The 55,977-nt window shown below is 51.3% G+C and overlaps 1 protein-coding gene and 1 pseudogene across 1 annotated transcript; one reads left to right on the top strand and one right to left on the bottom strand.

Moving 5' to 3' along the window:
- The window catches only part of LOC112113128, an 11,706-nt pseudogene extending 7,719 nt beyond the window's left edge, over nucleotides 1-3,987 (top strand).
- Nucleotides 3,988-13,514: 9,527 nt separating this feature from the next.
- On the bottom strand, nucleotides 13,515-43,902 carry LOC112113127 (alpha-2-macroglobulin-like protein 1). The gene is made up of 35 exons (XM_029911671.1): nucleotides 43,844-43,902; nucleotides 40,284-40,467; nucleotides 39,031-39,196; nucleotides 38,072-38,124; nucleotides 36,708-36,728; nucleotides 35,877-36,036; nucleotides 35,309-35,393; nucleotides 34,260-34,380; nucleotides 33,924-34,038; nucleotides 33,309-33,418; nucleotides 32,369-32,536; nucleotides 31,811-32,041; nucleotides 30,991-31,054; nucleotides 30,410-30,555; nucleotides 29,336-29,485; nucleotides 28,920-29,072; nucleotides 27,817-27,928; nucleotides 26,135-26,216; nucleotides 24,528-24,753; nucleotides 24,270-24,396; nucleotides 23,471-23,592; nucleotides 22,864-22,918; nucleotides 21,947-22,030; nucleotides 20,551-20,727; nucleotides 19,868-19,949; nucleotides 18,902-19,058; nucleotides 18,475-18,549; nucleotides 17,683-17,845; nucleotides 16,653-16,867; nucleotides 15,958-16,173; nucleotides 15,707-15,831; nucleotides 15,096-15,186; nucleotides 14,159-14,227; nucleotides 13,697-13,799; nucleotides 13,515-13,555 (listed from the first exon to the last, which is right to left on the bottom strand). The coding sequence occupies exons 1-35, from the start codon at nucleotides 43,900-43,902 to the stop codon at nucleotides 13,515-13,517; spliced, it is 4,308 nt and encodes a 1,435-aa protein (XP_029767531.1).
- Nucleotides 43,903-55,977: the final 12,075 nt, after the last annotated feature.

Raw genomic sequence — 55,977 nt, 5'->3', positions numbered from 1 at the left:
TGGCCGCCCTTCCTGCAGCCCCCATTGGCCTGGAGCGGTGAACCGCGGCCAGTGGGAGCCGCGATTGGCCGAACCTGCGGACGTGGCAGGTAAACAAACCGGCCCGGACCGACAGGGGCTTTCACTGACCAAGTGAAGGACCGGCTTTGAGAAGCACTGATCTAGACTGTTCTCAGTGGTACCAGATGACAGAACAAGGAGCAATGGTCTCAAGTTGCAGTGGGGGAAGTTTAGATTGGATATTAGGAAAAACTTTTTCACTGGGAGGGTGGTGAAGCACTGGAATGGGTTACCTAGGGAGGTGGTGGAATCTTCTTCCTTAGAGGTTTTTAAGGTCAGGCCTGACAAAGCCCTGGCTGGGATGATTTAGTTGGGGATTGGTCCTGCTTTGAGCAGGGAGTTGGACTAGATGACCTCCTGAGATCCGTTCCAACCCTGATATTCTATGATTCTTTGGAGCCAGGATCTCCTCTGATCCAGGGCTGTGCTTGGTCGGGGCCGTATTTAACGGGGGCTGTAAATGTAGAGCTAGGCCAAAAATTTTGGCTGAAACTTTTTTGGTGACAAATGCAAATTGAGCAGCACCGAAACAGTTTGCGAATTTGGGTGGGTCTTGCTGAATTGTTTTGGGGGGGAAAAAAAAAGTGATAAAACATTTTGATTTTTTTGGGGGGCTTCAAAACAACTTTTTGTTTCAAAGTTTCTTTTCATTTAATTTTAAAAACAATGCAAGCGTTACAGAGAGGCTCGAAATCGGAACAAAACGTTTTGTTCAAACCAAAAGGAAATATTTTTCCATGTTTCGATTTGCAAAAAAGTTTCATTTTCAATTTGATGCAAAGTGATTTCCCCCCCACCCCCAATCCAATATTTTGGAATTGGCAGGCAACCAAAAACTTGGTTATTTTCCCTGCTCTCTAACTGTGGCTGTGGGAGATCCCTGCTCCTCTGGGAAAGGGACAGCCCAGAAGTGTCCTGAACCAACCCCATCTCCAACTAACCCTGCCTACTACCCTCGCAGCAACCGCCCCTGCTGCCAGACCGTCCCGTGAACCCTCAGCAAGCAGCCTGGTCTGCCTTCCCCAGTACTGAATCCTACTCAGAGGGCAGAGAGTGACAGAAAGGAAATGTGTGTGTGTGGGGCGGGGGGGTGCATCACCAACACGAGGTGCACCTTGATATAAATCCATGGTACGCCCGCACTTTGAATACTGTGTGCAGATGTGGTCGCCCCATCTCAAAAAAGATATATTGGAATTGGAAAAGGTTCAGAAAAGGGCAACAAAAGTGATTAGGGGTCTGGAACGGCTGCTGTATGAGGAGAGATTAATCAGACTGGGACTTTTCTTCTTGGAACAGAGACGACTAAGGAGGGATATGATAGAGGTCTATAAAATCGTGACTGGTGTGGAGAAAGTAAATAAGGACGTGTTATTTATCCCTTCTCATAACACAAGAACTAGGGGTCACCAAATGAAATTAATAGGCAGCAGGTTTAAAACAAACAAAAGGAAGTATTTCTTCACACAACACACAGTCAACCTGTGGAACTCTTTGCCAGAGGATGTTGTGAAGGCCAAGACTATAACAGGGTTCAAAAAAGAACTAGATAAGTTCATGGAGGATAGGTCCATCAGTGGCTATTAGCCAGGATGGGGAGGGATGGTGTCCCTAACCTCTGTTTCCCAGAAGCTGGGAATGGGAGACTGGGCACACTGGGAGACAAGGTGGTCAGGGAAGGGAAATCAGCCCAGTGCTCTCTAGAAGAAGAGAGCAGTTTGTGCTAGGAAGGTGTGTGCTGTGAGGTGAAAGCTGCTTCATCAGAGGGGGAAGCTCAAACACCCTTCCCAGACCACCTCCTCCCAGGTGAATGGTACCATGGCTGTGGAAGGTGCAGCTGTGTTTCATTTAGGGAGGTGGCTTAGGGAGAGCTGGGCTGGGGAAGCAGAGACTGGAAACCTCCCGGTGCTCTGTGCTCATTGTGTTTCCTTTCCTCTGCTCTGGCTGTTGGGGAATTATAGGGTGCAGTTGAGTAAGGACTTGGGCTGAGCACTGCCATTACCACAGCCCTCATTCGCTCGGGGGTGCAGCAGTCGGTATCAGCAGCAGGAACATGCTCTCTGAAAACAGTGAGCTCTGCACTCACGCATGCTCGCTGGCAGCATGATCTGCATGTGCTCCAGGCGTTCGCCGACTGCCTAGTCAGAGCACACGCGGCCTGTACACTCTGCATAACTTTGCACTCATTCTATCTGCACTGCCCTCTGTTAGATACCTCAATAATATATGTTACTCCCTTGTTTGCACTCTAGGACCCAGTCTTGCAGAAAGCTCTGAAGTGCCTAAAGGACCTAGTCAATGCTGATCCTGGCAGTTCCAGCCTCTACAGCCAGGCACTAGCAGCAATTGCCTTTGCTCTGGCTGGGGATGAGGTAATGAGGAAAGAAATAGTAAACAGATTGGATCAATCAGCCATCCTAGCAGGTATGACAATCTGGAGGTCAGGACGGAGACACTGACACAGCTGTGAGGTGAACCCAGGACAGAAATAGCAGGGGGGCTGCAGGGCAGGACTGAGAGGCATTGGCAGAGCTGTGTGGGGAGCCCAGGATGGGAATAGCAGGGGGGCTGCAGGGCATGACTGAGGGACATTGGGAGAGCCAGTAGCTGTTGGCCAAGCCCTCACTGTAGACAATATACACCAGGTGTCTTTCCTATCCACTTCTCCTCAGATGGGCAAATGTATTGGACCCAGCAGCCCAAACCGAAGGAGGGTTCCATGTACTGGTATCGGGCTCCGTCCGTTGATGTGGAGCTGACATCTAGCAACCTCATGGTTCATCTCTTGAAGCCAAACTTATCTTCTGCTGACATCAGAAGAGCGTCCCAGATCGTGAGCTGGCTCACCAAGCAGCAGAAACCCTATGGAGGCTTTGCCTCAACCCAGGTAACCTGCTGCTTCCCTCACAGGCAGAGAACCCACCTTGATCTGGGGGCCTGTAAGAGCAATGGGCTGTAGGCCGTAATGCTGTCCTGAGGGGAACAAACCACCTAGCTTGGGAGGCTATGTGGAGCTACCTGCACATGGGGGCTGGGAGCGGGAAATCTTTCTCCAGCTCATGCTGTCTGTTCTCGGGGAAGCCTCTATCTCTCCCCACGTTGCCCCTCGCTGTTGTGTGAGGGGTGGGGCAGGAGGAGGGATGGGAGTTCACAGAAAGCATGTGACTCTGTTTCCCCCATCATATGTCTGTTCCCCAGGGCACTGTGGTTGCCCTTGAAGCCTTAGCCTTGTATGGCCTCAAGACCTACAGCAAAGATGGCCCTGACCTCCACGCTTCCATCTCCTCTGAGGGCTTCAACCATGAGATCCAGGTGAACGACATCAACCAGCTTATGCTGCAGACGGTGCAGCTGCCAGCCATCCCCAGTAGCTACACAGTGCAGGCTCAGGGCCACGGGTGCCTGTTCCTCCAGGTCAGTCTGGGCAAGGGAGAGGGGTCCTCTCTGGGGGAAGACCCCATTGAGACAGCCATTGGTGTAGGAAGGAGACGAGCGAACTCCCTGGTATTCAGCCTGGACTGGAGAGCAGGCAATTGGGAACTACCCTACCCCAGGTCCCCAGGGCTGGGTGGATGGGGTAGCTAGGGGTCTAAGAGGGGGTTTTATGTCTCTCAATCAGTGATGGTGGAGTCCCTCCCCGCCAGGCTGGAGGAGCTGCTGTCTTCCAGGAGGCCTGGCGACCAATTGCCAGACACAGTGGGACAGCGCAGCCACCCAACCTGCCCAGTCCTCAGGATGGTCCTTTCCCCCGACTGTGTGAGACAGCAGAAGGCCTGGAGAGCACGGTTTGCTCTGTGACATCTGCCCCTGCACTGGAGCTCTCTGTCCATGTCTGCCTCTCTCTGTGTCTCCTGACAGACCACCCTGCGATACAACATCCCTCCCCCAAGGAGCAACCTCACCTTTGCATGGAGTGCATCGGCCTGAAGGCTACCCGCTTTCCTGTCACTGTTCACAGCCAGTAGGAGACCCGCAGCTGCCACTCGCCATCCCTGTGCACAGGGGCTTCTGGCTCTGTTAGCCTCCAGCTCTGTAGCAATCTCCAGCCAGCCAGGGTCCCCCTTTCCCACTCCTCTTGGGAGGCCTAAGTGCTGCTGCAGACCCAGTCTTCCTAGGACAGGGTCCTCCCCCATCCTCCCAAGCACCATGGATGTTACTAGCCCTGGGGTGAGCCTCACCTTATGGGATGTAGAGCGGTGCAGGCTGCGGCCCTGACCTGGGCGGTGCTGATCCCCCCCCAGCTCCCCATGAAGCCAGCAGTGTTCAGCAGGATTAGGCCCTGAAACACTAATGTGGAGGGACACGCACAACACACAGGCTGAACCAGCCCTGGCACTCACCTCAGACCTCCCCCACCCCACCCCCAGCTGTTTGTTACTCCAGCCTCCTCTGCCCTTCCCAGGCCTGGTTAGGGTCAGAATTGCCGTCATGCCAGCAAGAGGGTGAGATCTCCCTGCTGTGAATCTCCAGCCCCAACTGGAAGCAACAAATACCAGGAACTCCTGGGGAAATTGTTCTCTTGTGACTTGACACACAGTTGGTAGGGGAGGTGCTATGGAGAGTAAATAGAGGGGACACATATACAGGGGTGTGCGTATTTATTACACTGCAGTTATGGAGAGGGAGAGGGATGCTGGCAGGAGAATACCTACAAAGAGAAGCAGATCTCTCTGACTGGCTCCCAAAGGCCAAGCTGGAATCCGTCTGCTCCGTGGATCACAGGCTCACAGGGTGATGTTACTTTCTTCTATCCCTGGGCTCTTGCTGCAGCTACATTGGGCACCGTGTGTCCACCAACATGGTGCTGATCGAGGTGAAGATGCTGTCTGGCTACAGCCCTGTGACAGAGTCCTTGGAAGAGGTGCGCGTGCACACAGCCACCTACATCCCTCCATAGAATCTGTGTGCAGGGAAAACTGGTTTGTATCCACGAAGAGGCTTATCTGCAAAGCGGTAAGAAGAAATATCTGTGTGCATTCCAATGGGCAGAGAAATCCAGTTCTAGCTCTTCTTCTCCCAGGGGCCACAGCACCCACAGTCCATCCCAGGACTCTAGGAGTGGGATTCTGGTCACCAAGGACAATCACCACCCTCCCTTTCCCCTGAATGTATCATACTTGCTTGCATGTAGGCGAGACTCCCTGGAGACAGATGTTCCATGCGGGAGTCTTTGTTTGGGTTTGTTTTCTATTCCCAGTTAAAGAAAATGCCTGTGGTGAAGAAAATCAAAAGAGAAGTTGAGCAAGTCACCCTCTACCTGGATGAAGTGAGTTCAACTCAAACTTCCTTTTAGCTCTAAAATAAACTAGGCTCTAATTTCAAGTGCCCAGCCTGAGACACCTATAGCCTGGTTCGCAAGGATGTTGAGCACCAACAGCGCCCGCTGATTTCAGCTGGAGCAGTGAGTGCTCGGCACCTCTGAGAACCAGGCCCAACTAACCCAGTGCAGCTCATTGTTCCTCTCTAGTGATTGGACCATGTAGAGAGTTTGAGTCTTTTGCTACCTTCGTGTTACCTGACCTGATCCTTCAGCTGAAGCAGTAGAGGCTCACGCTTTTAGATCCAGAGATGTCCCCACAGACAATCCAACCAGGGTGTCATTGCCAACAAGAGGGGATACAATTTTAGACTTGGTTTAGTAGGTGGTGAGGACATTGTAGAGGAAATAACCTTGGATTGAGTAGTGATCATGAGTTGATTCAGTTTAAATGAAATTGAAGGATAATCAATACCAGGTCGTCCCGAGCTGTGGTTTTTGATTTCAAAAGGGCAGCCTTTGGGAAATTAAGGGAGTTAGTTAAAGAAGTCAGCTGGACTGGTGAGCTCAAGGACTTAAATGTGGAAGAGGCTTGGAGTTTCTTCATATCAACTATATAAAACCTAGCTGACATTTTTGCATCCCAAATAAGGGGAAGAAACTTGTAGGAAAAGGCTCCAGACCCAGTTGGATGAATTGCCCCCTGCTGATACTCACACCTTCTTGTCAACTGTTTGAAATGGGCCACCTTGATTACATTGGCCTCATTAGCAGGGCCGGCGCTTGCACTAGGCGACCCTAGGCAGTCGCCTAGGGCGGCAGGATTTGGGGTGGAGGTGACATTTTGCCGTCCTTGGCGGCAATTCAGCGGTGGGGGTCCTTCCGCTCCATGTCTTTGGGGCGCTTCAGCAGCGGGTCCTTCACTCGCTCCGGGACCCGCCGCCAAAGCACCCTGAAGACGCGGAGCGGAAGGACCCCCGCCGCTGAATGCTCAGAGGAGGAGCGCTGCCGCTTAGGGTGGCAAAAACCCTGGCACCGCTCCTGCTCATTAGCACTACAAAAGTGATTTTTTTCTCCCTTAGTATTCACCCCTTCTTGTCAACGTTGAGAATAGCTCACTTCCACCTTAATTGAATTGGCTCATTAGCACTGACCCCCCACTTGGTAAGGCAACTCCCATCTTTTCATGTGCTGTGTATTTATACCTCTCTACTGTATTTTCCACTCCATGCATCTGATGAAGTGGGTTTTAGTCCACGAAAGCTTATGCCCAAATAAATGTGTTAGTCTCTAAGGTGCCACAAGGACGCCTCGTTGTTTTTGCTGATACAGACTAACACGGCTACTAACACCACTCTGAAACCTGTCACCTCCCCAGGGTTATTAGGAGTAAGCAGAGAGCTTATAGGTAATGGAAAAAAGGGGTTGACTAGCAAAGAAAGCTACAGCTTGGAGGCTAGAAAATGTTGGCATAAAGTAAGAATTGCTAAAAGTCAAGCTCTTACCACGGAAATTTTAAAAAACGGTCTTATTATTAATTTTTTTATATAAATAAAAAGAGAATAAGGAAGGATGAGGTTGGGCCATTATGCAGTGTGGATGGGAAGAATATTAAAGCTAATCTAGATGTGGCCCAAAGACTAAATGAATACTTTGCCTCAGTTTTCAGTAAGGATGATAATGTGGAACCTGGGCATGAAGGCAGGACAGTTGTTGGAAATGAGTGTGTAGAATTGAAAATTACCACATCTGACGTGGAAGGAAAATTTAAAGAATTTAATGTGCTCAAATCAAGGGGACTGGATAATATCCATCCCAAAATACTGAAAATTGCACATGAGATTGCTAGTCTCATTGCAATGATTTTTAATAAATCCACCTATTTGGGGGTAGTCCCATATGACTGGAGAATAGCTAACATCATAACCTCTATTTAAGAAAGGGAAGAAAAGTGATCTGGGCAATTACAGCCTGATCTCAGTAGTATGCAAGGTTTTAGAGCAAGGTGTGAAGGCAAGAATAATTATACTCATAGAGGTAAAGGGGATGCAATGCAACATGGGTATACCAAAGGTAGGTCATCCCAGACTAGCCTGATTTCCTTCTTTGGGAAAAGGACTGCTTTTTTAGATAAGGGAAGTGCAGTAGATCTAATATACTTGGACTGCAGTAAAGCATTTGACACAGTACCACATGGGAAGGTATTAGTTAAATTAGGGAAGACAGGGTCAATACAAGCATTGTATGGTGGAAAAGGAACTGGCTAAAGGGGAGAAGGCAATGGTTATGCTGAAAGGTGGATTATCGGACTGGAGCAAGGTTACTAGCAGAGCTCTTCAAGGATCGGTCTTGGGTCCAATCTTATTCAATATTTTTATTAATGACCTTGGCACAAAAAAGGAAATTTTCTGATGGTACAAAGTTGGGAGGCATCATCAGTAGAGAGGAGGATCGGAATATTACACAGGAACATGTGGATGACTTTGAAGACTGGAGTGACAGAAATGGAATAAAATTCAATAATACAACGTGCAAGGTCATGCACTTAGGTTCTAATAATAAGAATTTCTGCTATAAGCTGGGGGCTCATCAGTTAGACGGGCAGAGAAAGAGAGAGCCCTGGGTGTGTGGGCTGCCCATAGGATGACTATGAGACACCAATGTGATGTGGTTGAGAAAAGAGCAAATGTGATCCTAGTATGTATCAGATGTTACACTCAGGGAAGTGATGTATCAGGCGAGTCATTTCCAGTAGAGACAGAGAAATATTAATGCCATTATTCAAGGCACTGGTAAGACCTCATCTGGAATACTGTGTACAGTTTCTGGTCATCCACATTCAGGAAAGATGAATTTAAACTGAAACAGATGCAGGCAAGAGCTGTTAGTATGATCAGGGGAATGAAGGGCCTATTTTATGAGAGGAGCCTGGAAGAGCTTGGCTTATTCAATCTAGCAAGAAGGCGGCTAATTGTTCACTATAAATACATTAGGGTAAACAACAGGGAGGGTGAAGAGCTATTTCATCTAAAGGACAATGCTGGCACAAGAACAAATGGGTGTAAATTAGTCATGAACAAGTTCAGGCTGGAAATTAGAAGTTTTCTAACCATCAGAGGAGTGAGGTTCTGGAACAACTCCCCAGTAGGAGTTGTAGGGGTGTGTGGGGGGAACCACTGAATTTGTTTCAAGAGAGAGCTGGATGAAATTATGAGTGTGACTGTATGACGGGGGTGCATGTGATGGTGGGGGCAGGGCTCAGCAGCCCCACGGCTCACTTCTGGCTTATGTCCTGTGTTCCTAAAGCTCATGCTTCAGGGCTTCAGCCAAGCACCTGCAAGGGCCAGGAAAGGATTTTTTTCCCCAATGGATTTTGGGAGGGTTTTTTTAAATCGCCTTCCTCTGAAGCAGCAGGGATGGCTGGGGCTGAAGGGTGGGCCAGGGCTGAGGTGGCACTGAGCATTTTCTCTCTCTCAGGGGCTGGGCTGGCTGGTCTTGCTCACAAGCTCAGGGTCTAACATCGCCATGTGTGGGGTTGGGAAGAAATTTTCCCCATGTCAGATTGGCAGGGACCCTGGGTTTTTTCTTCCTTTCTCTGTGGTGTGAGAGAGAGAGTCATATGCCAGGATTATCTGGGTATATCTCACTTAATCATTTCCCTGCCATTGCAGGGGCCTCAGTCACTGGTGCACCTTGGTCCCTCCTAGACTCTGCCTGTGGCACATCATAGTCTAGTCTCCTGAGGCCTGTAATACTTGGTGTCATTTTGGTTGGGTTTAGTGTGTAGGTGCTGAGTGGTGGTGGTGGCCTGTGATATACAGCAGGTCAGACTAGGTGATCGGGGGAGAAGAGGGGCATCCCTTCTGGCTTTAAACTCTGTGTCTCTCTGACAGTTGCACACTGACTCTGTTTTACACCAGTCCACAGTATGTGACATGCTGCCAGATCCGAATTCTCCACCCATTCACGCTGGTGCTAACATTCTGACTGTACGTTGCACCGGTGGAAACAACTGCACAAGGCGCATGGCAGGGGACAATCAGGCCCCAGGTGTCTAAAGATTGGCACAAATGAAGGCACCCACAGTTCAAGGCCACTTTTGCACATTTGAGCATCGAAGTATAAAGAAAGGGGAGATCTCCCATGGGACTACAGCTGGGATCAGGGGTGACCATGGTGTATAGTGAAAAGAGGACTCTCTAAATGGGACTAGGATGACAGCGCAGTTCCTCCCCTGAGACTACTACATTGCCATGGTGGGTGACCCCTCCCTATAGAGGCTGGTGCTAGGGGAACATGAGGGATTATCACACAAGATCTTGGTTCTGACTGTAACGTCTGCCTTTGCATCTCTGCTCTTTAGCTGACTTGGGACTCTCAGTATTATACCCTTGTGGTGCAGCAAGACATCCAAGTGAAGGACCTACAGCCTGCCAATGTGAAGGTCTATGATTACTACATGCCAGGTGAGCTCAGAACTGCTGACCAGTGGCTATACTACTGCAGAAGTCTGGGGCCTGCTCCTGCTAGGCGCTGGGCACTCACAGCGCCCCTTGAAGTCGATGCCTGTCATGGTAGCGCCACACCTCTCAGGATTAGGCCCTTAATGAGCAATTTGTAGCGGCAGCTCAGGACCTCAGACTCCTACAAATCGAAGCTCCTGGTGAGACCTGTCTGATAGCTAATATCTGGCTAATCCCTCCCTCAGCATTGCGTCCCGGGGCAGGCCTGCCCCCTGCTGTACACTGGCTAGTTGAGCGTGCTCTCCGGTGTCCCAGTGAGCAGTCTGGGCACTGCAGTGGAGTGAGCGCTAGGGTGAAGCAGATAGGGGCCGTGGGCAGAGATTTCCCTCCAGAGACCCAAGGCTGTAGAACTTGCTCTTCATGTGGATCCAGCTGAGCCCAGAGCTTGCTAACTTCAGGGCAGGCTGCCAGTGTTTTCATAATGGATGGACTGATGCTGTCTCCTCTGGGGGCCTGACCCTTCCAACAAAAGAAGAGGCCAGAACCCAAAGGAGCTTCCTTTTGTGTGAAGGAATGTAGACCGAGAGGCCAGATGCACACTGGTGGGTGGTTTAGGTAATAGGGGAAATAACATCTCATATCTGCCCTGGGATCTTCAAGAGGAGAGGAGCTAGAGACGTGTCAGGGAGTGGTGTTCTGGTCCAACTCTATGGCCACCAAGGACATCACTGTTCTTGGAATGCACTGCTCCAAAAGCCAAGGCCCTGACCACTTGAGCTAAAGGAGAATCCCCAATAGCTGTTACCAGTGCAGAGCCTATGACACACAGATCAGCAATTCTGAGTCTAGCAAGTCTAGGTTATTGGTAGGCTCTCTCTTTATTATGAGCAAGTGTACTGGCATTGCATTTGGCTCTACTTTCATGGTTTCTGACAAATTGGTTGCATAGTCAATTTTCCTGTCTCTTACAGAAGAAAATGCTGTGCCAGACTATGGTGCTCCCTGCCTGTGAGATGAGTAGGTGGTGCATCCTCTCATGCTTTGTATGTGACTGTCTGGCGCACGCTGGGAGGCCTGAAAGTTTCATTCAAGAAAAACACCAACCTGGATAAAAGCATGTTGAGGGTGGGAGGGGACTGGCATACAGCAGAACCCTGTTTATCTGATCTAATTGGGACCGTGGCCAGATCAGATCAACATAAATCCAAACAACTGGAGAATGGGAAAGTGCAATGTTGCAGTGCCCTCTAGTGGCCACAGGAGAGATCGCCCCCTTCTGAACCTGTGTGCGCTGATTGTCCAGTTAGCAGGGGCGGGTCCAGGCACCAGCGCAGCAAGCGCGTGCCTGAAGCGGCAAGCCGCGGGGGGCAGCCTGCCGGTCGCTGTGAGGACGGCAGTCAGGCGGCCTTCGGCGGTGTGCCTGCAGGAGGTCCGCCGGTCCCATGGTTTCGGCGGCGGGTACACCAAAGCCACGGACCGGCAGATCACCCACAGAAACTGAGCCCCAGAATGGATCCTGATCACTCTGTATTTAGACAGAGATCAACGTCTGTTTCAGGATCCTCCTCGTGAGGCAGGGCTGTGTATGAGCAGAGCCCTGGACTTGGATTTTGGACATCTAGGCCCTGTTCTTGGCTCTGCTGGATGACCCTGGACAAATAATTTGATCTGTGCCCTTTCCTTTCCCCTTATCTGTACAAGGGGCATGGGAGTGGGAAGATACCTGTCTCCAAAGGGTGAGGCGATGCTCAGCTTTTTCATGCGTGCAAAGTGCTTTAACATTCTCAGATGAAAGATGGGGGGGTGCGGGGGAGAATGTGATTGTAATGAACAGGCTGGTGTGCATAGGCAATACCACCACCTGCTGGATGGAATCAGCACTACCCTACGCTGTCAGTGGAGTGAGATTCTCCTTTAGCTTTAGCTCAAGTGGTTGCGGCCTGGGACTCTGAAGCAGCAGGAGGGGATTGCTATCCTTGCTGTTGCTGTCAAGTTCCATGTGGCCAAAATGTCCTAAATCTCCATCGGCTGCTTATGTTATTTGTTCTCAGGGTTATGTGTGTGTTTCTTTTTTCTTTTCCCCTCCCCACCTCAGTCAGGGACACTTTGTAAGTCCTTTGTTTTTCTCTTCACAGGATTGGGACAGTCAGCTGCTGACAGCTTTCCAACAGTCCTTTGTCAATCATGTCCCGCTGATGTCGGATACCATAGTGAGAGATTATGGGTGACGGGACTAATCAATTGCCAGAACCAGGGAACTCGCATCTGCTGGTCATGCACCAACATCATCCCTGTGGGATCCCATCATTCTGCAGTGACCATCAAACAACCTTGCATGCAATTGTTTTAATTCTTTTCCTTGGGCAATTCCCCAGCTTAAATTGACTTGAAGCCAAAGACACCCTCCCCCTGGAAAGAAAAGTCAGACAGGAACTGTGAGCAGGGCAGGAAGCCATAATCCAAGCTCCCCAGCCAGAAGCTCCTCCATGAATCCCGCACAGGTTCCCCACAATGCAGCACAGCCATTGCCTTCTGAAGGCTGCAGGAATGTTATCGAGCTGTGGTGGGAGTCACTGCTGGGTGCCTCGCTTCCATCCAGCCTCCTCCCCCTGCGCTGAAAGACAGGGCAGAGCCATTACCCAGCAGACAGGGGGCAGCAGCTCACCCAAAACACTTGGGAGATTCTGTCCCCCTTGGTATCATCTGGAAAAGCAGCTCGGCTGCTGTGTTAGAGAAGGCAGGCAGGATGGGTGTGATCCAGCCCAACCACTCCCCTTGGCCTTAGTGGACTTTGGCGCAGGCCCTGCCTTGGCCAGCAGTGGGTGGGCTCCTGAGCTCCTTGGTCAGAGTTCTGTCTTAGATCCAGCCCCAGTGAAGTGCTTCCTGGAGTCAGCGGCGGCTCCAGGCACCAGCGCTCCAAGCGCGTGCCTGGGGCGGCAAGCCGCAGGGGGCGCCCTGCTGGTCCCTGCGAGGGCAGCAATCAGGCAGCCTTTGGCGGCATGCCTGTGGGAGGTCCGCCGGTCCCGCGGATTTGGCGGCAATTCGGCGGTGGGTACACCGAAGCCGCAGGACCGGTGGACCTCCTGCAGGCATGCCGCCGAATCCGCGGGACTGGGGACCTCCTGCAGGAATGCTGCGGAAAGCCGCCTGACTGCCGTGCTTGGGGCAGCAAAAAAGCTAGAGCCGCCCCTGCCTGGAGTGCGCCTCCATTTTATCCCTTCAGAGTCAGCTTGCACAGAGCCAGCTACAGCTGCCCGGTTTGCACAGTGGTTGCAGGAGCCACCAGGTGGCAGGGACAAATAGCTCAGCCCCACTTCAAAGGCCAGATCCCTCCTCCTCCCCCTATTCAAGGTGGCACCATCCCAGCTGCTGCTCCCTATTTACCCCATAACAAGCAGGGCTCCTGCCTCCCCACAACTCCTCCCTCCCACCACAAGGGTTTCAGCCACCCAGCACAACAGAGCGGTCCTTCCACCCCTACAGGAGAACCCTCACTCAGCCCCTCTTCTCCAGTCCCCTGCAGTGGCTTCCTCACTGTGTCCTGACAAGTGCTCCCCACAACCTAGCAGCCACCCCACGACCTAGCAGCCACCCCACTCTCTCCTGGGGCACCTCCTGCCCTCTGGATTCCCATCATACCCCACCCCAGACATCCACTCTCACCCACCCCGTCCCCAGCTGTCAGCTCCCGAGCCACTGGTTAGCCTCACTGTGGGCCAGAGCTCACACCTACCTCAGCTGCAGACAGCATTATAGTCAGCCAGGGCTCGCTCCTCTGCAATGGGAAACAAGAAAGCTAGAATTACACCTGTGGGAGAGTGTGCAGAGTCTGACACCAGCTCCCTTCAGCCACAGCTTGGAGGCCAGGAAGAGCCTCAGCTCCCTGCCTGTATACACTGCAGCCACCACAACCCACCTGGCTGGTAGTAGTCATAGACTTTGATGTTGGCTGGTTTCAGGCCCTTCACCTCAATCTCTTGTTCCAGTTGCAGGATGAAAGTCTGTGACTCATCGCTCAGCTTGTGGGGGTAGGAGGGAGACCAGCAGGGAAAGGGAGGGATAGAGAGAAAGAAGTTACACACCTGCCTTGATCAGGGCTTGATGTGACTTTCTCCACTTAAAGCTCTCCAGGGTGTTAGAGGGTCAGGACTTTAGAAAAGGAGCAACTACTAGGATTGGCAAACACCAGACAGAGGAACAGGGCTATACAAGCTTCCCCACTGCACAGCTCTGCCAGTGCCCCTCAGTCCTGCCCTGCAGCCCCCTGCTAGTCCAGTGCTGGGCTCCCCACACAGCTCTGCTAATGCCCCTCAGTCCTGCCCTGTAGCCCAGCCAACCCCACTTCTTGTCCAGACCAAAAGTTATTGCTCAAATTTACCTTCTCCAGATAAATGAAGATTGCATCAATTTTCACCTCCGTTTTCCTGATGAGGGGTCTCTGCTGCAGCTGAGATAGGAGATAAGAGAATTTCTGAGCTCCTCCTCCTCCCCCCAGGGAAGGGAGTGTGAGAGGGTCTATAGGTTCGGAGGGATGGTGTGAGAAGTGCCCCGCCCCTGCCCTTATGTCAGGTTTCATTTCCTCAGGCATCCCCTCATGGAGAGTTTATTCATAGATTCCGAGTCCGGAATTTACCACTGTGACCTCAACACAGACCATAGAACATCCCCCAAATAATTCCTAGAGTTGGTTTAAACATTGTCAGTGATGGAGAACCCACCATGACTGCTGGTAACATGTTCCAGTGGTTCATTACTGTCACTGTTAAAAATGTGTGCTTTACTCGTGATAATTCTTGCAGGCCCAGGGAAGAGCAGGGTCCTGCCCGGATGCTCTCCAAATGAGCTGGGACAGTCTCCCCATCCCAGGAGTGAGGGGCATGGATATGGTGTACATGGTTACAGCCTGTAAATCCTCTTTGCAGCAGCTGGAGCAGTTCTGGGTCTGCCTGCTGGACATAAGCTCTGATTCACAATCAGGCCAGCTGCTGTTTGGTCTGACTCCTTGCCCAGCTCATGAATGCTAGTACTGCTCCAAACACAGGGGAGGGGAGGCTCCAGAAGCTAGGCAGCCTGGGAGTAGTGTGTAGAGAGAGATCAGTGGTGGCCCAAGGTGGTACAAAGGCTCCAAGTGTTATGGAGGGTTGCAGGAGCAGCTGAGTGAGGGCTGAGCAGCGAGTGAACAGAGGGGTCCCCACAGCTGTCTAAGAGCCTCTGTCTGTGGAAGCCCCTTCCCCTCTCAGCAAGGACAGATCCCACCAGTGATTTACCACCTCACCCTTCGCCATGGCCCCCATTCTGATGCCAAGGTTCCTTACCGATGTGCGGGAGCCCGAAGACAGACTGAATCCAGACAGCAGGGAGACCTCCACAATCACCATGTTAGAAGTGACTCTGCTCCCAATGTAGCTGGAAGTGGGGAGATGGTCAGACTGTGAGCAAGGGCTAAATGAGGCTGTAACATTTCCTCCCCATCAATACTCACCAGCACTATCCCTCCTATGCACAGGGACTGGTGCTTAGCCTCCTGGCAGGGAGATGAGGCCTTGGCATTCGAAGATCTGGGGGCTAATGGGATCACCCTGCTCTGAGCTGCCCCACCCTCTTGGGTATCCCTCAGTGATTCCCTTCTCTGTACCTATCAGACTCCTCCCCCAGCTGGTTAAAGCTGCAGGACCCTCCCACTGTCCCACCCCCTTGACAGGCACCTGGTCCTGACCTTCCTCCCCATCCCTCCCTGCTCTCCTTTCCCCACACGGATAAGCACCCCAGCCCTTTGGCTTGCCTTGTTCCCAGCTGCCAAAGCTCTCTGCATCCCCCAGCCAGGTGGCCTGATCCCCTGCCCAGCTCTGACACTCCCTGCTCTGCTCCAAGCAGGGGCTGCGTCCCAGGCGAGTGGTGTATACATGGGGGGAAATCGCAGGGTCACCTGACGTGGATGCGGACAGTGAGGAAGCGCGCATTGCCCTTGGCGCAGTCGATCAGCTGTGTGGTGACACGCAGAGAGAAGGTCACGGAGACCCGTGGAGGAGGCTCATTGTATCTCAGCACCGTCTGCAGAGGAGCGAGAGGAGGGGAAGCGACAGATCGGAAATGCTGCGCAGAGGGAAGGGGCAGAATTCCCACCCCCCAACCAGCAGCACTTCCCCCTTGTCTCAGACACACTCCCCGGTGACTCACCTGGGCGTAGATGCAGCCACTGCCCTGGGCCTGCACTGAGAACTCCTCGGGGATTTCCGTTAGCACCGCTTGCTGCAGCAGCAGCCGGTTCTTGTGGGTGACCTGGAACTTCCTCTCAAAGCTCCCCTGAGACTGCACCGTCACTGTCACCTGTGCCAATGTGCTAAATGTCCGGGCTGCGTACTTAGCCAGGGCCTGCAGTGCGACCACCGTGTCCTGGCGAGGGAGAGACAGCTACCTCACTGTTTGTGTCAAACCCTGTGGGCACAGGGAGGGATCTGTAACCTGGGGGATACCCCCTCCATTCCCCAAGCGCAGCGGGATCTGCACCCCTGGGTATGAGCGCTAGGCTCCTCCTCTCTCTGCCTGAGTACAGGGGCGCTCCCCAAAGGAACTAGCCCCAGGATTCACATTCTCTGTTCCTGAGTGCAGCAGGGGCCACAGCCCACAACATTAGCACTGGGTACATGGCACCAGCTCCCAAGAACAACCACCCCCCAAGGCACTAGCACCTGCGTTCACCCTCCCAGGCAGTGGGATAACTCCCCCCAGGCAAAGCAGTGCTGGTGTTTGCTCTCCCAGGGCCACAAGGTTCAAAAAAGCCGCCCTGTGTGGAGATTCACCTCCCAACCTATTCCTCTGCCTGAGGCCCTAGAGGGAGGGGGGCTCTGTCTCTGCTGGGAGCCGCTCATCACCTGCGTGGAAGCAAACCCTCCACGGGCGTTCTGCTGCCGAGCCAGCCAGGCCACGATGCCGGCAGCAGTGGCCATGTCCCCTGCGTTTATGCGTGGTTTGGAGAGGTAAGCCAGGAGCACATAGGCTGTCAGCTCAACATCCATTGACTGAGTCCTAGGCCAGAAATCTGTGGCAGCCGGGGTGCTGGGCTTGGGGCTCCAGTGGATTTGGCCTCCTAGGGAAGGAAAAAATAACACACAAGTTACCTGAGGGAAAACGCATCTCCAGATATGGGGAAAGCCCTAGAGGAATCATCCCAGTCATCCCCAGGGACCCAACCCAGGATTGCTCCCTACAGTCTGTGCTCTGGGGATTTGTCCAGTCCTAGATCTCAGTGTTCTGAATGATGGGCCTTCCACCCCTTCCCTTGAGGAAAGTTGCTCATTCTCACAGACTCCTCTGTGTTAGGAAGTGTTTCCTGATTGTCCAACCTGAAATGCCGCCCGTTGCTCTACTGCAGCCCGTGAGATCCACCCCCACAATCCACTTCCTCTTCCTTCTTGGTGATCACACCCTTCACATACGGTAGCCTGTTACCAAGTTCACTGTGACTGTACAGCAGCCAGCAGGAGACCTGCTCCTGGAAGTGCTCCAGTGGCCCTAAATATCCTACAAAATCAGAGCGTTTGTAATTGGGGGGGCATTTCAAAAGCACTCAGCCCTGGCCTACCTCTGCTCCCATGGAAGTCGGTGAGAGTTTTGCCATTTGCACTTGCGTGTTCGGTTTTAGTGCTGAGTATGTCTGAGCAGGTCTAACTCCTGGATCCTGCAGTGCAGTTAAAGGCCACGAAAGCAGCCTCCTGAGCCCCTGTTCAGTCCCTCACAAAGCAGCCTGCCTGGCTTTACAGACTTCAAACCCCACAGGGCTTGACCAGCGCTGCTGCTGCCGACTGACCATTCACACCGCACTGGGCAGGTGTAGGCTGCTTTTGCTCCCAGCAAATCAGACGACAGTCTCTGCCCTGAAGAGCTGCCAGTCTAACCCAGTACCTGATTTGATGGCCTGTTCCTCCAGCTTGTACAGCAGCTCCTGGGTCACCTCATAGTCCCCGGCCAGGGCGAAGGCGTAGGCCAACACGGCTTCCGTGTAAATGTTGGTGACATTGTGAACGGCGTGAATGAGGCAACGTAAGGCGGCCTGCACCATGCTGCCCTGTGCAGGAGAAGATGACCACACAGAGGTCACATCTCAGACAACTGGTATTTCTTTATCTGCAGGCACGTACAAACCTGGGGACAATTGCACTAACTTCAACGGGCTTACACCAGGGATGAATGAGACGCCTTGAGACTGCACTGGCACAGCAGCTACACTGACACAGCAACACTATGGGCCAGACTCTGAGCTCTGTGAAACGGATGTAACTCCACGAATGCTACACTTGTGCAACAGAGCAGAATCTGCCCCACTGAGTGGACTTTAACTCTACACCGCAACAGCTCTACAATGTGCCTGCCCTGGAGCTGCACCAGGACTCCTGCGATACTAACCCCCACTGCTCTGTCACACCAGACCAATTATGCTGAGTGTGAGCTTCCTCCAGGCAGTGCCTTATCAACACCTGGCCTGGCAGGTGCCAGCAGTGGAACACCCTCAGAGCCCTGCCCGCGTGGTGCCCAGCCATGGAAACGGTTGCAGCAGCAGTGTGAGCTTCTCTAAAGCAGTGCCCCGTCAGTGCCTGCCCAGAGGGATTCCAGCCTGCTCGGCTTCCTCACAGCAGCGCCCAGCTGGGGCCCTAGAGGAGGAAAGTGAGAGATGGGGGATGAGGCGGGCGGGCTCACCTTCAGTGGCTGCCCCAGCTCCAGCAGTGCCGCGGTGATGTAGGCCCCCAGAGAGATCTCATCATTCACACCGCCCTGTGGGAAGTACCAGCACACAGAGAGATGGGAGAGTGGACACACAGCACAGGTTAGCAATCAAATGTCATTCTAATGGGCGTGTCCCCTATGGAGAGCCCCGGGGCCTAGTCAAGACCCATTTTCCTATTTAAAGGAGTTTCTAGGGTTGGGGAGGTGTCTCCTTGGGGTGTGTCCCCTGTGAGAATCCTAAGGGATCTACCCCGGACTCTGTTCCCTATAGGGCTGGTGAGAGGAATCCCAGGGCTGATCTCCCAGGATTCTCCTTGGCCCCCACAATCCTTTGCAGTCACAGCGTCTGCCCATGTGTGCTCAGTCCCCCAGCTCTCCTGTCTGGCTTGGCTGCTATTACCTTCATGGAAGAGTGGAAGAGCCTCCCTTTGTTGGTAAAGCAGCCGCTGGGGAGCTGGTGAAGCTCCAGCCATTTCAGGGCATCTTGAATGTTCTTATCATCTATGAAGATGGATTTTTTGGCTTGTCCAAAACTCTTAACCACAAATGCCGTCAGCCTAGGAAGGTGGGGGTGGGGAGGCATGGGGCGAGACAGACAGACACAAAAGCTTAAATTGCTCCCCAGCAGAAGCCCATTGAAAGTGAGAGGTAGAAGTTCCCCATTTTGGCCCATCCAGCTCTTCTCTGTTGGACTAACTCAGCATGGCCTCCCTACAGCACATGTCTAGTGCTTTGTCCAGTCTAATTTGAGATGTGACGGGCCCTTGCTTTCTTCTCCTGAGAATCAGTCCCCACCTCTTACTACCAGGAAGAGTTCCTAATCTTCAATCTATATTCCCCCTTTCTTAATTCCATCCCATGATCCCCAGGTAGCCCGTTATGCCGCAATCACTAATTCCTCTCCCTCCTTCTTGTTTATGTCTTGCAGATACCTGTGGGCAGTTGTCTAAAGGGACTGGGGGCGGGGGGTGATTATAGCATCACAGAGCCACGCCAAGCAGATTCAGCAATTTCCATTTCTCCTCCACCCACTGGATCATTTTGGTTTCTCTTCTCTGAGCTCTCTCCAGTCCGTCAATGGCTTCCTGCCCCTAGGATGCCCAGAGCCATAGAGAGGGGCACTAGCTTTCCCCACCCCTGCCCTGCTCTGTGGGGCGATGCTTCTGTATGTGCCACCCAAAACCACACTGGCCATCTAGCAGCCTTATCACATTGGCAACTCCAATCTAATCTGCTCTCATTAGGTCTTTCTCAGCGTCACTGCTCCCAGTGAAGGCATGCGTGTATCAGATGATCTTTCCCCAGCTGTGGTAGCAGGCATCTGTTCAGGCTGAGCATCAGAACAAGGGAAGGCACCAGCTCTTACCACGTGTTCCCCTCTCTATCGTGCTCCCCAAAGGCGCTGTAAGCACCATGTCTGTGCTTATACAGGAGTTGCCTCTGGTACCCTGGGGAGAGAGGAAAGAAAACTCATACATAGGTGCCGACTCCATGGGTGCTCCGGGGCTGGAGCACCCACGGGGAAAAATTAGTGGGTGCTCTGCACCCACCAGCAGCCAAGCTTTCCCCCCCGCTTCCTCCGCCTCCTTCCCTGAGCGCGCTGCGTCCCCACTCCTCTGCCTACCTCCCAGCGCTTCCTGCCTGGCTGCCACCAAACAGCTGTTTGGCTGCTCCGGGAGGGAGCGGGAGGAGCAGGAACGTGGCGCGCTCAGGGGAGGAGGCGGGGAGGAGGCGGGGCTGGGGTGGGAGTTTGGAGAAGGAGTTGGAATAGGGGCAGGGAGGGGGTGGAGTTGGGGTGGAGACTTTGAGGAAGGGGTTGGAATGGGGGCGGGGCCTCATGGAAGGGGTGCAGTCGGGACGGAGCTGGGGGCAGAGTGGGGTCAAGCACCCACTGGCAGGAGCAGAACTCAGCGCCCATGAACTCATATACGGCACAGCAGTGCCAGGGAGAAGGCCAATAGTGACAGGGGGTGCAGGAGAGGGGCAGGAGGCTATTGGCACAGCAGGTGCCAGGTTGGATGCTAGTGGAGCCGGGCTCAGGGTACTTGCCGCTGCGCAGGAATCCCGTTGCCCTCTCCCTGATCTCTGGGGTCAGCTGCCTGGTCTTTTCCAGATACTGCAGCACATAGATGATGGGGGCAAACAGCACCATGTTCTGCTCCCCACAGCCACTGGGCATCTGCACCAGCCGGTCCAGGTTCTGCAGCGCCGTCCCCATGATGTCACCTGCCGGGGTGGAGGGGAAAAAAACCTTCAGTGCAATCTTAAATGCTTTCTTGTGGCTGATCATTCAAAACAACCTGGGGTGCCCTGCCCAGTCCGGATCTGACAGCTCAATCTTTAATTACCAGGATGAGAGCTCTGGCTGGAGGGGATGCAGAAGGGGGACTCATGGGAAGTTATGGGTGTTTGGCAAATGTCTAACCTGGGGGAAACAACACAGGTTGGATACAATGTGAACCGACTGGAAACCTTTGCCACAATCCTCCAGTTAAAAAAGCTGTACTGAACTCTAATTACAATGAGCCCTGCTTGTAAAAGGACACCAATGGGGCTGTTTCTCTGGCTGTGCTGACAGGTGACCAGGTTACACAGGGAGAGTAATACAGAGGCACTTTTGCAGGGCCTGAGATTTTACTGGCCTTTAAGGCAATCAGATAGTGTTAGTAGGTAAGCGGCAGCTCGGGTGTCATTCTGTTTCATCACTGCAGTTGCCTCAATCTTTTATCAGGCCAGATCAGAAGCACTGAAATCCAAACAGGACAGTAGCTGTTCTCACCTGACTGGAAGTGGAAAATGCTGTAAATCTGAGGGGGGGAAAGCCTTGTTTATATCCCAGGGGCTTTCTTAAATTAAGTCTCTTATAGTGCAGACAGGAGCCCCGACCATGACTGCCTCGTCCTGTAGCAGTCCTGTATTGGGTCACTAGGCAGCACAGTCTATGAATGAATCCACAAGTCAGAGCCAGAGAGAATCTCAGGGTCTGGCTGTGTCCAGCAGCCTCAGTAAAGAATCCCCTTTGTCTTCAGTACAGCCGAGGCCAGTCTGTTCTCCACTGCAAGGCTGCGCTATAGCTGTGAAACTCAACACGGCTGTGAGCATTATTGAGTATATCCCAGCCAGGCTCCCAAAGTCCTGTCCCAGCCGGCACTGGGCTCATTGTAGGCCTTGGCCCGCATTCTCTGGGGGCAGCCTCTTTGGTCCAAAGTCCTGCTCAGGAAGGCGCAGGGGATCTTTCCCCAGGACACTCCCTTCCCCTTTAAAGTTGGGGTGCCAATCTAGAACTTCTGAAACAAGGTGGTTGGAAAATCTTGCAGAGATTCACTAATAAACAAGCATCAAATCTTTTGAGGCTTCCCCTGTCACTAATGGGACATGACTGCCCAGATCAGCACCTGTTTGTCTGTAACAGGAGTCAGTGAGCTCACACACTGGGGCAACTTACCCAAGACAGAGATGGTAGCTCTGGCTGATCCTTTCACTGCATTAGCAGGGAGGGTGAGGGACACAGGGTCTTTGACTGTATTTCCTGATGATCACACGTTAAAGAAACAGCATTAGAAATCAAGCTGTAGGAATCCACCCAAAGAGATGAGGTGGTAAGCAATAAATCAGAGGTGTTCACATCTTGATCGCCCCCATCATCCCGGCCAGTGCAGTCCACTCTCCAGGGCTCTGGCTAGTCCCAGTTTTAAAAATTCCCCAGTGATGGAGCTCCCAACACTCCTCTGGGGGAGACTCTTCCAGCTTTGTTATCATCCTGTCTAACGTACCTCCCTTTGCTCATTTTCACCTGGCTAGCCCCATTTATTCCATCACATCCCTCACCAACAGCCCTTAGTTACTTGTTGTGATCCCCGTTAGAGCAGTAGTTGTAGATCCTGCACTAACTCTTTACAAGGCACTGGCAGAGTGACTATGGAGATAAAATGGCATCAGAATATGAAAGCCATTACCCCAAACTCCAAGCATATAGATTCAAGTTTGGTCACCACTTGGCTGGGCATCTTCCTGGGAAAAACCTAGAATGCTGCAGGGAGGGGCATGGGGGACTCAATGGGGGAGGGGTTCTTCCCTCTGAGTTATCACTGGCCTCAATGCCCCAGTGTGGTGCTAGGGGGCGCTGTGCTAGAGGTAACTGGATGGGCGGCTCAGCAGAGGGCGCTCTCTCCCCAGGTTGCGTGGTAGACGCAGTGGAATGCCAATGGGAGGGATTATTTTTTGTCTTTTCCTGTCACGCGGAATGAGAAATATAGTTTTACATATTCCTTTATCTGCCACCCCTGCACACCAGTCCCATTCCCTGCCCCCAATGAGTGCAGGGACAAGGCTCCTGAGACCCCTCCGGTGCAGCCCTCCTACCTCCTCTAGGGCACAGCAGGCAGCTGTGAGCCTTCTCCACGAGCACTCCCTCCGGCTGTTGGAGCAGAGACAGGGGCGTTGGAGGGGACAAACAGGGTTACAAACAAGATTTCCAAATAGCCGCAAAATCCATGTGTGATTTCGGGTCTCAAGGGGTTGTGCCCGAGCTGTCAGGAGCTTTACCCCCATTAGCCTCGGGCTGGGGTCTCTCTCCTTTATCGCCAGAGGGCTGGGCTGGAGCCGTCCACCACAAGGACCCCAGTGTTCCAGTCACAGTCAGGTCAAGGGAACAGGAAGAACAAACCTAGAGGGAGGCAGCACCCTGGTCTGTGATCACATGCCGGAGCTGACGTCTGATGGAGAATGGAGGCGAGAAGAGCACAGATGGGAGCGTGGGTATGGCGTGCAGGGTGGCATGGGAAATGGTGCCGCGGGGAGGGTATAAGCAGGAGAGTTAGAGGAGTGCTGGGGATAGCAGTGACTGGTGCAAAGGCTTTGGGATGCTGGCTCCAGCCAATGGCACAGAATGAGAAGTTTGTTCCCCAAACTCTCCTCTCCCCTTCAACTAGGGAGATGGGGACAGAGGGAAGCCTGGCCTCATACTGACCCGGACTAGCAGGGGTTTGATCAGTGTATCCTTCCGTGGCATTGCTGGGGGGAAGGTCCTCCTGCCTCCACACTGTGGCGTGTTGTCCATCACCACTGTGCTGACCGTTATATTCACCGCCCCTGTCAATCAAATTGAACAGTGTCTGTTTCTCACAACTAGTGCCAGACTGAGGCCATGTGCCCCAGCTGACATTTTGCTGACACTGATCAGGCGGGGGGGCTGGAAGGTCTTACTCTAGCTGGTCCTGATAGTCTGAATGGTCTCCTTGGCCTGGATCGGCCAGCTGGTCTAGTTGACTCGTCAGGATTGCTGACCCCTGGTGTAAGTGACTCAGTGATGTTACACCAGGAGTGATTTTGGCCCATTAAGAAGATCACTGTAAATGGCAAGTGCGCTTCAACGCAGGTAGAGAGGGAAGACTCAGCAGCTCCTTGGAAACTGGAGTCCCTCTTTATTGACAGGCTGGGTCCAGTATGGCAGCAACAATGCGAGCTTGCCCTGCATGTACCTGTGTGCCTCTCCCTGCCCCAGGTCAATAAGAGTCTGCCCCACCTTCAAGGGACATGAGAGAGGGACTCCAAACCCCATCCACCCTGTCAACGGATGGGGGAGGCAATTAGTGCCAAGGTGGTTTTGTGTCTTGTCCCACTAGGAACTGGACTGAGAGCCAAGTGGGGACCCAGAGGTGAAAGGCTCCATATAACACTCCCCAGTCTCTCTGTGCCACCCAGCCCCTCTTCGTCACAGGCCAGTGGTGATGGACTTACTCGCCCCTCCGCCACTGTCCCTGCCTTACCCAATGTTGTGGCTGTCACGCTCCATGAGAAGGTTCTGGATTCTTCTGCACACAGGCAGTGGATGTACCTGCAGCTCCTGCACAGCTCCACCCGGAAGTCGGGGGATTTAGCCAGGGACACTTGGATCTGAGCGAGCGATAGAGGTAGGCAAGTGATTAGCACAGCCTGGAAAGCCCAGCTGCTGGATGCAGAGCTCTCGGGCACGGCAGGGACTGCTCCATCGGGCGTGCTGCCACGTGGAATGGCAGGGCACTCACCTGGATGCACTGCCGCAGGTAGTTGAAGACTGTGGCCTTTAGGGTGAAGGTCTCTCCCCGGACCACAGAGTATGGCAGCGTCACATCCACAAAGAAGGGCTGGAATGTCACAAGGCTCGTGGTTGGGGCGAGTCCAAAGCCTAGCCTGGCCATGCAGAACATCCCGGCTTTCCACTCAGTGATGGTGTCAGGCACTGTGACTGGGACATCCCTGTTTCCAGTGGGACTGAGAGCGGGAGAGCCATCACATAAAGCAATTTAACCCACCACCTTACAAAGGGAGCAAAGCCAGGATCCCAGGCTCAGTGTGTGCAGTCGCAATCCTGATATTATGGAGCAGCCAATAACCCTAATCTCAGGACAACTCTCTAGTCCATTGATATTAGCCCTCTTTAGGAATGAAAAAGAGATGGAAAGAGACTTCGTACTGGGCCATATTTGGTCCATCCCCCAGGCCAGGATGGCTCCCTACAGTCTGTTCTCCTAGGCTTTGTCCAGAGCTCATTTTAAATGTCCTCAGTGATGGAGCTTCCATCTCCTCCCTTGCGGAGACTCTTCTATAGTCCAGCAGACCCTCATTGTTAGTGTTTCCTGGTACACTCCAGATTTGTGGGTTCCAACCCAAACATACTGGGAGTGGGAGCCACACTTTGCATTCAGCTGGGAGTGTCTACCGAGTTGAGAACTTGGTGTTGAACCAAGTAGAGGATGCCCACTGAGTGGGGATGCTTGGTCTTGAACCAAAAGGAGTGTTTTTCTGTGTTAAGTGTGGTGAGAGCTGAACCTTGCTCCCCAGGTTCCCAGCTGGGTTTTGGTTTGGCACATTACAAATATAGAGTTCAGCTACAAAATTCAGACCCAAGTTGGGGGAATTCAGGCCCTCTCCACAAAGATCTTTGGGATCTTTGAATTTGGGCTTTTGCTTCCACTGCAGTGAGTCTAATCATGTGATCCACGCTCAGAAAACCCTTCTGTTTCAAAGAGAAAGACCAAAGGAGACAACCCCTTGCTCTGGGACAAAAATAGGTGTTTGGAGTCAGTATAAATACATTTGATCTGCTCTCAAGAGTCAACAGTGACTCCATTGGTACATCTGGTATGTGGGTAGAAGGGACCTGCCATGATATTTATGATCAAAGACAAATGAATTAAATGTGTATTGCTTGACTAAGGACAACAAACGGGTGATAACTGTCTGGAGGTATGTAAAGACCAGGTAGGTTCAGGAGGCTACAGAGAGATAATGTAGGAGGAAATGTGATAGAAACTGAGCAAAGTAAGAGATTCTGGATGTAGATCAGGAAATATTCCCTAACACTTAGGATCTACTGACTGGGAGAAAACCTCCCCAAACGGAGCAATGGAAACTCCATTGCTTGAATCACCATCAACCAGGACTAGATAATGCACTGGAGAATGTGTTGTGAGAACAAACCTGTACTGGCTGGGACAGTGGAGGGGCTGGTAAATCTTTTCCATTTGGGATTTTAAGAATTCTTACATCTGGCCTTTAATACAAATGCTGGGGAGAAATCACTCAGACTTAACAAGAAAGGGCACAGTTTCCCTTCAGCCCCCATGGCATTCCTCCAGCTGCCAGTACCTACCCGACAGAGATCAAATCCCAGAGCCAGGTTTCAGGGAAATACTGGCGAACTCTCCCTGGGATAGTGGATTCTGGAGGAGCCTCTGAAACAAAGAATACAGATTCCCCGTCAGGATTTGGGCAGCTTAGCCCCCGCAGTCACAGACTGTCCAGCGCTGGGATGGCAGGTTCAGCTGGCAGAGGGAGGGTGCCAGGGCTGATAGTCTGTGAGTGAGGGGTTAGTCTGGCACTGGAGATGGAAGATTAAGGACAAAGCAACGCTTACTTCTGGAGACTGGCCCCCCATTAGTCTATGCAATGCCCCCAAAAGTGCCAAAGCTGAGAAGGAGCCCTGCCCCTCACTGACAAGGGTGCTGCACCCATTAGGGGCAGTGGGTGTTCCCAGCATGGGGCACATGGTGAGAGATGGCTGGCAGCTAGGCTGTCCCAAGGACCTGGAAAGAGGAGCCTGGCAGAGGGATGCACTTGGGATTGGGCTGAGGTGATGGGAGCTCCTATGGGAAAGGAGGGGAAATGGGGAAAGGAAAGCAGCATTGTCCTAGGGAGGCTAGGGCCCTGGGGAAAAGAGAGAAGGGGAGGCCTCCATAGGGTGACCTTAGCAGAGGTTGCTTATGCTGTGCCTACCCATCAGCACCAGGGCACTGCCGGTGGGGCTCGGCTTTCCTCCCTTCACGCTGGGAGAATTGCAAGTGCCACTGTGATCCTCTGGTGGGCCCTGCTGCCTCAATGCATGACCAGTCACATCATTGCTCTCCTGCCATTGGCAGCCTACTGTGTTTGAATTCTGGGCCTGATCCAAAGGCCATTGAAGTGTCACCAGGGCCTTAATGCAGTGTCCCAGATGCACTAGGGAGGGAACATGGAGACAACTCCACCCGACCCTAATCTCCACCTCTTGGCATCACGCTTCTCCAGAGTGCTCCCCCCACAATGGATCTGTGGTTTAAGTCTGTCCCACATCAACGGGATCTGTGCTCACTCTGTCTTGGTTTTGAATGGCTCTTTTGCTGGGACTTGACTGCTGGGGTGTCCCGCTGCCCCCTCCCCCCCCCCCCGACTTCTGAAGGAGCAGAAAGAAAGACAAACAAAGGAGAAAGGAAAAGGGGAGAGTGGAGGATCTGTTCAGCAGCTTGGGGAAGAGGAAGGAAGTACTGAAAAGAAACAGCAGAGACAGACAGCCATGAAATGTTTGAGGAAGCCAGAGGGTTTAGAGAGTGCAAAGTGAATAGCTACAAAGGAAATCACTGTTACCTTGGCCAGCGGAGGCAGAGTTTTGAGAATAATTCGATAGCAACTGAGCAGATCAGGTAAGGTTAATTATAGTTATAAATTATAACACTTTGCATTGCTCAGCAACAAAGGGGCTCAAAGCACTTTGCAAACAATAATGATTTAAGCTTTATAATCCCATTGTGAGACAGCGCAGTATCATTATCCCCCTTTTACAGATGGGGAAACTGAGGCACACAGCGGGAGTGACTTGCTCAGGGCAACACAGCAGGCCAGTGGCACAGATGCAAAGAGAACCCAGGTCTCAGAACTCCCTGTGCTGAGGACTAAGCACTGGGCAACTCCCCCTTCTGGGTTTTGGCCTCAGCCCTGGTTTTCTCTCAGTATCCATTGGCCAGGCAGAGGCAGGGATAGCCATCCAGCAGCTGGAGGGAGGGAATGGATAAAGCTTACCCAGGATGCCGATGGGCCTTAGTGGGGGTGCTGTCGGCCTCTTGTCCACGGGATAATAGCACTGAGTTGACTTCTTTATCATGAGGTTGGAAAAGATTTTCAGGCCTAAGCTCTGTTACGAAGAAAAAGAGTGATGGGGCGGGAGAGCAGCAGCTGCGATATGGCAAGGTCAGATTCATTAATAACCATGATCTAATCTGAACTGTTGGGATCAGCCCTACGTCTGGGGTGGTGCGGGGCTGCTCTGCCTCAGGAGGGGATGCGCCTCAGACTCCTGTTCCCCTCTTGCTCTGGGAGGGTGGCACATCACTGCGTCCCTTTCTGGGGTGCAGTTTACTTCCCCGCTTGGGCCTGCCAACTCCAGTGGCAGGCACATGGGGGCAGAGCCATTGCCTGCCCCCTCCCGGCACACTGGGAAGGAGTAGCCCATCCGTGCTTTGTGGCTGTTCAGAGGTTTGAGCCTCATTGCCCGTGATTCCCCTGCATGGCCTTGTAGGATCATGGCACAGCCTTGCCCGCTGTGACAAATCTATGGGCACCTGGGGCTGCGTTGCACACGGTGGGAGAGTGCCCACTACTGAGTCACCCAGACAACCTCCTGAAGGCCCCATTTGATTCTCAACCCCAAGCACTGACTGAAGCCTCCAATCCTCTCTCCTCATCAGAAGGGGGAGTCTCAGAGACTCGGATTGGCCATTTAATGTCCAGTGACTCCAGTCACCTGCCCAATGTGGTCGCACCGCCAAGGAGTGCTGTGTTCTACTGCCACCAATCTGAGGTGCCCACCTCGCCTGCCCTGCCCCGGCCAGTGAGTGTCACTGCCTCGCTATTAGTTGGGAAAGAGTAAAGAAGGGTAACACTTATCCCTGGAGGAAAATGATCTAGAAATCGGGAGTGTCCTGTAATGATGAACTCTAGGCGCTGCGGCACAATCTCCCCAAGGGATGAGGTGGAAGCCACACACCACTTGGGACGCTAAAGCTAAGAACAGGGGAATAGACTGCAGAGAGTAAAGCTGTTGGGGGAGGGCACTTTCCCATTCGCATGTGTTTTCCCGGGTGTCATTTCCACGCAAATTCCAGGAAAGGATCAGAGACAATTACCCTGAAGAGGTTAAAGACATCCGGCTGATAGGGATACCAAGGCCTCCGTGACACCAGTGGTAATAAAGGTGGAAGTCGCACACATAGATCTGGGTATTCCTCAACTTGGTGGGGGTACCCATGGCGGTGTATGAAAGGGAATAACTCATAGACCTAGGGAAACCAACAGAACGGAAAGAATCAGGCAGGGAGGAGCAGGTATCTATCACCCTCACACCATCCCAGAGACAAATGTCCCACACTTGCCCCTCCCTAGCACAGAAACCCCCCTTCACCCTTCACCCCAGAGCCCCAGCTTTCACCTCCAGCCCCTTCCCCGGCAGACCTGCTGGTTCACAAGTCACTCCCCCTTTGTGTCTCCTCAATCCATCCCTGTCCTGGGTGACCATGACTCTGAGGGACAGACAGTCACTCACCGTTTGGTTGGTCAGCTCTTTCTCTGGCCTCATGAGGAGCACGCTCTTGTCCACTGCCCGGACTGCACACACCGAGCCGGAAGCCGCCTGAAGCTGGAGCTGGACTGTCGATCCTGGGAGAGTTTCTTTAGCTGAGAAGCCCATCTTCACCTTGATCAGCACATGGGGAAAGCAAGCAACAGTGGAAGAGAAAAAGAGATGTTACCTTTATGGGCCTTCCCACCCCTCCATCTCCACCCCTCCTTTTTCTCATCCCCACTCACAGACGGCAAACACCCTCTCCAGCTCTTTCCTCTGCTCACTCACTCTTTGTGCCTCTGACCCGGCCGACAGTGGGGCCAGTGGGTCTTTCCTTTCAGCCCCACCCAGTGTTCTGGTTGGGAAGGCATGGTGGCTAGGTCTTTTCAGTGGAGATCACCCAGACATTTGCTCTTGTAACTCTGCCCCAAGGCTAGGCACAGCTAGCAGAGCACTGCTCCGTGCACTGAGACAGTAGCTGATCCCCACTTCACACTCCGAACTGTCCCATAGAGGCCGACTCCCCCCAGGATTCACTGGCTCCCTTTGACGCAGATTCTGGGGGCCCCAAAGGCCATCTCTGACAGCAAGAGATCTCTGGGACAGGCAATGCAGTGATAAGTCCCAGGGTAAATGGCTCTAAAGCACTGCACAACTGACCACATGCATCCTGGTGCCTCGCTTTCCTCTGTGACAGCAGGTAGTGGCCATGGCTGGATGAAAGAAACCAGACTTGATGGTCCATTGCTCTGATCCAGCACAGTGGAAGGTGGGGTACTGCATTAGGCAGACTTATGGTCTGATCTGGCATAGGAAAAGGAGTGAGACCAGACTAGATGGAGCCGGTGCCTTGCCCACTCTGGATACTCTCATGCAGACCAGTCACTACTAGGTGGAAGCTCTGTGCCCCTGGGACCTGCGCTTTCACACAATGCTTGCACCCATTTTCTCCCCTCTGAAGATTCTGGGGCTCCGGTTTGCCTAAGGTGCACCAATCCCTCCCGGCTCTTTCCCCGCAGCACCACCCCCGGTTTCCCCCTCAGTTGCGAGTCTCACCTGGTTTTTGAAGCACATGGCAACATCAAACTGGATGCTGTCGGCTGCCACCCCCTTGCTGGGGAAGATGGCATACACCACTAATGAAGGGGCGGGCGTGAAGTCGGAGGTGAAGGTCAGAGGGATGGAGAAGGAGCCTTTCAGTGCTTGATAGAGAGAGAGAAAAAGTGTTTCCATCACAACTCCACCAAGATCTCCTCCTATCCCCTCTGCCTCCCTGAATGTCTAATGCACCCATCACTGTGGTATCGAGGCATCTCCCACTATCCCTCCACTCTCTTTTCCATGTCCTCCTCTCTGCTCTATCCTTCCCTCAATCCTTTTCAGTCTCTCCTCCCTTCGCTCCCTCCCCACTCCATCATTCCATCCTCAGTTTCCTTTGTCCCAGCTGCTATGATTTCTTCCCACAAGCCTCTCTCTCACCTATTGCCCATGTGTTACAGCTCTGCCATGGAACCAGGTCACTCAGAACCAAGGGAGATTTCAAGGGAAACCTATGAAACATCCATTGGCCCCCAGGAGCCCTTCAGGAACTGGCTCCACCCTCTAGATCAGCCCTGGGACCAGGTTTCAGAACTCACTGCTCAGTTTCCCAATCCGTATGTTCTTCTGGCCCCTAACAACAATCCCGGCTTTCCCAGTGACCTGAGGGAGGAGAAAAACTGGATGAACCTGCATGCTGTTATCCCCAGAATGCAATCAACCCCACCCCATGCACCCAAGTATAGCACACGGGTTGTACCCTTGATGGAACTGAGGCTCTAAGATAAGGGTCTTTTCACCGCTAGGATACTGGCTGATTCAGGGAGATAATGGGATGAGGAGTCTTTCCCCCCAAGGGAACCAGTTATGAGTCGACTCCAGGTCAGGGGCAACGGATGGATAGTGAGTGCGTCAGGGGATCAGGGTGTGGGAGATGGGGTCTTTCACCTCCAGAGAACAGACTCTAATCAAGCCTGGATGAATAGTGACCAGAAGTCATTCCCACTGGGTGGCTGTTTGGCAGCCTGTCTGAAAGGAATGAGGGGTTCTCAGTCCAGTTCCTAGTGAGAGAAGTGTGCACATCATAAAAACCCACCATGCCTATTGATGCTGAGTGGCCTACTCTCGGCAGCCTCAGCAGAGGCCAAGGATGGAATAAGCCACACAGACTGAACTCCTCTCTCACCCATGGAGATGTCCCCAGGGCCCAGCTGAGGGTCATGTTGTGGAGAAGTTTGAACTGCTGCTCCACATACTGCACCCAGAGGTCTCTGAGTGCCTGTCCATCTGGCACTTTCCCTCAGTGCCAAATTAAGTGGCAGCTACAGCATTTCCCTATAGGCTTCAGCTCGGCAACCCACCCCAATGTGGGCTGCTCTCCCCTTCCCCATACATGATTATCCCTCCACTGTCACTCACGTAGTAGGCGAAATCCATGCGTCTGGCTCCTTCTCCCAGGTCCTTCCGGCTGAGGGCAAATGTAACCTGGACATTCTGCTGCAGCCCACAGGGCAGCGTTCCCAGCAGTGGGTGTATCTTCAGGAAGCTCTTGGTTGTGACATGGAACGGCTGCAGGTACTGGTAAGTGTTCACATAATCAACGTTGATCTTCCCAGGTTCCTGCACCAGATCCTCCAGTTTGAATCTTCCCTAGGATAAGGTCACAGACACATAGAAATTAGGGATGAAGACCTGTACAGTCACATTTTATCTCCTCCTTCTCCCCAACCCACACCAAGGCAGTCTATGCTCTAGGGCTTTGTTCATGACGAGCTACAAATGTCTCAAGAGATAGGGCTTCCACCACTTCCCTTGGGAAAGGCTATTCCTAATAACTCTGCACTGCCAGAGCTGTGTGGGGAGCCCAGGACTGGAATAGCAGGGGGGCTGCAGGGCAAGACTCAGGGGTGTTGGCTGGGTTGTTTAGTTCCAAGTCTTCACGTTCAGGAACACAAGTGTTGAATCTTCTGGACTTACCTCCAAAGAGACCGACGAGCTATTCCAGGCAGTTGTGTCCATGTTGAATGAAGCTCTCCCAGTGCCATCTGTGATGTATGTTTTGTTAAACCGTCGCCCCATGTAGCTTAGCATGAGGTAAACTTTTTTGCTTTTCATAATATCCCCACGATGATCCTGTAGTTTAATCTGGTTGCACCACAGAGGGACATAAAAACTAAGATCACTTATCTCCTTTAGTGTCCTACTCATCAGCATCCGGCCCATGACTAATGCACCTCCAGAGCACTGATTCCAGTCTAGCCCCAGAGCAGGGGCACTGGCTGGCTCAGGGGAATTGGAGCTGGCTCTTTTCACCTCTAGGGCACTGGTTCCAGTCTGGAGCCACGTCAGGCAAAAGGGATATTAAGCTTTCCCACCTCTAAAGCCAAGTATTCAGCATCAGCCAAGTTGAGAGTGGTTGAAAATTGTCCACCCTCAGCTATATGGTGGCCTGTGTGAAAAGAGTTGGTGTGGGTCAGTCCAGTTCCTATTGGACAGGGGTCCAACTGCATCTGCTAATGGCATTAATTAACCCCTTTGTTTGACTCTCAGCAGACATCAGAGGTGAAACTACCTAAGCAAACTGGGGAAGGGGAGTGGATGTGGCATGAAAATGCCCAACTCCTGCAGAATGCAGAGAGCAATAACAGCACAGGAAGACCCTGGTGTGAGGGGACATGTCCCCCACAGGTAGCTGTACCTTTGGGGCAGATGCTGAATGAACATCTCTGCCAGCCCAGTGGGAGTACATCTAAAGCAAGGCTAAGGCCCATTGGCAGGGGGGAGAGGGAGGGAAGCTGTATGCATAGTGGGGCCAAAGAGATCTTGTCAGCTCTCCACCAGGTGTTGGTTCAGCAGAATTTATCAGCCACTAAATTCACTTGCAAACTAGGGGAAGGAAAGAGAGGGGGAGAATCACCTTCCCTCTGTAGGGGACTCCAGGGATGTAGTAATCATCCAGCTTCTCAAATGTGGCAGTCACCGCTGTCCTGGAGATGAGGAATTGGCTGGAGGCATTGATTTGCACCCCTAAGTGAAAGGGAGAGAGGGTGAGGAATGTGAGCTAGTGAAGCTGGCACCAGGGAATGACTCCACCTAGAGAATGGCCCCTGGTTATCCAGCCTTTGTTCAATTTCATTTCATTATTCCTGTAACCCCCACTGGGAGTCTGCTAAACAGTTCCTGCTTGGCATGTGTACCCTTCAGAGACATGGAGACTGTTGGCATGGCGTGTTTCCCCAGAGTTGTCAAACACACCTCTGTAAAATCACTGCCAACATTCACAGCCACTCCCAACCCCATTGTGAAGCAACACTGCCTCAGAGCAGAGATCTCTGCAGGACACACACAGCCCAGAATGCTCTCTGGCTCTCCTGATGCCTTGACGCAACACTCTGAAAGGAATGGACAAAAAGAGGGATGAAGAGCTCCTGATCCCCTCCCACTCCATTGGTGTGACCAGTCTGGAAATACCTCCATCTCGGTATCTTCCCTGTACCATGTGCTCCCACATGTCTCATGCATCTATGCTCACCTGTGCCGTCTTCCACCAGAGAAGCCTCTGCACTGAGCTTGCTGTCATACTCGTAGGAGGTGAGGTTAAAGACTGCCATGCTCACAGAAGTGGAGAAGCAGCCCCGGCTGGTGGTCTGGAAATAGAAAGGGTGCATGCATTAGCTGTGCCTGGGTGGAGGGGCTGTGGAGACAGGAAGGAGTTACTGGGCCACACAGGCCTTGTGCAACTATTTCCCATGCTACAAAATGGGCAGTGCTGCTGCCCTCTCCTGTCCCTCCCTCTCCCTGACACCTCTGTCTCCACAGTGCTCCCTTCCTACCCGCTTACCCTCTCCGATCGGGCTAACCAGCTCACCTGGCCACTGTACTCTTCACAGATATCTGTGCCAAAGTGTCTTGGAGGCCGCTTGTACCTCCAAGCTTTCTGGCACAGGGTCACCCGGACGGTGCCCTGCACTGCTCTCCCATAGGTGTACCTGTGAGGAGCAGGGCAGAGGGGAAAGAAAACCAGGAGAGAAACACTAAGGAAAGATAGAAATATTGTAGAGTGTGCAGTGGCATGAGCACTGTGCTCCTCTATGGTTGCCTCCCTCCTGAGGATCTCAAACACTCACAAATGAAACCTCCACTGTGAGGGAGGTCAGTACCATTATCCCCATTTTACAGTCTCTTCTTCAGGGCTTTTCTCAGTTTGATTTCAAATAACTCAAGTTGGGGCTTCCACACTTCTGGGAGTGGGGAGACGATGTCACAGTCTAGCAACTCAGTGATAGGAATGTTTCCTCATAGCCCAGCCTGAAATTTACCCCTTCGCTCCTGGCTCTCCCCATTCAGTGCCTTCTTGAACATTTTCTCCCTCTCCGTGGAGTTTACACCATCCAAGTAGCGGTGGAGCGTTAACACATCCTCCTTCCCCCCGCCCCTTAGCCATGGCTAACAGTTATGGCTCCACTGAAACCCACCCCGCTCCACCTATGAAGCAAATACAGTCAGCAGAGTTTAAGCAGTGAGAAGTGGTGTGTTCTTCCCAAACATGATGGTGCGTGTTCCTTCACCTCAAGAAGGGTCTCTCTAGGCTGGTATGTGTACCTCACCCTACCCCAGCTCTTTCCAGGTGGGCATGTGTATCTTCCCAGGGGACAGTCTCTCCAGCCTAGCACAGGGCTCCCCACTCCGAGTGAGGGCCACTCTCCAGCTGGACTCCTGTAGATCTTCCACAGGGAAAGACAATGGCTTGGATCTTGCACTACCCAGTGAATCTCTTGGTATCTGAAGAGGCACCCAATATTTGCCCCTTCTCCTTTCCCATTTCCTTCCTTTGATGGACTCAGGGGAAGGGGGGCTTGGGAAAGGGGTGTGTGACCATTGATTAGCAGCTCCCTCCCCGCAAAGCAGCCTCCTCACCTGCCGCACACACGGAGCGGGAAGGTTTTATCCAATGCGTAAATGTGAATTGGCCCCTCAAAGAAAACCTCAAATTTTGGCAGCACTAGAAGGAAAAGCCAGAGAGAGCAGGTGAAGAACAGGCTGCCAGGACATAGGCTTAGGGAGGGGTCTCACAAGAGAACAGGGTGTGTGGGTGTATAGGGGGGTGTAGGCAAGGAGTGAATGAACAAGGGGAGGAGTATGTCCTATAGGTCACTGCTGGGATCCCTCAATGAAATGGTGTTGGAGGAATTTCCAGCACTGCTGTCATACTATTTCAGCCCAAGTATTAACTAGGCAACTTGGTGAAGTGACATTTCAACTTGTCCTGACTATGATTCCCGCATCACCCCATCAGATGCGATCCTCCCCAGGTGTGACTCCTCCACTGGCAGGTGATTAATCTTGGCTCTCAGATGGTATATGATCACTAGCCCACTACTCAGATGAAAATGTTTTGCCTTCACATTTTTTTGGACATTAGAAATACCATCAATCGATAGGAGTTTCCTCTCCTCATATCTCTCCCCTCCACATTTTATCATACCATACTCCTCGACACTAAAGGTACTGGAAGCTTTTGTGCTGGCCACGTTGATGGTGTAAGTCCCCAGGGAAGGTTCATCAGCTAACTGGAAGGATAGATCCACAATGCCCTGCCTCGGCCGCACATCGAGCCATTGACCAATCCGGTTACTGTTGGGGTCCTGCTCTCGGAGAGAAAAAAAGGCAGCCGCCATTAGCACTGACCTACTTGCTTATTTAAAAAGGCTGAGTCCAGAACTTCCTAACAATTCTAGTTGCTTTTGCTCATTACGTTCTAAAATGGTCTGAGTTGTGAAACTCAAAGTTTCTCATTAAAGTCTATTCAGCCACAGTTCATAACCCAAAAATTGGTAAAGGTTCCAAGTTTCAGAGGAGCCTAGATCCCAGAACCCACGAAGTTATAAAGGTTTTCGTTTCTTTGCCCATTAAGTCCTAAATAGGCCTAAAATAAAGTTCTACCTTATTGCTGCTAATTTTAAAGTCTAGATCTTATAGTATATGAAGTTTTAAAGCTGAAGTCTTCAAAGCTTCAGAATTCTATTCCATATTATAGCTTAAAAGGAGACTATTAAGGGTCCTGACTTCTAGAACCTCCCACTTTATCTAGGAATGAAATTCAAGAATCAACATAGGTTGCTTGAAGCTCTAGAACCTACCCATTCATAAAAGATTGATCATGAGGTTCTGGGATGTCTGCTGTGAAAAGTGACTGGACAAAACACACACACAACCCTGTCCAAAGGGAAATATCTTTAACTCAATACTCAAATTATCTATGTATGTATCCTGGAGCATCCATCACCATGGTATCTAGGTGTTATGAGATACCCACCTGGAGTTCTATCACAGAGTACTGAAAAGTAAACAGACAGCAGGATTAGAAAATGTAATGACCCAGCAGACAGATATGTAAAAAATGCCATTGTCACTTAGCTAGTTACACATGCTGCAGCAGCATTGCCATCCCCAAAAGTTAAAAAATTAGTCCAGCCCTCTCCCAAAAAATCACGAGATCGACTTTAAAATTCATGAGCTATTTTAAAGTAATAAATGTTGGGTTCTTTGTCTTTGTCTTCTGGTTTCTGAGCCTTTGGTGTGCACTTGCTTCACATTTTCAAGCTTTTCTCTGCAACACGGGCTAGAAACTTACTTTTTTAAAACCAAATGAAAGCTGATGTTCTCTTACAATATCATTCCAGCAGCTGAGGCTTTGAGAGAAGCACTCAGAGACCACGAGACTCACAATAAAATCATGAGCGTTGGCAACACAGCATCAGTAATGGGAGAGAACACCTGGCTCTAAAATCACTGGCTTCACAGGGAAGGGTTATAGTGGGTATTTACTCTTCCAGCCACTAGTGAGGGGAAGTGGTTACAGAATTATAAACACAGGAGCAGGTGCAAATTACTGGCTTTGGATCCGATTTCTCACTGCCTTGCACCATCATTTACACCTGTGCAAAATGAGTATTAATGTGGTCTGAGGTGGAAAGGACTACAAAGGATGCAAAGGACTACACAATGTGCAAGGCACAGGAGATTCAGGCTCTATCTGGATGTATGAGTGAGCATGTGATAGCAGCCTCTAGTGGATGGCTCGAAAAGAGGAAATTTCCTCCTCTTCGGACCTGTGTTTGTACAGAACCTAGCACAATGGGGTCCTGCCCCATGACTATAATATAAATAAATATTAGTAATGTTGTTAGCAGAAGAAGCTCTCTTTGGGCTCAGGTAGTAGAATCCGGAGCTTTTCAGAGCTGCAGGATAAGAGTTCTAGTCCCAGCTTGCTGTGCATGTGATTTGTATAGTAATTATGGCTGAAGTCTGCAGACGCTTACACAGGCTGGCATGTCCTCTTTGGTAGGGGAGTGTGGTGCAGATCTCTGGACTATCCCTCAACCAGCCAGAAAAGAGAGCTGGGATACATTCAATAGAGAATCGGCATTTCTGAGCCGCATGCTGGGGAGTGGCCATGTGGTGATTCAGACAGCATTGGACCTAAGCCTCAGCATTAGCAATCGGGCACCAGCTCCCATCCAATGTTAATAACAGTTTAGCGACTGTTACCTTGAGGGGTAGGGCCTATTAGACCTTGTGTACATTCATGGAGAAAGAGACAGACATGACTTGGAATTGCCAGGGAGCGGGGGATGTGGAGTCAGGAAACTTCCCTTTGTCCGCTTGAATGTGCCTTACCTTGCTGTTAAGGGGAACAAACTCCTCATTCAGAGTCAAAATCCGAAACTTCACTGAAGGGAGAAAAGAATATTGAAAGAAAAGTTATGAAGATGGAACACATTCAGAAATGGACTTCAGTCCTGCCCTGCAGCCCCCCGGCTATTCCAATCCTGGGCTCCCCACACAGCCCTGCCAATGCCTCTCAGTCCTGCCCTGCAGCCCCTGCTGGTCCAGGCCTGGGCTCCCCACACAGCTCTGCCAGACCCAGGAAATTCTACCATTTGTACCCCACACCCAACATTTTTGTCCCACTTCCTCTGACAATTTGCGAGGCTTATGGGTCACAGTCTGTCTCTGTTATATTTTCTCCTCAGTGAAGCCTATAAACAGCTATGAGCTAAGCTCAGGTGGAGGCCTTCAAGCTCCTCCTTTTGAGAATTGAACAAGAGTGGGTTTTCCCCAATCTTTAGGCCCTTGCATGTCCCCATCTCCCAGCTAATTCCTGCCTAGACCCTAGTGTTCCCCATCGCTGACTGTATGTATCTCCAGACTTTGTTCCCCCGCCCCCAGGCACCAATGTGTCCCCTGGCAGTCCTGAGGCCCTGCACTATATCCTCCATCCTTGTGTGCCTGTCTCCCCACACTGTACATCCTCCATGTGGTCTGTCTTCCCTCCCACCCATGTGCTCCCATCACATGCTTGAGCACTCCAAATATTCCCCAGCCCCCATTGCCAACCACAGGGACAGGCCACGCAGCTGATGCTTCGTGGCCAGAGCCCCCAGCAGAGGGTGGAGCAGCTCAGGCACAGACTGAGGAAGGACCGGCAAGTCAGGCCTCCCGCCTACCTGCTCCCCACCGTTGCTTCTTCCAGCAGGCAATACGTACAGCAGCTGCCTCACGCCTGTGGGGACAAACGTGGGGCAGCCCTGACCAAGCCCGGAGAGCTGCAGGTGTGATACACTCACAGCTCTCACCTTTCTGCCCTGGCGTGTAAACGGGTTTGTCCATCTGGACGAAGGTGCTGCTGTCACCCCTGCGGATCAGGACTTTCTTCTCCTCCTTCACATTGAAGTAGAGGCCGTTGGAGATGGTCAGCTGGACAGTGCAAACCTCCTCCTGGCCCCCAGCGGGAGACGGGACCTGCACACGGAGAGAGGGAGCCATCGTTTGCTCGCTGGGGAGAACCGGGGGATGGGAAAGGAGCGCAGCGCATTCTCCCCTGTCCCAATGGTATCAAAGCAGACAATCTTCTCCCTGGTCCCTGGTGTCTTGCGTCCAACTAATTCCCTCCCTGCCAGGAAGGACACCTGCCACTGATGTAATCCATTCTCTCAGTGGCCAGGGGCTCCGTCTGCTGGAACAGCGAATGGTGCCTTTGTTCTGCTCTTGGGTTTGGGCTGTGGAGCCCTGGCAGGTGTGTGAACAGCAGAGATGTTAGCGGGGGGGGTGTTTGCCCTAGTGCAGGAGCAGCCTGTGCACTGCCTGGTCTCACCAGTGTAATGAGTTGTGGAGGGCTCACTCCAATCCTTAGCAGGACACCACAAATCAGCACTAACTGGTCCCCCTCACTGGCCATCTCTGTGTGGAGGTCAGTGACTGAATGGCTCATGGGGGCTGAAATTCCCCCTCACTCGTAGAGATGGTTTAGGACCGAGGCACATGGGTGGTGGACATGATATGTAGGAAGCACCATGCTTTGCCTACTCAGGGATAACCAGAGGACACCACTCCCCAGGGCTGCCGATTCAGCACCTTTTAAGGCCAATAAATGCCCATCAAGGAAGAAATCAGGGAGAGGCGAGAACATAAGGCAAGACATTTGGAGAGGTAAATGAAGAGACACAGTGGGGAAAAGCCAAGATGGCCAGAGCTTCCTTAATAGGCAGCGTGCCAGGGGAATACTGCTGTTTCTAGGTCACGTATCTGGTACTAAGGGCAGCATGTCAGGCACATTTCACCTCACCAAACAGGAGCATTACGATGAAGCCACACAGATAAATGCAGAAAGAGAGAAGAGACTATGCAGGCTGCCATTTACCATCCTTCCTGGCTTTTGCCTGCCTCACTTTCCCTCCTCTTCCTTTCTCACCTTCCCGCATCAGTCTCACTTTCTCATTCTCTGAATCTTTTCCTTTCTCTTTCTCTGGTGAGAGAACCTACGATGTGACCAGCAGCCTGGGAGCTGTCAGCAATGGGAGCCTGGCTCGTCCCCGGGAGAGCTGCTCACCCAAAACTTGGAGCATTCCAAGAGCCTGTTGTTCCGGATGACCCTTCGGAAGAGGACAAGGCTCCTGGACGCATGCACAAGAGTTAAGGCCACTCGAATGGGCTTCTCCACCCCTCTCAGGTCCAAGCACACCCTCTGGGCCGATGGGAAGGTCAGTTCAGCTGGGATGACGATCAGGTATCTCCTGCAGGAGGCACAAAGAACAGAAGAACAATGCAGTTTATATTAGGAGGCTCACCCTCATGGGAACAAATGGGACTAATGCTATAGGAGCCATGTGATAACTTTTATAGGGATGGGGGTGACAACATCTATCAGATTGGCTGGGAGAGAGTATAACAATGTCTATAGGATCCGGGAGTGGATTTGACAAATTCTGTAGAATCGTGAAGGGAATGTGATAAATTCAATAAATTCAATGAGGAGCAAGCCGCCAATGGAAAGGAAACAGGATCTCGCCCTGATCTCTGCATCCGTAGGTGCCATTTTTATAAGTTGCCGGGAGGTGCTAGACCCCCACTCTGCCCCAGGCCCTGCCCCCACTCCACCCCTTCCCCCAAGCTCCCACCCCACCTCTTCCCCCCCTGCCCCTGCCCTGCCCCGATCCACCCCCTCCCCCAAGTGTGCCCCCTTCACTCCTCCCCCCAGCACCTCCTGAACGCTGATGAACAGCTGATCCATGGTGGGGGGGAGGCGCTGGGAGGGAGGGGGAGGTGTTGATCAGCGGGGCCCGCTGGCAGCTGGGAGGTGCTGGGGGAAGGGGGAGGAGCTGATCGGGGGGGCCACCAATGAGTGCTGAGCATCCACTATTTTTTTTCCCATGGGTGCTCCAGCCCCGGAGTACCCACGGAGTTGGCACCTATGTTTGCATCCATTCTCTGAGGAGTCTCACCCTCAGGGGCGTGTATGTGATCATGGGTGAGTGCAGGAAGCTCTGTGGGCTCGGGGGCTGTTGGAGAGGTGAAGAACAAATCCCCCCATCAAGTGATGTGTCACATTTTCCATGTGCCAAACTACACCTAGGTGTAAAATACAAAAGAAATGAATCCTTGGTGGAAGGATGATCTCCCAGCATGATTTGGTGGGGAGAAGGAGGGAAAAGAGTCCAGAGACTATTTTGACCTCAAAGGAGAGAGAAATTTAGGCAAACATTTTGGGGGGATCAGCCCATAATCTCCTAATTCCTATGGGATGGTGATGGCTGCAGAGGCAAATCAGTATGTTATCGGGGAGGTGGCAGATAACTCTGTGATCTCCGGGTTATCAAAATCCACCGTGTGCTGAAGTTGGAACATATCCCTAGCAAAGATGGAAGGACCAAGTCCTGCAGGTACGGTGGGGAGAAGTGGGGAAGATGCTGTATGGCTTAGAAATGCAGCTCACCTTTTTTAAAAAGGAAGATGGAATATCTATATATCCTCTTTCCCTTTTAAGTCCATTTTTAACCTTAGGCCAAACCCTAAGGTCTGTACTAATTTCTTACTCTGTCACTGCAGTTTTGACACCAATGGGAGTTTTCTCTGAGCAAATATTTTGGGATTTCATCTGTCTCATACCATCTTCCATCACAGGAGCTCAAAGCACTTTATAGACATTAATGGATTTAGCCTCACAACCCCTTGAAGTGGGTCACAGAGTCAGGGCCACTTGGAGGTGGTGGCAGGGCAAAGGGGTCACAGCACCACTCAGGTTTGGCCCGGCCACTCTTCTGTCATGATGGGGGCCGGTCTGGGCCAAATTTGAGTGAGTGGCTTAGTGGCCTGGCACACAGGATTGCAGCACCACTTAGGATTGGCCCAGCCATCCCTCCGTCATGATGGGGGCCCACCTGTGCCAGAGCTGAGCAGCTCTGCGACCCCATGTGCCAGATTGCAACATCCAGAGCAGGGAGCTGTGCCCTGCTCTCCAAACCCTCCTGCCCAGAGCCTCCCCTCAGTGGTTATGTTTTGGAAGGGGTGTGTGGCTCAGTTTCAGATTTTGCCCCAAGTCCCCAGAAACCTCTGTGTGGACCTGTCTGGAGTTTAAGGCCAGAAGGGACCACCAGATCATCTAGGAGGGACCAAGGTTGCATCTGTGCCCAAGGCCCCCACAATGACAGGGAATTGATTCGATGAGATATAGCCACGTGATCCTAGCGGGCGATCCATGCTGCAGAGGAAAGCAAAACAAAAACAAAAAGCAAAAACCCAAGGTCCCTGCCAATCTGACCCAGGGGACAATTCTTTTCCGACTTTAAAAATGCCGATCAGTTAGACCCTGCGTATGCGAGCAGGCTCCATCTGCCACACCCCTGAGATAATTCTCTGTACCTCCTCAGAACCCTGCTCCTACCTCCAGCAGCATTAACTCCGTCTGAGAGACGGGGAAACCAAGGTGGAGAAGTGACCCACCCAAGGACACAGAGTCACTGGCCAAGCCAGTAGAGCCAGATCTCTCCAGACTCCCAGCCTATGCATTAACCACAAACCCACAGGCTGAAGTCCTGTGTTTATCCCTCAGGAAAGGCAGCGCCCCGACACTGGGACTTGATTCTGCCCTGGGGGCAGATGGGAGTCTCCAGGCCCCATGCAGTCCATGGCTTCTCTGCTTCGACTGCCACCCATGGCACCAATCAGTGCCAGCAGTATTGCAGGGTTTACAACGTAGACACCTCCCCTGCTCGGAGCAAGACTGAGAGCCACCAGCACATGTCACACAGGGGCTACTGCTGTATCCCTTTGGAGCTCAATACAGTAGCACAGGTGAGGGGCCTGCACAGCTCTCCTGGCATAGAGAAATCACCTGCACCTGGGACAAGGGAACCATCCCCAGTGGGGCCCTGCTCCCTGTTGGAGTCCTAGAAATCAGAGCTGGGGACAGACCTACTGGGCCTGACTGAAATGTTCAGGTCTGGATCTAGATCCAAACCAGCCAAAGTTCTGGGGACACTTAGACCTGGGGCCTTGGCTCTGCCCTTATAGAGATAAGGACCAGTTGTGTACTTCCAATCCAAACCAGTCCCAGAGCTCTGGGTCATTCCAATCTCAGGTCTGATTAGGACCCATCTCTAACATCTGGACCATTCTCCCAGGAGCCAGCTCAGGATTGTTCAGTCTATTCTCCAGGGCTTTGTCCAGTCCTAGTTCCCAATGTCCCAACTTGCAATGAAGCTCCCATCCCTTCCCTGGGGGAGATTCTTCCACAATCTCACAGGCCCTGCTGTTGGGCAGTATCTTCTGGTCACCCAGACCCAAATCGTCCATCCCCCTTCCTTTGTTCAATGTCATCCCCTTTACTCCTAGGTCCTCCCCCCTCAAGCTGCCAACCGCTCCTTCCTTGGTGTTGCAACTTTCCATATACCCAGATGATCATCACATTTCTCTGATATATTTCAGTGGGACTTTCTCAGGTTGGTAGGATTTGGTCCTGTAAGATGGGGCTTGTAGGATGTTGCAAACCACCCCAAGCCTGTCCCTTCAGAGAACGGACAGGCATGGTTGCTGCCTCCCTCCTGTGACATCTTGGTCCCATTGACCCCCTCAATGTTACCTCTACTGATCAAGTATTTCAACATCTCTTACGGTTGTGCCACTGTCACCATGGTGTAGAACATGCAGCTAAGGATGATGGGAGCCCACATCTTCATGGGAGACCCGTGGGGAGCACAGGGAGGTGGAGTGTCTCAGGATGGTGGTCAGGAGAGAAGGGAGGCTGGTGATGAAGCTTGTTCTCTCATTCAGAGAACTCCAGACCTCCTGTGTTCTGCTGTTTCTCCCCAGGGACGGGCAAGCGGAACAAGAGTCCAAGAGATCACCTGTCTCTCACTCGCTCCAGTATTTATAGTCCCCCAGATCCAGGGGTGTATCATACAGGATGCTCCCCAGCCAATCCAAGCCTTCCTGGACTCTGTCCATTAGTTACTGCCCCCCTCTGCTTCCCACGGCCCCGCACATCGATTAGTGTCATTCAGACAAATTGGCTTTTCACCCTGTTGAGCAGCTGCAGATTTCACGTTTGCTAAGCTGACCCCACTCGCTGTTCCGCTTGCAACTTCTGTCCCATTGTTTTGCCTTGAGATGGATCATCATGAGTCCCCTCTTGCATGTACACTTGGCTGGATTTCATAGCGAATGCTTCTGACCATACCACCCTCAAATCCTGTGATCCCATCAGCTCTCACGTGCCAAGAAGGTTCAGGGCCTGCTCAGGATTTGTATGGGAGACCAGGTGTTGCAGAAAATGGGCAGCCAAGTCATAGGTGCTCCCTGAGTCCTGGAACAGGGAGTTACCCAGTTTCCCAATTTTGCACCAGTCTGGGGGATGAGACTGGAAGACAGAGCAGAGTCCTCCCTCGCAGATCACCCTCTCTTCTAAGGGCACAGTGCACTGAGTCCAGGAGCTCAAGTTTCACCTCGTCTATTCGGTGCTTCTAATACTTCTGCACACATCAAACTTGATTATTGAGCAAGGCTCCATCTCTCTCCCAAGAAATAGGCATTCAACAGATAATGTATCTCCTAGAAGAGTTGGGTATAGAATCCTGGGCTCTAATACAGCAGAGCTCAGCCATGCTGCCTTTTCCAAAGAAGCAGCCAAATCCACCACATATGCTTTGCTAGCCTGTCTAGCATCACTACTCCACACTCCACTCTGAAAGCTAGGAACAGAACCCAAGAATCCTGATCCCCAACCTTCCCCTGCTGTGTAACAAGGCATCTAACCCACTGGCAAAATGGGTCACACTCTTCTCTAGTGGCTGGTCGCCATAGAGGCATCTATTTGGGGACTGAGGCCCAAGTCCTCAAAGGTATTTAGACGTCTAACTTCCATTCCATAGATACCTAAATACCCATGGGGATCTGGGCCTGAATGTTCTAGGACACCGCTAATGGCCTACAGAGTCTTTCAAGCATCAGTTTGAATCCAGCCCAACAACTGAAGGGTGTTCCCATCTAATGGATGCTTAATGGCCACTTTATGAGATGAGTTTGGCGGGTCTCAGTTCCAGTTCCCACACTGCAAACTCAGCAGCACACTGCACTGATTGTCTGACTCAGCAGAGAGACTGACCTACCTGTTACCCATGGGGCAGACTCCTGCTGTCAGGACTGAGGAGTGCTGGCAGGGTGGTGTGCGTGAGAAGCTCGCCTTGTAGACAGAGAGCTTTCTTCACCAAGGTTGCCAATTTGCTGCCTCCATCGGTATTTAATCTACATTGTTTTTAAATGGAGATTATTACATGCAATGTATGTCCCTGTATGCAAATTAGCTTATTACATAATTTTTCACTCAATAACAGCATCCCTAATTTTTCCCCCAAAGGGTGGCAACACTGTTTGGTATCCTTCAGCATGAAAATTTGGTGATAGAACTGGACCAGGACCAAATTCCCAGCCCAACCTCTCCCAAATTGTAGGATGTTAGAAATTCCAGCCCCAGCAGTAGGATTTGGGGCCATCTCTGCTTTATGTGTCTGACTTGCCTTCCAAAATACTCGTTATATAAATTCCTAAGCATCAGACAAAATTTCTATAGTGTGCAGGGATTAGAATACCTAAGGGTCACAACATCTGCATCCATAAACTTCCCCATTAGGCAGCTGTTGAGTCTAATCTTGTATATTAGCCTAACAGCCATTTAGTTTTGAAATGTATCCCAAAACTATCCCAAGCCACCAACTGAGCGCTTGAGTGAATTAGCCACTGGGAACATTTTTTTTTCTTTTGACAATAGGATGGGGAGACTGCCACATGACAAAGGAAATTGGCACATTTTTGCCCTGCTGCCTAATTTGGTCATAAAACCAAGATAGACAGAAGTCCTGTCTAGCTGCATATCACTTCGCCCAGCTGAAACTCTGGCTCTGATAACTGTGGAAAAGGAGGGGAAATGCACCCTGATAAACAAAAGAGCAGAAACAGGAGCAGGAACAGAATCTTTCTCCCTGGTGCTGACTCAAACTTAAGGTACTGTACATGGTCCTCACCCAGCACTGGCAGTGCCTGCCGAACCTCCCCAGCTGGCATTTGGGGGGGGGGGTTGCAACAGATCCACACCATGGGATCTGTTTCCATGGGGAAAGCCTGGATCTCTCACAAAGATACTAGCTACTATGATACTAGGTGCCCTAGAAATATTGTGGAGAGAGAGAGATGTTCTCAAGAGCTGACCAGATACCGTGCATCCTGAGATCACTACCCATCATGCTGACTAATATTGTCTCATTGTTTCCTTGTGCTCCCCAGTTGGTCTGTCAACCTGTACCCATCTGTTGGCAGCACAGAGCATATATTTGAGCAGCTCTGGCTCCATCCATTTGAGGCCAGGGAGAATATATACATTACAATACTGCATTGTCACAGAGAAGCAATGTTAGCTGTGTGATTTTGCAGGAAAAGCTGTGAAATATTTTTAAGTGTAAGCGAAAAGCGGAAGAAGAGAATCCCAGAGTGCTGGATTTGCCTCTGCATTGCTCAGAGACGCTGGCTCTGGGGCTGAGTCAAGAGGGGAGAACACACCTGGGTAAACAAAGGAGCAGGAGCAAGAACAGGAGCAGGAAGAGAGCTCCCTCTGGAGCTCAGCCAACCTTCTTTCTTTCCCCTCCTGGGCTTTATAGGCCCTTACCCCAGGACCGGCAGCCCCCAGCTGTTGTTTGTTTGCATGCAGGGTGGAATCCTGGGCATAGTGGCTTGTGTCTGCGAGGTTAGGAAGATTTTCAATAGTTGCTCCAACAGCATGTCCTGCCAATGGATCTCTCCACCACATTACAAACAGCAACGCTAAAACTCACCTCTGATTACAGGATTTAGCAATTCTTCTTCATTTGCTTCATGATGGGGAAAGTAGGAACTGGAATTTGACTCTGAAACTTTCCACCCAAAACTGGACTTTAACCCAGAACTCAAATCCTAACCCGAAACTCCAGCCCAGGACCTTTAGCTCAAAACTAGAACTTGGAGCCCCAGATTTTTAATCCAAGATCTGGACCCCAGAACTTTCAACACAAAATTCAAATCCCAACTCTGAGCCTTTGAACCAACCCTCCAATCCAAAGCCTGATCCAGAACGTCACACCCTTTCACCCAGCACTCTAGTGTGGGGGCAGGCGGTTGGGGAATGGGAAACAGAGAAGCTCTGAGGTGCAGGGACTGCGTCTTCACAGCCAGCACAGTGGGGCCCCAATCCTGACTGGCTCTGTGGATGTTACTTCAATACAAATAATTGGCTGAGAGAAGTGAGGCCCAACACTCAACTCAGTGGCATGTCTCAGTCTGTCTGTAATCTGATTTCCACTAAAATCACCCTTTAGCCACTCTGGATGCAAGGTGAGCAGTGACTGCAGGGTTAGGATTCTGGAAGAGGGTTTGGCTAGCGTCAGCCACTGCATGACTTGTCAGTTCTGTCATAAAAAACAAAGTGCCCTTACACCCCACTGCCCTGTGCGCAAGTGCCCCAGCCAGTCTGTGTCACCGTTCCTGACAGATCAGTCATCCCTTATTCCACCCCTCCAATATACCCCACCCACCCAAATAACAACATTTTAAAAGGAAGTGAAAAGAGATGGTTACTTCCCTCAACTGTAGCTGTTGTTCTTTAAGCCGTGGGTACAGACGTGTATCACTCAGGTGTGTGCATGCCCACTGCACCAAAGCCAGAGAACTTTGCTGGGCAGTACTTTGCTTGTGTCCTGTGGCCCTTAGCCCCTCTCCTGGCTATTGAAAGGCAGCGCCGCCATGACTGAACATCAAGAGTAGAGACCCTGATGCAGAGGGGACAGAGGGTGGGTTGTGAAATACACGTCTGCACCCACATCTTGAAGGACAACAGTTACAATACAGGGACGTGTGACACTAAGAGCACCCCAGTGCCAGATGGCAAGGGACTCCCTGGGTAGGTACCAGTGAGTTTCAGCTGGCCTGACATGCCCCGTGTAACCCCACTCACTCTTGTCATAATCTGTGCCTAAAATGAATTATGTAAGGTGCTATATGTTAATTGGTGACACACTGGTGATTATCATTGTGAAATGTCTGTATTAACACTATATAACACATTCTGGATACTCAATGTTACGCTTTAAAGTCTGTGAACAAACAAGGAGAGAAACCGGTTTTTCCCAGACCAGAGGGAAGGCAGCTATCTACCTGCCTCCGATGTAAATTAAGCATGGTGGAATCAAAACAATGGAAGCCTCATTTACATAGAAATCAGCAGTGGGATGGAAAGGCCACAGGAGGGGAAGAACATCATGACGTCATCCTGCCTCTTGCAAGAGATACAGTGAACTTTGAGAGAGAAAAGCAGAGACAGAAAGCCATTTTGGCATCTTTCACCTAAAATGACAAAGGAATTGAGCACCCAAGGGGGTGGTCAGCCATCTTGCTGGGAGGAAGTCTGGTAAGAATCTAACCTTGTAGAAAGACTGTAATTTTGTTACGTCTTAGTCACAATGCAATGGGGGCCACTCATCACTAGGGCACCTCCTCCTGGCTGTACAGGGGATTAGCTCCGCCCAGTTCTGACCCCACCCCTTCCATTGTTTGCTCTTCTGGGATTTAGGGTTGCCAACTGTCTAATCACACAAACCCAAACACCATTGCCACATCCCCTTCCCTGCCCCTTCCCCAAGGCCCCACCCTGTTCACTTCATCCCCTCTCCCTCCATCGCTCGCTCTCCCCCACCCTCACTCACTTTCATTGGGCTGGGGTAGGGGGTTGGGATGTGAGAGGGGGTGCAGGCTCTGGGCTGCAGCCGAGGGATTCGGAAGGTGGGAGTGGGCTCTGGGCTGAGCCTGGAGCAGGGGGTAGGGGTGCAGGAGTGGGTGCAAGCTCTGGGAAGGAGTTTGGGTGCTGGAGGGGGCTCAGGGCTGGGGCAGGGGTGACAGATGCAGGCTCCGGCTAAGCGGCACTTATATCAGGTGGCTCCCGGGCAGTGGTGCAGTGGGGCTAAGGCAGGCTCCCTGCCTGCCCTAGCCCCACGCCTCTCCTGGAAGCAGCTGGCATGTCCCTGTGGCCCCTGGGGAGGGGGTCCAGGGGTCTCTGCATGCTGCCCGCACCCCAAGTGCTGACTCTGCAGCTCCCATTGGCCGGGAACTGCAGCCAATGGGAGCTGCAGGGATGGTGCCAGCCTTCGCCCTGCTGTGCTGCCGCCCGGGAACCGCCTGAGGTAAGCGATGCAAGGGGGCTCAGCACACTGCCCCCTCCATGCACCACTCCCGGAAGCGGCCAGCACATCCCTGTGGCCCCTGAGGGGGTAGGGGGCTCCACGCGCTGAGCCTGCCTGCAGGCACCACCCCTGCAGCTCCCATTGACTGCAGTTCCCAGCCAGTGGGAGCTGCGGAGTCGGCACTTGGAGGGGGGGCAGCATGGGGAGACCTCCTAGCCCCCCCAGGGACCAAAGGAACATGCTGGTCGCTTCCGGGAGCGGTGCGGAGCCAGGGCAGGCAGGGAGCCTGCCTTAGGCCCGCTGCGCCACCGGACTTTTAGCAACTGAAATCTCCTGGGTTGGCTTCAGTAGCCTCCAGGAGATAGAACCCGATTCCGGGAGACTCCTGGCGACCCTACTGGGATGCCGTGTGCTCCCTCTTCATGACTTGGCCTTTTGGTCAGCTCACTGTAGCAAGGTGGAGTGGCCTCCCTCTGATGCTGACAGGGAGAAACCACCCCCTGACCCTTGGTGGGCAGTGCCAGGCCAGGCCCACCCCTCACTCTGGAAGCAGAGGGTCAGAACAGGAAATATAAGAGGCAGGGCCTCCAGCTCAGTTGAGAGGGAATCAGGGAAAGAGTTGGATGCTGCTGGCCCCTGACCCAGTGACCGACCTGTATCAACCCCTATCACTGGAGGAAGAACAGGAGTACTTGTGGCACCTTAGAGACTAACTGAGGTGCTGCTGGAACTGCTGGCAGCCGAGTACCCTGAGGAGCCTGAGGGCCTGTCAGCGACAAACCCCTACGAACAGGTAGGGGTAGGAAGTAGCTCAGGGAAACCAGACATTAGTCTGGTTGTGGTTGCTGAAGCTACGGTCAGCGTGTTTCGGCAGGATCCCTGATGACCCAGTGGTGGGATTCCCTGCCACTGGGATCCGGTGGAGTAATGTGGAGGGGAACCCAGGCTGCCCACTACTCCAAGTTCCAGCACAGGGACCCTCTGTTCAGCAACCACAATCTGCTTATCCTAGACCCCATTGCTCTTTCCCTATGCTCCAGCCTACTTTTCTTCTCTGCCTCCCTCCCCGGGTTACCAGTCGGGCGCCCTCTGCTCCCTGTGGCTATTTCACCCTTTTTTCAGGTTCTTGATATTGCAAACACACCTCCTGTCTCCCAGGCAGTGATTGCAGACTACTTCCTCTGCAGCCCTTTTCTGTGGCCAACTTCCTGGCTTTATATCAACCCTGCCTGTTCCGTCTCAGGTGAGCTCCATTTTCAATCAACCATTCAATCCCTAGCTCACCAGTAGGTACAGCCTATCCAGTTAATTAACCTAATTTAACCTACTCTGCCTTGTGTGGGGTGAAAACCCCACCACACACTAGAAACGTTTTTCACTTTTATTTCCTTGTAACCATTTCTGTCTTTATCCCTTATACATGAACTCTCTTAAAACCTCCCTTTTTGATTAAATAAACTTGTTTTACTTTTATTTTAAATCAACCTAGAGCTGTGTTTGACTTGAAGTAATTATTAACACCAGTTAAAGCAACAAACTGCTTTTGTCTCTTTATAGGAGCAACGGACCTTATTACTCCTCTGAATGTTCCAGACATTTCAGGGCAGATGGCACTGGGGAAATTTGGGACTGGGAGTGTGCTGGGGTCACTTGGCTAGTAATAGTGAAGGCTGGTGGATACCAGAGTGTGACTTTGGTGTAAAAAGCAGGCTGTGGGAGCCAGAGTTGCTGAATCAGGGCTGCTCAACACAGAGACACTCAGTGCACGCTTGTCTGCTGGCTGGGAGTGTTCATACAAGGAGCTACAGCAGCAGAACATTTTAAAGCACTCAGGGTTACAGGACAAGCAGGGACACAACCTCTCACTGGTATGAATTGCATCCCAGTATATGACAGTAAGTAACCATCTTTTCTTCTTCGAATGGTTACAAATCTGTTTTCCATTCAGATGACTCACAAACAGTATCAGAAGGAGGTGGGACTAGGAGTCTATTTAAAGAACAACTGCAAGACTGCCTTCCCAAAATCCGCATCAGAGCTGGACACAGACGTAATAGCATAGTTTTGGGTAAAAGTATGTGGGGAAAACCAAGCAGCAGCCTTGCAAATGTCCACTGTCGTACTGTATTAAGAGCTTGATCCTTTGGGGGACTAAGGGCTGTGCTGCTGGGTGCAAAAGACTGGCAAAGTCACCACAAGCTATGGGCCTCTGACTCCAGGAAATAACATCTCATCATCAGGATCATCACTGAGCCCAGTTGGGCAGTCTCATACTGCTATTTTATAGCTTCTCAATACCTGAGCTCTGATTGACTCGGTTCTCAAATTATGACTATTTATGACTCTGCTTACCATGGAAACGTACCCTCCAGCTCATGGAAAAACACAGATCTGCCAGTAACTACCAGTACTTGCTTCTGGATGGTTCTGGGCACTTCAGGTAAATGGCTTTGCCTTGTCTCCTTGCATGAGAGATACAAACAAACTGAAATCCAATAATTTCTCATGTCTCCCTCTCCCTCTAAAAAATCAAATACTGCAGTGCAAAAGCATGTGGGTTACATAAGCAGAAGTCTTGGATTGTTGTTAGTTCTTTTGTTTTTCTGGAGGTAGGCATGGGATGGGGGGTTATGGAACAAGGGAGAAGGAGCAGAATGTGCAACCAGAAAGGAGTAACACCGGTGTCAAAGCAGGCCACTGTGGACAGAAGAGCCAACATCCTTCAAAGAGCAGCTGCTAGTGTTGATTTTAACACCTGGGAACTGGAGGGAAAAAACTGCAATGGCTGCAGGTCATAAAAAAGAACCTATTTTGGAACATTTTCAGGAAATACCTGTACCTCTAGGCAAACAAGGAACATGTGCCAAATGTAAACAATTTGACAAAGAGATGCAAAGCCTGGGTGTCAGCATGAAACATCATGAAAAATGCTCCTCAGAAGGCAATGACTTTGACGATGATGATGTAGACATGTCTGAGCAATCTGGATCAGCCGATTAGTAAACTTGTTTTTGCACCATTCTTATGGATGGTCTGCAATGTCTTACTATGTTAGTAAATAATAGATTTGTGGTTTTGGTGGATTACTAATGAATTTTGAAATGTTTGTGTTCAAAATATAATTGGCATGTGTAACATTACCCAGAGTCAAATCTGGACTGTTGGACAGTTGTGTTCCCTCAGTTCTCCAACCTGGGTGCCTTTTACACTGGTTTGCTGTGAGAGCAACCACTCCTGGCCTGCTCACACATGGCCTCCAGCATATAAATTACCCTCAGCTATACTGCAAGAGTGCTCCAGCCAGCCACCCTTGAATTACACTGTAGAGCAACACCAGCAAACTCCCAATCCCAGACTTTCCCCCAGAAATGTGTATCTTGTACGGTCCAGCCCCTCCTGGACAACACAAGCTCATATAAAGTCCATCATTTTATTAACAGAAAATGATATGCACAAATCCTGTTATCCCAAATGGAGTTTCCCAAACACTTCAATCCAACACACACTGGTTAAGATAAAAAAATAAAACAAGTTTATTAACTACCTAAAGATTGATTTTAAGTGATTACAAGTAATGAGGCACAAAAGTCAGAATTGGTTACAAAGAAATAGGTAAAATGAAATAGGTAAAATAGGGAAGAATAGCAGCCTTCCCTCTCCACTACGTCCTGGCCAAAGGCCCAAGGGGGAAGGGCTGAGGAGAGTCTCAGTTCCCTCTAGCTGGTACAACAGACCAGCCTCCCCTGAGCCACTTTGTACCTCCCCTCAGGGCCGGCTCCAGCTTTTTTGCCGCCCCAAGCGGCGAAGGGAAAAAGAAAAAAAAGATAAAGCCGCGATCGGTGGCACTTCAGCGGCAGCTCTACCATGCCGCTTTATTCTTCGGCAGCGATTCGGCGAGCGGTCCTTCCCTCCGAGAAGGACTGAGGGACCCGCCGCCGAATTGCCACTGAAGACCCAGATGTGCCGCCCCTTCCCATTGGCTGCCCCAAGGACCTGCTTCCCGCGCTGGTGCCTGGAGCCGGCCCTGCCTCCCCTGTTCTCTTCTCAGTTTGGGGCATGGTCATGGCACTCTGCTTCCCTTCCCATGGAGGGTTGCTCAAGCAGTCTCAACTAGTCAGATAATCAGTCAGGACTTCCCTGCTCCCTTCTCACTATCCAGTGATTTCCCCTTGTCAGGGAGAAGGGGAAAGAAAAAGGGGTCAAACCCCTGGCAGCCCGGTCAGGTCTTGCCCACAGTCCAGGCCCTTCCTCTGTGGATTTCTCTGTCCCAGATTATACTAACTGGCTTCCTTTCTGCAGAGCGCCTCTCCTTCACTCTCCCACTGCTTGACTGCCAACGTCCCATTTTAAGCAGGCCCTCCATTGGCGCATGCTCTGCAGCTGCTGAGGGATGCAGCCTTCTTGGCCCAAGTTTGCTCCATCCCTCCTCCCCTCCCCCCGCCTTTAGTCTTAATGAGGGGATTTGTTAACCCCAGCACCTAGTATTCATCAGTTACATTTTTACTGCTACTGCTGGACTTCTGAAATGACTTTATTGCTCAATATAATCAAGCATCCTAGGTGAAGATTTTCTGTCTAAAACTAAACTTTTGTTTTATAAGCCATTGATGAATTTTAACATTTAAAAAAAATGTCAGGCTATCTGGTATGTTGCTAGAGATAAGGATTTAATTAGATTTAGGCAATCTTTATGATTTATTAATTCTTTTTCCATAAAACTGGGGCTAGAATAAATTATATCATTTAAATAGTGGTACAAACAGCTGCAGTAGGAGGAATCTTTCAGTTACAATCTCATTTTTTTTAAAGCAGTGCACTGAGTAATAAGCAGTGAAAGAGAGTGACTTTTTTACCATTTTGTTTCAGGGTCCATCTTAGACATAAGGGGTCATGAATGTCCCTCGTCTGCAGTGCCTACAACTTCAGAGCCACCTGTTGGTACCAACAGCAGTGCTGCAACTAAATATATGTCAAAAAGTAAACTACCTGTATCAAAATAAAAAGATTTTCTTCATCATCCAGTAAAACCGTAGATGAGTTTGTAGTCAGGACCAGCAAATTCCAGCAAGACTCCATAGATGAAGAGATTGCTCAGTTCATTTATGCAACTAATTCTCTCTTTCGTCTTGTCCAGAACAAATATTACATTGACATGGTTCAATCATTATGCCCTGACTACAGTCCACCTGGCACTACAGACATTGCTGGATACAGTGTATGAGAATGAAATTGAACAGTGTGCAAAACACATTGATGGGAAATTTGTTAGTCTGAGTTTTGAGGGGTGGAGCAATGTACACAATGATCCAGTAATATATGCTTGTGTGGTAACAAAAGATGGGGTTCTCTATCTTGGGGAAACAATTGATACACCAAGAAATGCCCATACTGCAGAATATCCAAAAGTAGTAGCAGCAAAAGCTATAACAAACTGTGAACAACAATTCAAGTGTCAAGTGTGTAGCTTTGTCACAGACAATGCGGCAAATGTAGCAAAGATGAGAAGAAATGTAGAAGAAGATAATGAAGGGAACCTGAAACTTATAACACATGGATGCAGTTCTCATTTGATGCATCTTTTAGCCAAAGACTTCTTAAGTACAACTCGAGGAATAAAGGAAAATGTTGTTGAACTTGCAAAATACTGCCACAACAACCACTTTGCTTCAGCTTCACTGAAAAGAGCAGGAGGATCCAAACTATTTCTCCCCCAAAATGTATGATGATGCAATTCAGCAGTTGACTGTTTGGAGCTATTTATTAAGAACTGTCCTATTCTGATGATAATTTATGAAGAAAATGGTGACAAAATAAGAGAGAACTATCCTAGCCGAACATCGGACTAAAGCAAAATGTAGAAGATATGCTGAATATACTGAAACCTATTTCCATAACCTTTGACAAACTGCGGAAAGATTGATGCTGTTGAAATTTGGAAAGAATTTCAAGAGACACAGAAGAAAGAAATACCCAACAACACAGTTAAATTACAGGTAGTAAAGAAGCGGATGGATCAAGCACTTACTCCACCTCATTTTCTTCCCAATATTCTCAACTCAAAGTACCAGGGCAGATGTCTAACTGCTGATGGAGCAGCAGTCTGACGTGTTCCAGCTCCGTGTCCAACCTGGGAGATTCAAGCACTATGCAAATGGGGCAGGGCCAATGTTACTAAACCCACTTCACTGAGGGGAAAACCAAAGCCGCACAGTGAGTCAGCAATACAACGAGCAATACCAGTACCGCCAACCTCAAGGGATCACATCCCCCCCAGAATCATGAGATTGGCCGAAAAACGAATGAGATTTTTTAAAAAGTCTGTACTGTGTTTTCTGGTCTGTCTCTTGACTGCTGAACTCCCCCCTGCCCATTCCCAGTGTGTGTGTGTGTGTGACCATTAGTGTTACCCACTACACCAAACATAGCAGATAAGGTGATTTTGGTTCCTGCTGCAGGTGTTCTCACCCCCACATCTGCCCAGCAATTAATTATCCCACCCACCCACCCCTCAGTTCCTCCAGCCCCCAACACATTAGTTCATCCCTCACC

Source organism: Terrapene carolina, unplaced genomic scaffold (genome assembly GCF_002925995.2).
Source record: "Terrapene carolina triunguis isolate 2854851 unplaced genomic scaffold, T_m_triunguis-2.0 Scaffold112, whole genome shotgun sequence".
In the NCBI taxonomy this organism is placed as follows: Eukaryota; Metazoa; Chordata; order Testudines; family Emydidae; genus Terrapene; species Terrapene triunguis.
Note: the sequence above shows the minus strand (reverse complement) of the source record. Positions and strands in the feature narration are given on the sequence as shown.

Excerpts from the sequence above, each read along its gene's own strand:
- LOC112113127 (XM_029911671.1), bottom strand. The coding sequence starts at position 43,902 with ATGTGGGCTCCCATCATCCTTAGCTGCATGTTCTACACCATGGTGACA. Across the intron at positions 40,468-43,843 it reads ATGGTGACAGTGGCACAACC|GAGATACCTGATCGTCATCC; the intron begins GTAAGAGATGTT and ends TGCCTCCTGCAG. Across the intron at positions 19,950-20,550 it reads AACGGGATTCCTGCGCAGCG|GGTACCAGAGGCAACTCCTG; the intron begins GCAAGTACCCTG and ends CTCTCTCCCCAG.